Below are 70,163 nucleotides of genomic sequence, written 5' to 3'. Positions count from 1 at the left end.
ATCTCAAGGACATTTGCCTGTCTGGAGGAGAAGTTTACCTGGACCTATTGCTTTCCCTTACCTTCTTCAGAGTCACAAACTCATTCTCAGCGTTGGCCCGGAATTCCACCTCTTCTTCGTACCTGGTTGATTAGAATTAGGAGAGCGAGTTCTCATTCTGAACTGAGAGCCAATGACTTCCAACTTCCCAGTGAGCCTCTTAAGACTGCTCTGCTCCACCCAGGCGCACAGCTTCCTGTTGTCACCTACATGTTCTCAGCCACTCTCTCCTTTCTTTAAGACCTTACATGAACCAGTAGCCCTCAGTTTCTCCAAATCCCTTTAACTTTCTCAAATAGGATGTGGGTCCTGAAAACCTGGTCTATTTCTTTGCTCCTCTGCTAGAAAAGATTTAGAGTCATTGCACATGACCAGAGAGGAAGTAGGACCCAACTTGTTGCTGAACATGGGCACTGTTCTCACAACCAGAGGGCTCTTTTTTTCTGGGGCTAACTCACTCATTTCCACAGTGAAGATTAGGAAAAAAACATGCCCAATTCCAAGCCTCCTTTTTCCTTAGGACCTATGGAGGGCCTCCTCCTGCTCCCTTACATATCACTGCCCCCACATCTGTCTACAGACTGGGTATTGAAACCAGCATTCAACCCTGATCCTTCCAGCTGCTCTCATCTGAGCTTGGCCGCTGCTTTAGGGACCAACCCATGCCTGTCCTTGGATCTGTGGTCCAGATGCCACTCACTTCTTCTTAAAACCTTCAAGGACATCCTGCATGTTGTTCCTCTCAGCCTCCAGACGGGCCCGGTCGCTGCTGGCTGCATCCAGCTGCCTCCGCAGGTTGGTGATGTAGCTCTCAAAGAGGGGCTCCAGGTTGCTTCTGGCACACTTCTGCTCTTGGAGGAAGTTCCACTTGGTCTCTAGAAGTTTATTCTGCTGTTCCAAGAACCGCACCTAAACCCACAGGGGCACAGAAAGGGCAATTGAAGGGCAATTACATGCCCACCAATTCTTCAGATGATTAGAAATGACTCTTGACACTGTAGTGACATTGTTTTCTCCTCTGTTGACATTCATTCCTCCTCTAATTCAGTAGAACATGGAAGAGCAGGCATGTGACCCCCTCTTCGTGCTTAGCCAGGCTCAGCTACAAACAGAGGCTTTTGAACTAAAGCACCTTAGGACCGTTTCTCCTTCTGCTCTCTGAAAAAGGTATAAACCAGTTCCCTGGGAAGTTAGAAAGATTGATTCTACCTGAGCTGAGGTTTGTCTCTGCCTAAAAACTGATGCCAGCCATCCTGGCAGGAAGTGAGGAGCAGAGTAAGGTACATTTGGGGTAAGATATGTCATTAGGAGGTGGGAATTCTCAGGTCAGAGGTCATACCCATCATCCCAGATATTCCATCAGCTGACACTTATAGAACTGGAGGAGAACTTAGGGATCATTTGCTCCAACCCCTCATTTTAGATGAGGAAACTGAAAAAGCTCACAGAAGTGAGTTTCCAATCTCAGATGCAATCGGAGCATTCCCACTCATGGAGACATGGTTTGTGGGATGTCAGTTCCACATCACTGTTCCTCTCATCAGCCTGAAGATCAGTGACTACCTGTGGTGGTTCCCCACTATTTCCCTCAATCTAGGCAACGGGGCTGATTCTGGATACCCTATGTGTAGGTATGAATTCTTTGTTTTCTACAAAAATTACTCAACTCAATTATCCAATTTCCTAAGCCTGGTTAGATGTGGCCACCCAGCCTCAGGAACTGTGAAAACTTCAAAGACAGCATGAGGGACTCAAAGGATAAAACCTTTTAAACCTATATCAGGCAACATCCGGCTGAAGTCCTACTGTTTCCAACCTATCTGGGAGATAGTTCTAAGTGACTAGGTAGTAGGTCCTAGTTTGTCCAGATGCCCTCAGAATTGGCTGGAGATTCCACTTTCCTACAAAAGATGCAACCTCTGTGTTAGTCTAGCCCTCCATGAAGCGCTCTTCAGGCCCATCATTGCTCTACAGCAGAGTGAGCCGGAAATCATACTGCAATGCTTTTGGTTGACACCTAAAGGATCTTGGGGTCAAGGTCTATAACCTAGGCCTGAGCTATTTATTCTTAAGGGAAAGAACACCCAATGCATTTTAGCTTTTATCATCCCAGACCCAGGGATTGAACTGTACCTTGTCGATGAAGGAAGCAAATTTGTTGTTGAGGGTCTTGATTTGCTCCTTCTCATCTCGCTTCACCCTCTGAGCATTGGGGTCAATCTCCAGGTTGAGAGGGGTCAGCAGGCTCTTGTTAACAGTCACTGCTGTGATAGATGGGGATGCTGGGACTCCAATTCCTCCAACTCTGTAGCCAAAGCCAGGGCCACCAAAGCCATAGCCAAGGCCACTGCTGGCTCCAAACCCTAGACCAGCACCACAACCACCACCAGCACCAAAGCCAACTCCACAGTGGATGGGACGAGAGCATACAGCTGCTATCCGGGGTGAGCATGATCCATAGGTGATGACGCTCCGACTACCAAAACTGCCAAGGCCTCGGAAGCTGGACCCACTCCTGCAGGAGACGGAGCTGGCTCGAAACCTGTTCAGGTTCTGCGGGGCCATTGCTGAACAAGAGCTGAAGTTGCCCACACGGCGACCAGAGCTGACTCGGTAGGAGTGGCAAGACATGATGGCTTCCTGGATGAGAGCAAAGCAGCAATTGCAGAGTGTGGGGTGAGCTGGAGCTGGGAGTCCCTCTGAGGCTAGTGGATTCCTCTCACCCCTTTTATGTGTGTGGGGATCTGAGGATTGGCCCCATAAAGATGGAAAAAGCCATTTGGAGGCATTTATGAGCTTGGGTAGTTAGCAGAAATTCTTCATGCCTATAACCTCCTTTACAATGAGCTAATCTCAGGCACACCTATTCTCTTTAGGATTTGGGCTATAACATCAAACCTATAAATATTAAAAACGCATAAACACATAAACATTATGGTCCTATTTTTCCCACAAGTCCACCACAATTGCCATTATGGGGATATTAATTTGCTTTGGTCATAAATCCAATAGACTTTTGCATTGCAAATGTGGCTAACCACCAGAAAGTTAGGATGGTGATAGCTCTAAAGTTAAGAGGCTCACAGGGATGCATCTATATAGACATATCCCTTTTAAGAGGTGGGATGTGCAGAAGAGAGACAGTATCTGCAGAGCTCCAACTAAGAAATAATATGGCACCCTGGCCGGTGTGGCTCAGTTGTTTGGGTGTTGTCCTGTGCACCGAAGGGTTCCCAGTGCGATTCCTGGTCAGGGCACATGCTTGGGTTTCATGACAATCTTTCCCTCTCACATTGATGTTTCTCTCTCCCTCTCTCTCTAAAAAGCAATAAAATTATTTTTTTAAAAAGAGAAAAAAAAGAAATAATATGGCAAGAATACAGTTTATTGCATTTCTGTAGATGAATTAAATAGTCCAAAAACCTTTAGCGGTGTTTTAACTATCCTCTATGATCTGGTTTGGCTGTTTACATAGGAGTTCAATCTTCAGTAAAGCTGTTAGTGTGTAGACACATGCCTAATTTGAGACACTCAAAGGAGATTCATTCATTCATTCGTTCATTCATTCATTCATTCACTTACTCACTCAACAATTATCAGGTGCCTACTCTGTCCCAGTCAGTGTGCTTGGTACTGAAGGTACAGAGATAAGAAAGATGGCCTCTGCCCTCTTGGTGGTGGTGGAAGATTAATCTTGAGGACTTCTGTCACATAATTTGAGGCCAAAGCACACCAATAATTTGGCCATTTATCTATGTGGAAAGTCAGCCACATGATTTTGAGTCCCTCCATTCCCAATACACATGAGGGCTCATCAATAGCTCTGTTTATGCAGGTTCCTTTAATTATTGATGAATTTTTGGTTAGGATAGAGAGACACAAGCAATAAGTATCAATATAGAAAATGAAAAGTTCCAAACAACTGTATATTGTTATCAATATTGCAGATATTTCAGGACCCAGAGGCAGGTGTTTACCTTTTTCATTCTAGTGGGTGACATGGTTGGTCTCACCTGTCTTACCTGTGCCTGGAGGAACTTGTGCTTAATTGGACACTGGAATTTTGGGGAATGCTTGGGATTCTACTTGGAAGGGGATGTGTGCTTTTGACTGGAGCTCCTTTCTTCCTTCCTAATCTCTATACCTTTTATTTCATTTTCTTTCCTTATTGCATTAGCTATGGTTCCAGTATGATGTTGAAAAGTAGTCGTGAGAGGGGACATCTTTGCTTTATTCTTAATTTTAGTAGGAAAGCGTCAAGCTTCTCATCATTAAGCATGCTATTAGCTGTAGGTTTTGGGGTAGATATTCTTTATCAAGTTGAGGAAGTGCTCCTCTATTCCTAGTTTACCACTATTTTTTCATAGGCCCAGTTACCAGGTATATGTCTAATGGGAGAAGAAGCAGAAAAATAATAACAAGAGAATATTTCTTGTGAAGATTATTAATGACCTCCATGTTGCTAAATTCAGTGCTCTGTTCTCAGATCTCATTTAACCCGATTTATTAGCAAGTATTTGATATAGCTGATCATTCCTTTTCCTTGAAATACTTTCTTCTTTTTTTTTTCCAGATAGCACACTCTCCTGGTTTTCTTGCCATATTACTGGCTGCTTTTTTTCAGTCTTCTTAGCCAGTTCCTTTTCATATCTCCAACCTATAGACACCATGGCACTCTTGGACTCAGCCCTTGTACCTTTTCTCATCTTTATCCATACTCATTCCCTTGGTGAGATCATACAGCTTCATGACTTTAAATACTATCTATCCACTGATGACTGCCAAAGGCATATCTTTATCCTGGACTTCCTCTCTGCACTCCACATATATACTTTGATCAATGTCTCTGTTTGGATATCAAATAAGCATCTCAACCTTAATATCTCCAAAACTGTTCTCCCAAATGTTCATGCTACATATGTTCCAACTTGCTAGGCTCACTCCGCCTGCGGTAGCTCAGGCCACAAAAATCCGAGAGCCATCCTTTATTCCTCTGTTTTCTCCATATTCCACATTCAACCCAGTGGCAAATCCCACCTTCATAACGTATCTGGACTCCTATTACCTCTCACTATCCCCACTGCACCATGTGTGCCCAGGCTTATCGCTTCTCACAGGGTGATTGATGTAATCTCCAGTCGGCCTCCCTGTGTCCTCTTTTGCCCCATTCAGTCTTTTCTTAACACCACAGTCAATCATCCATTAAAAACATGTTAGATCATGTCATTTCTATGCTCAAACCCTTCTAATGGTTTCCCATCCAACTCAGAGTAAATGCGATACACAGTTTGCCCTCCCCTTTCATTGACCTTGTTGTCCTCAGCCACTCTGGCCTCCTGGTTGTCCATCAAACAGGAAGGAAAACTCCTGCCTCACACACTCCCCCACTTGCTCTTTTCTCTGCTGGGAACTCTTTTTCCTCAAATAGCTACATGGCTGGGTCCCTCAATTCTTCCAGGCCTAGGATCATAGGTCACTCCCTACTTTGCCCCTAAATCCCCCATGTACTGCCTGTCTCCCCTCCCCACCCCCTTCTCTCCTTAGCAGTCCTCACCACTGAGGTCTTCTCCTGGGTGGATCTGCTGGCTCATAGTCTGTCTCCCTTGCTGGACTAAAGCTCCAGGAGGCAGGCACATGATTAAATGAATGGGTTACCCAAAGATTAAAAACAGAGGAAAAGGGCAGACAGGAGCGGGGTGTAAAAGGAAGAGGGATTTAGGCATTTGGTGCAGACACTCAAGCGTTCACAGGGGAACCAACCCAATTTGCCCTCCAGCTCCTGCCTCTTGGGGCTTAAATCTGGCGCTTGGAGGAAAGGGCATCCCCCTCCTCTGGGGATCCAGGAGACTGGGGCGGGGACCCCTGTGGAGGTGAAAGGGAGAGGGGAGCTGGAGGGATGGCATAGAGAACACCAGGTAGTGTGCCAGGCCCAGGACAGAAGACTTGACCCAGCCCTTGGAGTTAGATGGACCTAGGCACAGTCCCAGTGTGGCCACCTACCAGCAGTGTGACCTTGGACAGGGTGCACCAAGGGCAGGGTTCTGCTCTGGGGAGTAGGTAATAAGGAGTACTGGACTGTAGAGAACTTAAAATCAATAATATAACCAACTAAAAGTTGATCCACTTTTTATTGCCACTGTGCACTGCTAGTCAGCAAACACACTCTCTCTATGGTGTACTAGTTACTTGGGAGAAATTATTTTACTTCTCTAAGCCTCAGTTTTCTTGTCCGTAAAATGGAATGATCCCTACTTCCCAGTATCTTGAGGATTAAATCTGAAAGCCTTTGGGTGTACATATACTGTGTGGTTATTGTCATCCATTCACCCCCCCTGCTGTCTTTCCTCTCTCTTTCCCTTTTTCTTCTGCCCCTTCTCTCTCTTGCACAACCCTCCCTTCCCTTTGAAGCAGTCATCCCTGTTCCAGCCCAGCACCCCACCCCCTTCCCGCTCCAGCAGGTGTTCATTACCCCATCAGCCATTCTGGGGCTGTCCCGAGTCTGGGCTCAGCTTCCTTCAACCCTGACCAGCCGGGTGGGGTGGTGGGTAATTGGGATCAGTCAAGCATAACCCCTGTTCTGGGATGAGCTGACAACATCAGCAGTTTATAGTTCTGAGACATTATTTCGCCAGATTGTGCATAACATAACCCTCAGTCATTTTTAGGGGGTGGCAGGTGGGGAGAGGCTGAGGAGTCACCCTTCAAACCCCAGGCTGAAGGTTTCGCTGCTCCCGCAGTTTCTTCTTACTGCTATCAGTCGGCCTGTAATATAATCCTGAGGTCTGCTGGCCAGGCCCAGCCACAGCACCTCACTTTGCTGCTCTATTGTGGTTGCTGGCTCATCACCAAGCTGTCTGTGCAGTGGGGAGGGGAAAAGCGAGTGTGGAGGGAGGGGCTAAGCAGGGTCTGGGAACCCTGGGCTCCCTGTGGCTGTGTGTGTGTGTGTGTGTGTGTGTGTGTGTGTGTGTGTGTGTGTGTGAGGGAAGGAGAGTGACAGGGAAATCCCAGATGTTAAGAAGGCTTTGCTAAAAGCTACCTTCTTCAGAGTGTTTCCATTTTGCCCAGAGACAAGTTTGTGCTGGAAAGAGGCCCTCACAGGGAGGTGTTCATGCTGAGACCTGCCCTGTGGGCAGGGAAGCTCTGGAGTCCCCTAGCAGAAGGAGGGGCCGGTAAGACAGGTTGAGCCCACCCCTGCCCTCTCTACCACTCTGCCCTCTCGGACTGCTGATTCTGAGATGGAATCTAAACACCTCCCAGGAGAGATAAGCACCCCTCTGGTTCGGGCCCATCCCTATCCTCCAGGCGGGATGATTTTTTTAGGTTTAATCCCAATTCCTCTCATTGTTCACAGAGCTTCACCTGTCCAGGGTAAAATATTGCATCTCATAGACATAAGGTCAGTTTGCTTCAACAGACCTTTATCGGGCACTGATGTGTGCCCGGCATTGTATTTAGGTGCTCGGAAGGCTGGTGCCCAGCCCTCTTCCTCTGTCAGGCTCAGTGGTCCTAAGTCTCCCTCCTCTGCTCACAGTCCCATTTCTGAAACCAACCCAAGCTCTGGGTGGAGAGTGGCAGTAAAGGGTGCACCTGAGGCCACTGATGGGGCTGGAATGAGGAAGGGATTCTGGAGAAAGTGCCTCTGGGCACCAAGACAGAGAGCACCTGAGGGAGGGGCAGTGGGGGAAGAAAGGGCCTTGTTGGAAGAAGTGAGGCCCCGGTGAGAAGGTAAGAAGAGGGACGAGGAAATGGGAGACATTCTGGGAGACAGACACAGACACAAGGAGCTCTACCTGGATCCTCCCGCCCTCCCCAGGCCTCGTTGGGTGGTTCCCCACCATTCCTCACAGGGGCGCTCTGGGAGGGCCTGGATTTGGAGTCCCAGGGGTGAAGAAAATACAGTGAGGCTTTAGCTTTACTCATCTGGGTCTCCCTTCCACTCCCAGTGAGGAGGAGGGCCCTGATCCTCTCTGTAACCCAGCACCTGTGAGGCTGGCCCAAGGAGAAAGACGCCCAGGATTTTTGCCCAGGTGAATGGAGTGTGAATCACTGGGCCACCACCAGGAGGCACTTTCCCCATCTGCCTTGATTCATGTCCTGGGGAAGCAGGGAGGAGGGGGGTCACTGCTGCACATCACTAAGGGGTTCCCCTAGTGGAAATGCTGTAGGGGGTCTGCCCAGGCTCAGAGCTCACATCCAGGACTGAGCTGGGGCGCCTTCACTATTGGGTGGAGTTGTGCCTCCCCTTCCCAGGGTCCTGGGCACTCCGAAATGGGAAGTTCCACATGGATGGGCCTCAGGCCCAAGCCCATCTCTCAGTGATGGTGGGGGAATTGCCCTCCCTCTCCTCCTTTATTCCAGTGGGTGTTTCCTGGTTCTATAGGTAGTCATCTATGGGATAGAGGTGGGTGGTCTATCGGGATCTCCTAGACTAGAGCTTTGAGTTATTAATCAGCAAGGAGCTTAGCTGGCAGTTGGGCCAGGTCCAGAGTGATGGGAATTCAAGTGGCAACTGAGGCTATGTGGCCTCATTGTCTGTCCCTTCCTTTTATGTATCCCTGAATCTCAGACCTTAGGGCAGAGCCCCTAAGCCCTAATGTCCTTCAGGATCCAGCTCACCTGCCCCTCCTCCTGGGGACCTTTCCAAGGCCCCTGACTAGGGTGGGACCCTCATATATGTTCCCCTTCACAATTCTCACATCTGTAATTTCCTGCTCCACGTCTGAATTTCCTGCTATTTATCATTGAGATATATTTCACATAACACATAACTCACTCATTTTAAATGTACAGTTCAGTGATTTTAGTATATTCCTAGATATGTGCAATTATCGTCACTATCAATTTTATTTATTATTTATTTATTTATTTATTTATTTATTTTTTATTAAGGTATTATATGTGTACATATCTTACCATTGCCCCCCCACCCCACTCCCATACATGCCTCACCCCCCAATGTTTTGAATCCGTTGGTTACTCTTATATACATGCATATAAGTCCTTCAGTTGACCTCTTATTTCCCCCACCTCTCCCTAACCTTACTTCTGTAATTTGACAGTCTGTTTGATGCTTTACTGCCTCTGTATCTATCTTTTTGTTCATCAGTTTATACTGTTTTTCATTATCCCCAAATGAGTGAGATCATGTGGTATTTTTCTTTCATTGACTGGCTTATTTCACTTAGCATAATGTTCTCTAATTCCATCCAGGTGCCTACAAATGGTAGTAATTCCTTCTTTTTTATGGCAGCATAGTATTCCATTGTGTAGATGTACCATAGTTTTCTGATCCAGTCATCTGCTGACGGGCACTTAGGCTGTTTCCAAATCTTAGCTATGGTAAATTGTGCTGCTATGAACATAGGGGTGCATATATCCTTTCTGATTGGTGTTTCTAGTTTCTTAGGATATATTCCCAGGAGTGGGATTACTGGGTCAAATGGGAGTTCCATTTTCAGTTTTTTGAGGAAACTCCATACTGTTCTCCACAGTGTCACTATCAATTTTAGAACCTCAAAAAAATCCTTTAGTTATCACCCCCATACTTCCCTCTCATCTCCCTGTCTTCTCCTTCCTCCAGCCCTAAGCAACCACTAATCTGCTTTCTGTCTCTTAGATTTCTATATTCTGGACTTTCATGTGAAAGGAATCATATACTATATGGTCTTTGTGACTTGCTTCTTCTACCTTTCGTAATATTTTCAAGGTTCATCCATGTTGTAGCACGTATCGCTCCATTCCTTTTATGACAGAACAATATTCCATTGTATGAATATACCACATTTTGGTTATCCATTTGACCGTTAATGGACATTTGGGTTGTTTCCACCTTTGGCCATTGTGAATAGTGCTGGTGTAAACATCCACGTGCAAGTTTTGGTGTGGAAATGTGTTTTCCTTTCTCCTGGGTATATACCTAGGAGTGGAATTGCTGGGACATATGGTAACTCTGTATTTAACATTTGAGGAACCACCAGACTGTTTTCCAAAGTGGCTGCACCAGTTTACAGCCCCTATAATGGGCTCTAGGTGCTGTGTTTACCGGGTGAGTTGGCCCTGACTGAGACTGTCTTGTTCACCACTGTGTCACCGGCCCCTGGGTGGCCTGACTCAGCAGGCGCTTCGTAAATGCATATTGAGTGAAAGAAGTGAGTGGATGGGTTCTTTTGATTCTGTTGCCCATGGATATGAACCTGAGACTTCCCTTCAGACTCTGCCCTTACAATCTTCTCTGTGAATCTCTCTCTGATCCCCTTGCTGGGCACAATCATGAGTTGCTCTTTCTCATAGCCACACACTCCCTGGCTCTCCTCCTCTGTGACGCAGAGTCCCTCCAGGGTTCGGAGGATCTTAGTCACTCCTGTACCACCAGCTCCTCAGGCAGGGCTTGGTGCAGAATAGATGCTCTGTGTGGGGCTCTGGGGGAAGGAGACCTGTGCCTCAATGCTCAGGAGAGGGGAGCCACAGGGGGAATTTGTGGTGGGGGGTTGTTTTAGGTAATCAGTGAAGCAACAGGGAGGGTATCTGGCCCCATAGAGGGTGAAACTGTTGCTACCAAGTCTCATTTCCAGACCTTGGGGCTCCCTAGAGAGGAAGAAGAGATGGAGGGCTCTCCTCCCTGGCTGGGCTGCCACTCATCTTCAGTGCTTTCCCCAGATCAGGAATGTCCTGCACGCAGACTGGTCCCGGATGGGGAGGCAGAACCCAGGCCTGGGAGCCTGATGAGAACAGACATTATAGGGGCCCCATGAACTTTCTCTAGGACACCTGCAGGGGGCCATGGGGTGAGGAGGCCCATGTATACCAGACACGTGTTTTTTAATGTGGCAAGCGACTTGTACACTATTGCGGTGTAATGTGCAGTTTTTAAGTGTAATTTGTATGGGTCCACGTTTATTCCACAGGCCACTAGCAAATTGTTCATATGTAGTTTTCCCATTTATATAACAACCTTCCTTTTCAGCCCAAGTTCCCCAGCTTCCAGCCCCAAAGGTGGCTTATTTGTTCTCCCTCAAAGGAGGTTCCTCCTCTCAGCCAGGGGTCCTCAAACTTTTTAAACCGGGGGCCAGTTCACTGTCCCTCAGACTGTTGGAAGGCCGGACTATAGTTTTTTTTTAAAAAAACTATGAACAAATTCCTATGCGCACTGTGGGCCCGGGACGAGTTGGCTGCTAAGCAGGACAGGCAGCAGCACCCAGCAGGCAGGATAAATGTCCTTGGCAGGCTGCATGTGGCCCGCGGGCCATAGTTTGAGGACCCCTGTCTCAGACCCACAGAGCAGGTTGAATCATCCTGATTGCTGTAACCTGTGGCCAGTTAGTTTATTGGGAACAGACAAGCCCAGAGGCTCTTGGTAGAGACTTGGATCCCTGGGAGGGTGAGGCTTCTGTGGCAGCAGACCTAGGGGTGGGGCCTCTGGAGGGATGGGGTCAGCCCAGCACCTCCTCCTCCCTCACAGCCCCTGAGCCAGAGCCTCCAGTTGGCTGGTCAGCCCCACAACACTGCAGGCAGGAAAACACATTCTTATCAGACCCAAAGCAAGAAGAAGTAAAGGGAGAGGGGGTAGGAACCAGGTAGCTATCTACAGAGGTGGGCTTGACTTCATTGAGCAAATAATGTCAGCTCTCGATTGTCCTTATGTCAAGTAAATATTCCATGTCCCCTTGTCTTTGTTCTAGGCATATCTCCACCATCAACGGCCAATGGGAGCTCAGGGAAAAGACGCATTTTCAAAGTGTGAGCTCAACACATTTGAGCAGGTAAATCTACTGCTAAAGGCCACCTGTGGATTCTGTGTTAACTGAGAGGGCCTGGATAGGTCCTGAGTGATGGCCAAATCCTGGCTTTGGAATTCAGAATGGGATTTTGGAATATCTCCTTTTGACATTTGCAATAGTGCATTTTTTAGGTGGGTGTTAAAACAAGTTCACTTTTCTTAAGTGCATGAGAATCAGAGGTAAGGGAGGTGGGGAACCTCCAGGGGTCGGGGAGGCTGGCTTTGTGGGGAAACTTCCATGATTTAATCCGCAAAGCAGAACTGTGATGTGCGCAGTTGGCCTTCTCATCTGGAAGAGAAGTGGTCAGTGGCTGTTGCCATTCTCTTGGCCATGCTAGGGCCAGACTGTGAGCAGTCTAGGGGCATGGTGATGCAGTCTCTTTCCTTGCATCCCACCGCCGCCCCCAGGGCCTAGCTTGAGGTTTGCACACAGATAAATAAAAATGACTCTAGAAGATGTGATGGACCTGAGGAATGGCTCCCAGTGAAAACCTGAGGTCAATACAGGAAGGGGAGGTTTTGGAATGTCCTGGTGTTCTGCCCTGGTAAGCATGGGCGACATCCAGGCTGAGGGCTAGTGCCCTGCATCCTGGACTCCCAGCCTCTGAGGCAGTGCTAACACTTGTGGCAGGAGGAGCCGCCCCCAGTCCCTAGCTTCATGCTGGAGCAGCCTGGGCGCCCCTGGGGTTCACAGGGGATGTAGAGTTCACCAGTGCTCATGGCACTGCAGCCCCCACTGCTCTTGAGGCCACTGGTGCAGTATTCGGTCCTCAGCACGGGCGTGCTGACCACACATGGCTCGTACAAGACCGCACCTTTTGAGCTGCTCACAGCTGCGGGAATAGAAAAGGATGCTCAGGGCCCCGCACTGCATAACTAAGGGCATTGCCCTGAACCCTTCAGTCAGGCCATACCCCCACTTGCTGCCACCACCTGTAAGGAACCCTTCCCTCCCCTCTCCCCCCGCAATTCTCACTGCAGCTACAAGTGCCTATAAGGTCCCCAGTGTTTCTCTGTTCCCAGAGCCCTGGTTTCTGCTTCACCCTCTCTGTTTCTACTTGCCTGAGCTGCTTCAAATCCTCTTTCTCCAGAAAAGCATCTCATTGGCAGACCTGCTCCTCATTCTGACTCCCAAAGACTTAGCTTCTCCCTCTGACCAGAGCTTCTCCCTCTGACCAGAGCTCCCGGCAGACAGAATCCCCTTTGGGATGGGGAGGCAAGCCGAGGTCTGGTCAGGAGGTTGATCAGCCCCCAAGACCCCAGAGCCCTTGGGAGACGCATCTACTCACAGATATTCACGGGTCCAGTGCCTTCACACAGCCTGGGGTGAGAGGAAAAAGACACAAAATTACTAAATCAAAGTAAACAAGGCCAATAACTCTAGGCTCCCCGCCCCCCCCTCCCCCACACACACACTTCTGCCCAAACCACAGGTCACATTCACGAGAAGGGCCCTCAGACTGTGAGCTGTTCTGGGTTTTCCATGACTGCAGGATGGGCTATAACCACAGCAACCTGAGGACGAAGAGTCTCCACACCTGGGGCCCATCCTTGACTAACCTGTGCTCCTCGCCCTCCAGCAGGCGCCTGTAGGTGGCGATCTCGATGTCCAGGCCCAGCTTGGAGTTCATCACCTCCTGGTACTCCTTGAGCAGGCAGGCCATGTCCTGTTTGGCCTTCTGCAGGGCGGCCTCCAGCCCCGTCAGCTTGCACTTGGCATCGTTGAGGGCTGCCTCGCCCTGCTGTTCTGCCTGGGCCACGGCAGCTTCCAGATTGCACCGCTGGGGGAGAGGGCATTATTGGGGGCTTAGGAGCCCTGGGCTGACTCCCAGAGAGAACATGGCCAGTGTGAGATAATAGAATATATATACAGAACTCCTAAAACTCTTGTGATTTCCTAAGTGATAAGAGCATTGGAAATAGCTTTTGTTCTAATATTTGGTCTTGGACCCAGAGCTCCTAAATTCCTTGGAATTTCCTGAATGACAGCAGTGTCTTTTGTTCTAATGAGTGACTCTGGGTGGGCCTCTGGGTGGTGCCTTGGTGAGTGTGGGTCAGAGAGACCAAGCCATGATTAGAAGCCTGGAATTTTCAGTCTCACCCTCCATCCCCCAGACTGGGGAGAGGGGCTGGAAATAATTATCATGCCTACGTGAGGAAGCCTCCACAAAAATTCCAAATGTGGGCTTCAGAGGCTTCCAGGTTGGGAAACATGGGGAGGTGTCGGGACAGTGGTGCCCTCAGGGCATGGAAGCTCCGTGCCCCTTCCCATGAGCTGCTCTAGCAAATTAATCAAACCCGAGGACGGAGTTCCACGTGACAGCACATTGGTCAGAAGCTCAGGTGGCAACCTGGACTTGGGATTGGCACCTGAAGTGGGGCAGTCTTGTGGGACTTGTGGGAGAGCCTTACCCTGTGGGATCTGACACTCTTTCCAGGTAGTGTCAGAACTGAGTGGAATTGTAGGACACCCCGCTGGCCTCACCTGGGCTTTGACATTCTCGATTTCTTGCTGCAGCCGCTGGATCAGCTTGTTCATTTCCTGGATCTCATTCTTGCGGTTGCGGAGGTTGTCACAGTGGGTCCCAGAGATCAGCCGCAGCTCCTCATACTGCGGGACTGAGAGGTCAGAACCCTGGGGCCTTGCTGTGGTATCTCCTAGCCCCCTTTCTCACTGCCTGAGTCTCTCCTCCGATGACGTCCTGGCTCAGGCGCTCTCTGGAGTCTCACACTTGCTCTGTTCCCCAGTCCCTCTCCATTTCTGGTCAGTTTCTGAGGTCCTTTTCTGGGCTGCTCCTCACAGCCCTGCACAGTCAGGCTTATTAAACTTTCCTCCAGTCTCCACGCTCCCCTCCTCTCTGTTTAGCTGTTCTGAGGCTTGTGCTTTTCTCTCTGCACCAGAGCCCAAAGGTCTCCCTCCCTCTTAGATGTCCCTCTGGACTTTAGAAAGGGTTTCTGTGCTCAGCCTGGGATGCCTAAGAGACAGAGGACTGAGGACAGACTATGTCACCCCCAGGGTGAGCACGATTGTATATTCTCCTCCAAAGCAATTGAAAACAAAACGAAATGTTCACATAGGGGTGACTCAGTTGCCATGTTTCTTTTGCCCTTTGCTCTTCTTTCTGCCTGGATTGAGCATGTGGTATGACAGTCATCTTGAGACAGGAGGCAACCATGAAGATCAAAGCGATGTGCAGGATGGCAGAATAGAAAGCTAGAAGGAGCCTGTGTCCCTGATGGTGACATAGACCTCCTGGGTCATCGTGGGTAGTCTATTTCTGTACTTCAAGTTATTTGAGAAAAAAGTGAAAACTGAATTGAACTATTTAAAAAAATTCTAATCCTCACAGCTAATTATGATTTAAAAATAATAGAATTGTCTTTCTGGTTTTGACTTAGGAAGATGGGAAACAGATTGTTTTCTCTGAGCCACTTGACTGATGGGCAGCCCAGGAGAGCAGTGGGAGGAGGGACCAGCCACCTGGTGTGGACAGGCCATGGAGTCACTGGGAACTGACTGCAGGCCAGTGTTTGATGCCTTTGTTCCAGGGAAGAACCTTGCTGGAGGTACTCTCTGAGCCCCATTGCCTTCAGAAAAAAGTCCAAAGCACTTAGCACAACTCTGAAGATTTGCTGTCATCTGGCCCCATGCTACCCCATCCAGCCCCATCTCCTTGTGGTGCTTCATAATGGAACCTCACTGTCATGCTTCTGCATCCTGCTCGGCTGCCCCTCAGCTGGACGCCCCTCCCCTCATGCTCTGCTTATTGCAATCCTGCTTGGCCTTCAAGATCCAGACCAACACCACTGCCTCTGCCTTTCCAGACACTTCCTGCGACCTTGTTTTTCTGTTTGGTTGGTTACACATTTCTCTCCTGTGGACGGTAATCTCCTGGAGCACAGGGATGGTCTGATTCCTAGTATCCTCGTGGTGCCACACACCTCGGTCAGGCCATCCTTCCCTGACCATATTATTAAAAATCATGTTCCCACAACACTCCCTATGCTTCGCCCTGATTGATTTTCTTCGTAGCATGCATCACCATCTAACATACATGGACTTATTTGTGTTGCTTGTTGGCTGTCCATCCCTGGCCCTGCCTCTAGAATGAAAGTGACACGAAGGCAGGGATTGCTGTCTATTTTGTCCCTGTTTAGAATCCAGCATCTAGAACAGTGCTTAGCACATGATGGATGCTCAGGAAGCAGTTGCTGAATGAGTAAGTGGACAAGTGAACGAATGAATGAATTCACGGTGCCTTTCACAGATAGGGCAGGTGAGACTGAGATGATAATATTTGTTCAATCAAATTGCTCTTGGGGACACCTACTGCCCTTACAGCAAGACCCTAATTACCTAAGTCTGGGGCCATCTTAATCATCTTCCTGCTCCACCATTAGTAACCACTCCATGCCATTAGCCTCCCCTGACTCCTTGAAGCCCAGCGCCCTCTTTGCCATTATTGCCAATTAGTACTCCTTGAATTCATGTTGAGGGAGTCTGTGAGTAAATAAAGCTGGGGCCCCCTGGCACCCTGATGACAGGCCTGGGTGGCCTGTGTGGTCCACTCCCACATGCTCTGCAGGCGCCTGGCCTGGGGCTTGGCAGAAACAATAGGGGCTAGGATTTATGGGATTCCCTGTCTCTGTGACATGGCATGACTCTCTCATTATCTTCTAACCCACTTTCGGGGGAAATGGGTCTAGCGCGCCCTCCTCCCCTGGGCCTCACCCGGCACTGGTACCAGGCCTCTGCTTCAGCTTTGCTGCGGCTGGCGATTTCGTCATACTGGGCCTTGATATCAGCAATGATGCCGTCCACGTCCAGCACCCGGCTGTTGTCCATCTTCACGATGACCGAGGTCTCTGAGATCTGAGACTGGAGCAGGCAGATCTCCTGGAGGGAGGGGGAAGGACCAGTGAGTTCTTTGAGGATAAAAGGGGGAGAACCTGCTCTGACCTTCCCATAGCAACTTTGCACAGACTTGTGGTGGCTGTGACGGGCCTTTAGTCACCAACCTGCTCCCTGTCCTACTCCAGTTACACAGACACCCGAGAGCCGAGGCCTGGGCATCGGACTTCTGGGGTCTCGCTGCTGAGAGCCAGCTGTTCCAGGCCGACTTCTCAGTCTGCTTGCCCTGAAATGTACCCGCTGGGCTGGAGCTTCCCCACCATCGTCCTCACGAACTGGCCCTGATCTACCACCTGTGGGCAGTGTGGCTGCAGGTACCTCCTCGTACAGGCCTTTCAGGAAGTCGATCTCCTGGACCAGAGCCTCCACGTTGGTCTCCAGGTCAGCCTTCATCAGGAAAGCCGTATCCACATCCTGTGATCGGAGCATTGACAACTGTAACCTGAGGCCGGGAGAACGTGGGAGGGCCACCCCTCCACCAGGGCAGCCACTCCCCGCAAGCTGGTGGCAGGTGGCAGGTGTGGGACCCACCTTTCCTCACGGAAGCTCATGTGAAAGTGAAGAGGTCACAAAGCCAAGAATGGAGGGAGGGGTCCACAGTCCCAGGACCACAAGCCTGGGCCTGAAAGGAGCCTTGAATGCAGTGTCTCAGAGCTCACTGTGTGGGGCTCAGGCCAGAGAATACCTAACTATCTGTCTGAGAACTCGTGGCAATGGTTTTCATCTTTTGGGGCTTGAGTTGAGAGTTTTTGTTTGGATTTGGCATCAGCTGCATCAGCTGCATTTCCAGCTCCTTGGGCAGGTGTGGACACAGCCCTGACCAGCTTTGGCCCCTGTGAATTAGGAGGCAGAAGCCCAGTCAACCACCACCCCTTAGCAAAGGGTGGGAGAGGAAATGCAGTCCCCCTCTTTCTCAAGGTTACTTAGGCTGGCAGCGGGGCAGGAGGGGGAGAGACCCTTCTGCAGTGGGTGGGCTGCAGACTTGTTTGGACACAGTCCAGGGGCTGAGTGTCCTGAGGCCCGCTGGGCCAGCTCCGGGGCTTTCTCCCTCTCTGAGCCAGTTCCTCACCTTCTTTAAGGCAACGAACTCATTTTCCGCACAGGGTCGCAGGGACAGCTCCTCTTCATATCTGGTGGAATGGGCAAGAAACAATGTTTGAGTCAACCCGTGGGATTTGGAAGGGGCCTTGGTATCAGACCTGAGGGAAGGGGCCTTTGGGGGCACATCTGCCTTGCACTGACTGCATACCCCAAGGAGTTGCCAGGTGCAGCTCTGTCTCTGGACACCTCTAGCTGCTCCAGCCCTTCCAGACAGGTGATTATTACCATAGCCTGTCATTAGCCACGTTGCCAGTTTACCCCACTCCCCAGTTGCCTGCTCCTGTGATGAATCATCCTCTGGGAAGTCCTTCCTCAGGCTAACTTCATTCTGTCTTGGTGCTAAGGAAGCCCACTTTATCTGATCACTTCCTCTGAGAGGTGGTGGAAGCTGGCGGCCTGTTGCTGGCATAGCTGTCTGGGCGGGGTTGTTCTGAGAGCTGGCTGTAGTCACTGAAATCCCAGCTGCCCCCGTGGCCTCCTCACCCGAGAGTCCTGAGCCTGGCCCCTAACTGCAGCTCCGTTGCAGAGGTAGCAATTACCCACGTTCCAGACCCATAGGCACAGCCCAGCTATTTGCTCTAGGTCCTCGCCCACTCCCTGTCCCCCAAGGCAACGGAATCAGGGTCAAGAGGTTCAGTCTGGCCAGAATTGACTCAGTTTGAAGAGCAACTTCGATCCATTAAAAGCTTCACTGCGCTTCCTGACGCCCAGGCTTCCTCTTCCCAGAGGAGCTCGGCTGCAGCTGGGCGCTGGCTGCTGGAGCTTATGCCCTGGTGTGAGTCCGGGCGCGTCAAGTGCTAGTCCCGTGACTTCCAGTAAGTGACCTGGCTTCTCTGTGTCTCAGTTTCATATTCTGTAGAATGAGGATAAGACTGGTCCTGCCTCACAGGGCTGTGGTGAGTTAACATATCACATGAGTTAATATCTGCCAAGCACTAAGCCTGACACGGGGTACGTACTATGTCAGTGTTGGTTATTATTGTTAAGATATCATCCCATTTCATGCTTCCGCTGTCCCACTTTTAAAATCCAGAGTCCTTGTCTTCAGCTGCAAGCCAAATCTCTGGCCACTGTGTGTCTTACCCTTTGGAAAGGCATTGCTCCTGCTGAGAGGGCTGGCCTTCACCCTCACCCGGCCTTGCCACACCTTGCCTGTAACAGTCTGCTGGAGTTGTCTCCTCTAACTTGTCACACTCTGGCCCTTCCTTGTCATCTGCTCCTGTCCTTCTCCTTTTCTAAGGTCTACTCTGGACTCCTCTTCTATAAGAAGTAACTGCAATGAAACATATTCTTCAAGGCCCTGAGCAAATGCCACCTTCCCCAGGATGCATTCCTAGGTCCCTTCTGCTCTCTCTCTCTCTTGGGATTCTTCCGCCCTTCTGGCCTGTACCACCTTGTAGCTGTTGGTGTGTTTACACAAAGGTCTGTGCTTACTGGGCTGGGGAATCTTGAGGGAAGGAGCCAGTCTTTTCCATCAACCATGAGTAGGCATGTGGTTGACACCTGCAGCAAGAGTGTCCCCTACTGCTCTACTCCATTGACCCACGTCCCTTCTGAACTGTTGCTCTCAGAATACTCACACCATTTCTTGTTAATGGAAATGTGTCTCTCTCAACCTTCCCCCATCAACATGTGCTCCATGGGATTCTGATCCTGGGAGAGACCCATTTAGAACTATTAAGCAATTTACTTGGGCCTCAGCTTCTTATAAGCACTGGATCTACAAGCCTTCAAGCTCTTCATTAACATATGCTTGTCAACCCCCTTCTCCTGCAGTGAGTCAGGCCAAAGCTGCAAGTCTGGCATGTTAAAGATCTTCACCAGGAAGAACTGGGCCAGGAGACAAGGGAGACAGAGGATCTGCTAGTGACAGGAGGGGTGAGGACTTCCAGCTGTGACAGAGGAGGGGGCGGGGGGCGGGGGAGAAAGGGAGGGGGAGAAACCAGAGTCAGGGAATGAGAGGAAAAGTGAGATAGATTAGTCTGAATGTGGTTCAAAGAGATGATGAGAGGAGGCTTATGAGAAGAAAGAATGGAGGGAGCAAAAGCTTGGAAGGAAGAGGGTTTGGGGATCTGTTTGGGGAATAAGAAGTAGTTCGGGAAATGCCAGGGGGTTGATGGAAGATAAAGGAGAACAGGTGGATTGCAGCAGAGCCCTGGAATGCCAGAAATGGCATGAGAAAAGATCATGTTATACTGAGAGGGAGGACAGGCCTTCCTTTGGCAGGGTGGTGGGAAGGGAGATGAAGACAAATGCACAATTTCAGAGTTTCTACCAGGTGCCATGTGGGCAATACCCTAGACGCTCTGCTTATATTATCCTGCCTTAGTGTTCGACCAGCTGATGAGCTAAGTTTTAGGTTCCAGATTGTTTATGTAGCTGGCCCTGGGATCCCACACGGGGTGAAGTCAGAGCAGACTCACTTTTTCTTGTAGCCCTCCAGCACGTCCTGGAGGCTGCAGAGCTCCGACTCCAGCCCAGCCCGGTCCCTGGCCACACAGTCCAGCTGCTTGCGGAGGGTGCAGATGTAGGCGTCGAAGATGGGCTCCATGCTCCTCTGGCAGCACCTCTGCTGCTGCATGAACTGCCACTTGGTCTCCAGCAGCTTATTCTTCTGCTCCAGGAACCGGACCTGCAGCCAAGAACAGGATGTCACTGGACAGCGGGTTCCCTGGGGGCCATGGCTTGGAGAGAGTAAATAAATGGTGGTGTGGCAGTGAATCAGTTTCTGCTCTCTTCTGACACACCGCTGCCAATACGCTAAACGGACAGATTGGGTCTCTGCATAGACTGCCACCTGAGGTTATGTCTCTGTGTCTCCCCTGCCTCGGGGAGCTTATAGGACCCACCTTCCACCCAGGGGTTGCACATTGTAGTGGAAAGAACACTGCCCCCACGAGGCCTGGGGCGGGTCCTCCTTCCAGCCCTGCCTGCCTCCACCAGCCTTGTGAACTTGTCCAGGCCCCCCATCCCTTTAAGCTTTGTTTTCTTTCCTAAAGCTCCTACTTGGGGCTATGCATGGGAAGCACTTTAAAGATCTTCATACTAATGTAAGCAGGTGACATTTTAGCTGGAGTAGTTGGGCTCTCTTCAGTTACAGCACAGGGACACTTCGGGGAGAAGGTCCTATCAAAGACTCTGTCCCAAGACTTCAAGTTTCAAGCTCTTTCACATGCTGCCCCATCCTGCATGGCTGCATCTCAAACAAGTCCCTGTTGCAGTAATGTGGTGAGCTGCCGGCACCCTCCTCCATTTCTGTGCTTGGAAACCTAGATGAGGAGAAGCTGAGCAAGTTGACCAGGTCACCCAGCTAGTCGTTGGCAGAGGAAAACAGTCTCCAGTCCTCGCCCTGGGACTTTGCATATGGTGCATTATTTCCCAGGAGAAGTATAAGGGAAGTACTTCTGGTCAACGCCATGTCACCAGGAGGCTTCCAGCCCCACAGAGGGTGGTGTGATGTTGCTGACAGCCAAGGCCCATGTTGTTAGAATGAGCTTAGAGCCTTGTAGAACTTATGGGTTTTCAAAATTAAATTGCGTGACAGTTCCCATTTACTAAAACAAGTTTCTTTTTGGAAGGCTTTTGCATGTACTACCTCCTTTAATTTTCCTACCATCATTCCCCTTCTTCCCCCCACCCTTCCCCTAGGCTGGTTTGCATGGGTCCTCAGGGTCATAGTAAGGAGTGAAGCCAACACCAGAGTCCAGGTCTCCTGATTTCTGGCTCAAGCCTCTTTGCACTAAACCCTGGGGTCACCAGAAATGCCTGGTCAGGCCTTGGCATGTGTCCTGACCCCCAAGAGCCTTTCTGGGGTGGGGGACAGGCCTAGAGGCAGCTGAGGGTGACAGGCCAGTTTAATGCCTCCCAAAGACAGCGCACGACCATCCCCAAAGGCTTTCAGAGGTGTGGCTCTGGGGTTGGCAGATATAAGACTTTGCTCACGACCACCTTTATCCCTAGTTCTCCCTGCTCCACCTTCTCCTCATCACAGGCCTAAGCTGATGGCAAATTCCGAAGTCACAGGCCACCTCCAGGCCCAAGGGTCTTTGCTCACCTCTAGGCCCAAGGGTCTTGCCCCAGCTCAGGCACTTAGAAAGCAGCTCTATTGTTCAAGCCTCATCAAGAAGGCCTCTTAGGTTGTTCCTTTCAGTATCTATCATCGCTTTGGAAGTCCCTCTTGTAGTCTGACCTCAGGCAACCTTGGTAATTTTATCAGATAATATCCAGAGAGAGATGTCAATAAAAATGAAGGATCAGCAAATAGAAATGCTGAGTGCCGAGCCTGACCTAACTAGCTTTCAATGATTAGTGCTCATGAGTACAGGAGAGGCCAATAGATGAACTGTGGCTTCTCTATGGTCAGTCTTTTCCCATCTCCTGGACCAGACATAAAGTGTTCTCTGTATCCCATGGTCCTGGACCTCTTACCTTGTTGATGAAGGATGCAAAGCGGTTATTGAGGCACTTGATCTGCTCCTTCTCGTCCCTCTTCACACTCTGCACAGTTGGGTCAATTTCCAGCTGAAGTGGGACTAGTAGGCTCTCATTGATGGTGACGGGAGTGATGCAGGCATTAGGCCCACAGGTTGCCCCCACTCGGTATCCGAAGCTAGGAAGGCCACACCTGGAAGCGACCCGGGGCCTCCCAAAGCCCACGTTGCACAGGCTCCGTGAGCGAAGGCAGCCCAGGACCCGGAGGCCCCCGCCACCCCCAGGCTGGCATGGCCCCGAGCTCACTGCATAGTGGGTGACCCTCTGGGGGAAGACAGCTGAGCATGAGCTGAAGCTCCGACTGCCACATCTGGAGCCCTTCTGGTAGGATAGGCACGACATGGCAAGAGAGAGAGAGGCAGAGAGGCAGGCCCTGGTGGGGAGAACGGGAAGCAAGAGCTATCAAGTCAGCTCAGCTCCCACCCTTTTATCTGGCAGGGGCTGGAGGTCTGAGCTGGGTCAGACCCCCAATCACCATTAAATCAGGTTTATGAGCTTGGGAGACTGGTAGCTCTAAGTACCCAGGTGAATAATTAGGGTAGCAAAGAGTAGAGAAAAGGAGCCAGTGGTCAGTGCTGGCGGCCCTATAAAAGTCCCATGTGTCCTCCTTCCTTGTTAACAGGGGTTATGAAAGGGGCATATTCAGAGGGTCAGTCTCAAGGAAAGGGAGAGTTGGGACTTTATGCAAGTTCAAGGAAAGGGGGCATGAATTACATTCCCTGGCTGCCCTGGCTCAGAAGCCAAGGTGGATATGCTTGAGGATGCTCTCTTTCCTCAAGGTTGTTTTTATGTTTCTGCAGATGCTCCAGACCCAAGTCCCCTAAGGACTTCTAGGGGATCCTGGGAGTTCCCAGGGAAGAAGAGTTTTGGGTGGGAGAAGCCCTCAGGCCAGCCGGGGTCCTGTCTCTGGCTCCCTTACCTCCTGTCTCCCTGGGCTCCTGAGATAGAAGACTCCAGACACAGAGTCTTGTCTCCAGGGCCTGTTTAGTCCAGAAAGGCCATAGGGGACTCAAGAGGAGCTGCCTCGTGCTTGAGGAGAGGAAGGAATGCTTTCCCCCAAACATGCATCGATGTCAGCCATTAGGTTGGGGTTCCATGTGGCTGTTTCTTTCCCTTCTTACCCACTCCATCCCGAGCCTCCCTGAGGTAGACAGAGCCTGCTCTGGCATGAGGACATCTCTGGGGACAGTCGCTGCCCGCAGGAATTGTTTAGGTGTATTTGGGATAGAGGCCTTCTCCCCAGCAGCCAGGTCACAGCTCTTTGAAGATAATTGAACTACTACCCCCACCCTGTTCCCTCCCTCTTTCCTTAGTCCCATCAGTGAAACTGCTGCTGTGGCCAATGGGTCTTTCCCTTCTACATTGTGACTTTTTCTAGGTCAGAATCAACTCAATAATAATAATAGTAAGAACATTTATTGGGTGCTTACTCTGTGCAGGACCACCCTGAATTCTACATTTATTATCTCATTTAATTAATATAATGTCACCATGATGGAGTTTCTATTTTACAAATAAGGAAAGTGAGGAGCAGGGTGGTTAAACTCCGCCAAGGCTGGATTCAATCCCATTCTTTCTGACTTCACTGTGCTCTGCTGTTCCGGTGGAGAGAAGCCTGGTTAGGAATCGGAGGTCTGCTGCCACTGTGCATTATATTTTCTCTGTTCCTTGGCTTCCACACCTATAGACTAGGAGACTGGAACTCAATTGGAAATTCTCAGTCTAACTGTGATATTTCACAATGTCCCTTTTTGCGTAGTCTTGACTTTGGTCCCAGCATACTGAGGAGGGAAGAGGGGGTCTGGGGCAGGTGAGGTTTGTCATGAGATGATGGGTGATGATGGTGTTGGTCCTGTGCGTGGTGCAGGAGAAGGGGATTCTCACTGTGCCCTAGAGGAAGTGTCACAGAACTGGGCCCCAGAGATGGTGTTAGTGGGGATGGTGATGCTGAGAAGCCAGATGAGGGAGTAACCCCTTCCAGACTCCCATCAGAGGGAACGAATGAGATAGTGGGTAGACCTGTGAGGCTGGCTTCACTGGAATAGTGTGGACACTGGAGAGCATCCCCAGACACATCCAGGCCAAAGCGTGGTCTCAATGACCATGTTGGACTCCCTGGAACCAGGACCAGAGCTCTGGGGCAGAGAGCAGGGTAGTTCATTGGAAGGCACCTGCTTCTGGAGAACACCAGGTCCAAGGTTGCCCTTTGAATGTGAGATAAGACAGACTCGGTCAACACCCAGAGAGCTCGGTGACATTTTATTGAAGCTATTTCAGGGAACAGGCAGGCTCAGGGAGCCAGCAGTAGAGAAGGGTTTGAAAGGATCAGAGCAGGAGTGACTGTTCTTGGAAGCAGTGGATGCTCCTGTCTTCATGCCAGCAGCACGCAGCCCGTCTCTCCTCACCTTGTGCGTGCATTTTGGTCTTGAACACATGGCAGGTGTTTTGAGGGTTTACAAGTCTTCTCACTAAATTGGAAACCACCCTGCGAAGGCCGCCTCAAAAATATTTCTGTGCCTCCCCTGCTCCCCTATTCCACTGACACCCTATTTCTGCTTCTCTTAAGGGGCTGAGCAACGCATCCCCGGGGAACACCTAAGGAAGAGCTGCCTCGCTTCTGAGTCTGCTCTCTCGGGCCTTCCCTGTGGGGCAGGACGTTTGGTGGACTGACTGCTTTCAAGAGTTTCAGTGGCTAAAGCTGGGGACTGGCAAAGCCACAGCTAGATATTTCAAAGACAGGAATATAGAAGAATGGCCAGGAGAGAGAAAGAACAGGAACTGTATTGCCAAACAAAAGTGGGAAAGTGAAAGGAAGAAAAGAGAGAAAAATAAGGAGAGATGAAGAGAGGAGCGGGGAGAGAGAGGAGACACACTGGGTGGCAGAGGATGAGTAGAAAAGGACTGAGTAGGAAAGAGCAGGGTAGCAAAGGGAAGAAAACTTTCCAGAAAAGAGGTGATGTGGCAGCACAGAGGAGGAGAAGTCCTGCGCCTGCAGGTTACTGCAGGAGGGCTCTCCCTGGGCAGTTCTAGGATAGGCTGATTTGGTTCTTTCCCCAGTGTGTCTGTTGTAGGCATCTGGTGCTGAGCTGCCTCCCACACCTTCACATGAGCCTGCCTCCTCCCCCTCAGCATCAGGACATTTCTGTTTGGGCCCATAATTCTAATATTGGCTTAAATGAAGCAGATTTGGGAACAAACGTGGCTATAAAATATTATCAAATGCAGCCCTGGCCATGGAGAACTTTTGGATTCTTGATACAAGTATCGCATTCTCCTATGAATAATCAACAGTTGGCAATATTTTAATGGGTGTTGATTTCTCTCTCAAATATTCTGCTGCTGCTGGTTGTCAGGGGAAGTAGCTGGTGTCCTGGGTGAGGACAAGAAGGAAGGAGGTGAGGAGGCCATATGTGGGCAGGGTTGGCATTACTTCCTGGTCTCAGTGGCCTGCAGGAGAAGTGTTCTGTCTGTGTGATAAAGCTCACGTGAGAACTCTGGCCTAGACTGTACTCAACTTTCTTGGAGCACCAAGGTCAATTCTAAGGACTGCGGTTACAGTGGATCTGGGTCAGACAGGAGGAGGGAGACCCAACTGCACCCCCGCTCTGGAAGCTACTGAAGGGCAAAGTCCCATCCAGCCCAGGTCTTGGCTCAGAGCAATTGAATCAGCATTAGCTAGAATGGATGCCCCTAGCCCTGGAGGGCCCCAGGATGGGGAGTGAATGGGGTCCTTCTGTGGGGACCTGTCTGGAAGCAGAGGGATGGACAAGGTGACCTTGGAATGCACAGGCCACTTTTCCACTCCCTGTGCGTCCTGCTGCCAGGATTGACTTTGTGCAGGGGGTGTCAGCAAAGCTGCAGGCCTTGGGGCTGGGAACTTGGGGTCTGATGGATGGGGTGGGGAGGGGTGGGAGAGACAGCAGAGGCAGGTGGGGCTCTTTAGCTCCTATAACTCTTCTTGGTGGACGATGTCTTGGAGATGATGCGCATGCTGGAATTGCTGCCACCCATGCTTCGGCCACTGGTGGAACTGAAGCCCCCGCTGCCACCACCATAGGAGAGGCTGCTGCTGTAGCCGCTCCCGCCCACACAGAGGCCGCTGCCCCCACTGTAGCCTGTGCCTCCAGAGGAGGAGACCACGGCTGTAGAGAGAAGGCACGGGGCACACTGGCAGTCTCCGCCAGTTTCCAAGACCCACCCTCCCCGGGTCTGGGGCCCATGGCACTTCCTCAGGAAACAGGAATCTCCTCAGTCCCCCAGGAGCAGGGTCAGAAGGTGGGCATGTGCTCCCCATCCCCATCACATGCTGCTCAACATGAGCATCTGCACAAGACATCGCACCTTTCAAAGGCCTTCACAGCTGTGACCACACTGTCTCAATAGGCCTGAGAGGACACTATTACTATGAGCACCCCCATTTTACAAAGGAGAAACTAGAGGTACAAAGAGATCAAGTGGCAAGCCCAAGGTCACCCCTGCCAGAAACCAAAGTCTTAGGCTCCCATGCTGTATTCACTCCTCATCTACACCAGGGGCTCTCACGGAGTGAAGGCCCCACACTGTGAGGGGGTCATAGACTCCCAAGCTGGAAGAGGCCAGAGGCCATCCAGATGACCCTCCCCAGGAGTTGAGTCCCTTCTACCGCATCCTGAGTCTAGCTTCTGCTTAGATACTTTCAGCAGCAGGGAGCTCACTATCTCTAGATGCAGCTCCCACAACCTGTCAAACATGTGACCTCCCCCTCAGTGTATGTTTCTCCAGGGGAATTTTTCTAGTTCCCTCTATTAAGCTCTTCCCCATCCTGGTTCTCCAGCCTTTCTAATTTGGTCTGACCCACATGGGGCCCAAGGGATTCCACTTCCCATGCCTGGGACGCAGGACTCCATGAATGCCAACTGCTGGGACACTATGCGAGATGTGTCCTCCCCATCTCCCTGCCATTGCCTGAGGCCAAGCCAGGCCAGTCACTGCTCTGCTTGTTCCATTAATTTGCTTCGATTTTTTACATGTAACCTATCTAGTACCCTCTTGTTGTGTGAGTTTAAATCCTTGCCAGAACTAGCTGAAAAGTCAGGAACCCATTGCTCTGCTAGTAGACCTGTCCTGTAACTGGGGTCCCCTGGGGTCTGGGTGGTGTTAGTGGGGATGGTGATGCTGAGAAGCCAGATGAGGGAGTAACCCCTTCCAGACTCCCATCAGAGGGAACGAATGACCCCACTGGGACAGGCCCTAGGGATGAGAAGTCATCACAAGTCTCTCTTGATCCCATTGGGAGGAAGGGCCGAAGAAAAGAGAGGTCTCCGCAGAGCCCCTAAGAGCATCTTAATGATGTCCCTAACCCAGCCTGTTCATTTTCTAGTCATCAAGTCCTTGTTAGTGATGCTCTTAGCTTCCACTTTGTCTCCCACTTTCCTATCACCCCAAGGCATTTACTCACAGATGTTCACGGGTCCGACACCTTCTCCAGTGAGTCTGTTGCAGGTGGGAGAGAAAGAGACATTTGCTGAGACTTTAAAGAGCCCTGGGTTCTTTGTGTTTAGTCATCAGCACAGAGCACTTACTGGGTGCCAGGCACTGTGCCTACAAGCTTTCCATTCATCTCATTAGCCTAAGGAAGTTAACACGAATCTGTCAGGGGACATCTAGGAGATAAACCCAGTCAAAATATGTAGAGGAATGGGGACAGGGACCCGTGCTCACTAGATAGAAAGGGGCAGTTAGATTGTAGGCATCTTTGGGCAACACAGAACCCCTGAGGCTTGTCCCAGGTGTGGCCTCATTTGCCTTAGGGTCTGGGCAGAAATGGCCCTGCTTATGGCCTTCCAGGTAGTCATGGGTCACTTTTCCCTGACATCTTGCCCTTTGGTCTCCTGCCCTGGGTCCAATAGGAGCTGTGGGAGGAGCTGTGACCTCAGGAGGCCTCCAGGGAGCACCTGTGTTTTAACCCTGTATCTACCCTTGGAATTTCTCCCTGGGGCTTGACACTGTGGGGCTCTTGGCCTCTGTGGCATTGCTCTAATGCTCTGGTGAAGTCTGTTTGAGCTATGGTGGGAGGAAAAGGTAGCCCACCTGCACTCCTCGCCCTCCAGCAGCTTCCTGTAGGTGGCGATCTCGATGTCCAGGGCCAGCTTGACATTCATCAGCTCCTGGTACTCGCGCAGCTGCCTGGCCATGTCCTGCTTGGCCTTCTGCAGGGCCTCCTCCAGCTCGGCCAGCTTGTGCTTGGCATCCTTGAGGGCCAGCTCCCCACGCTGCTCAGCATCAGCAATGGCGGCCTGGAGCGTGGCACACTACCAGGAAGACACAGGAGTTGGTGAAATCCACAGAGAATGTGGAAAGATGTGGGCTTCAGGTTAAAAAGATGGAGGACATTTTTTTTTGAAAAGGATTTCATGCAAAGGAGGCTAGAGCTTCATCATATTTAAAAATAAGATTAATCTCTGTCCCCCTTGGATGATTGGGGACTTAGCCAGGATAGAAACAATGATTTGGGGGGTCCTTTTCCATACTGAATGTCTCTGGATAGTGGGTAAGTAAAGCTGGTCAAAGTTTTGCCTTGGATGCCTCCAGAGGACAGAGCCATTCCTGGAAGAATTAATGTTGGACAGAATTCAGGAAGAAGGTTATAACACCCCTAGAGAGGCAGGAGACCACCTTCCTGGATGGTCACTCATCTGGCGTGGCTTCACTCTGCATGGGCTGAGTTAGGACCAGGCCCAGGTCTGCCCAGGTGCAGGGACTTAGATAGGATGACCTCTGGGAGGTCAGTCCCACCTGCTTCTTCAGGTTATCAATCTCAGAGCGCAGCCTGTGCATCAGCCGGTTCAGCTCAGAGATCTCCATCTTGGTGGTGCGGAGATCGTCCCCGTGCCGGCCAGCAGACCGCTGCAGCTCCTCGTACTGGGGAAAAGGAGAGGCAGAAGGCAGGCAGATTCAGGCTAGAGACAAGGAGGTGGTGCTTTCCCAGGGCCCAAAAGGCTTTCCGTACACCACTGGATGCCCCTCCCACTCCCCACTCCATTCTCCATCAAATCCATCCCCATCGTCCCTGGGCTCTGCTCTCACTGTGTCTACAGCTCCACACCACAGTTGGACCTTTCTTCTTGGATCCCGTCTTTTGTCTCTCTCCCTTGACAGTAGGCATCTCATTCTCAACCTGTAACTCTCTGCTTTTAAAGCTCATTTGTGTTTGTTTTCCTTGCACCACATCTCATATCCCTGTGATTCCCCAGCTCAGTGTTTGCTCTAACCTGGAAAATCTCATTGAGTGACCCAAATCCAGCCCTTGTCCCCGCCTCCCCCCCAACTCCCTCAGCTCCTGACAGTTCCACCTTTCTCCTCTGGATCCAGGAGGCTCAGCATGCCTTTTGTTCCCACCCTCCCTCTCTCTTGTTCCTCCTGGCACTGGTGGCTGGCACTGTCCACCTGTCCCTTGCCTCTCTTCTACAGGGTGTTGGAGGTGTGTCCATACTCCTTGGGGCAGAAGGACTAACTACCTCCTGCCTTCATATGGCTAGTCCCCCAGTGTAACCCAAGAAGTGCTCAGTACAGAGGGTAAGCCTGAACTCAGATCTCTGCAACCCCATCAGATTGGGACATGTGAGAGGACAAGGCTCTTATCTAAATTGCCTTTGGAATCCCAGTTCTCCACAATTGTTTCATGAACTTGATGTTGACACCGCACCTTGGTCTGATACCAGGACTCAGCCTCAGCCCTGCTGCGGTTGGCGATGTCCTCATATTGGGCCTTGACCTCGGCGATGATACTGTCCAGGTCCAGGTTGCGGTTGTTGTCCATGGACAGGATCACGGAGGTCTCAGAGATCTGGTCCTGAAGCTGCGCCAGCTCCTGTGATGGGGTCCAAGTGGGAGAGTTGAAGCAGGGTGCAGGTGTGTGTGTGCATGTACATGTGAAAGCAAGTGTGTGTGTGTGTGTGTGTGTGTGTGTGTGTGAGTGTGTGTGTTGTATGCATGTGTGTTGGGGCACTGTGACCAGGCCCCTGGAATAGATCTTGGCATCAAGGGCAACACATGCACTGTTAGGGTGTAGCACCCTGCTAAGGTCTAAAAGGGCTGGGAAGGACATTAGGGAGGACACTGTGTTTACTCCCATGCTTTATCATCAACTCAACACAGATAACTTTAGCTGCTCCGTCACTCCTGTTGCCAAGGGAATGCACCTTGTTGTAACGTGCCAGTGTCATGATGTCTCATGTTCTGAGGAAAACAGCCTTTCAAACTAAATAAAGAAATCATATTGTGAAATAAAACTGAGTCAGAAGGAGCTAGAAAACTTTGCTACATCTCAATTTTGTTTCCCATCTTTGCTCCTCCCAGGTCCTCAGAGACGGGAAATGGAAACAGCAGAAAGGGCACCAGACTGAAAAATTCAAGTCTTGGATCTTCAAAGCAGGTTAGATAGCATCTCTGTCCCAGGGAGGAGCATTAAATAGTTCATGTTGTAAGATTGTCTTTGAAACAATAGACACACAATTAATTTGTTAATGATCACTCCTCAGATTCCTCTAGAGCAGTGGTTCTCAACCTTTCTAATGCCGCGACCCTTTAATACAGTTCCTCATGTTGTGGTGACCCCCAACCATAAAATTATTTTCGTTGCTACTTCATAACTGTAATTTTGCTACTGTTATGAATCGTAATGTAAATATCTGTGTTTTCCGATCACTGTATTAAAGGGTTGCGGCATTAGAAAGGTTGAGAACCACTGCTCTAGAGCATTGGTTTAGAAAATATGATCCTCAGATCGGCAGCATCACCATCACCTGGGAAGTCTGGGCCCCACCCTAGATTCACTGAATTAGAATTGATGTTTTATTAAGACCTCTAGAAGGCATTGTAAAATTTGAGAATAACTGGTCCAAAACATAAATCTTAAAAAAAATTCCCTTCCTTTTTTTATTTTTTATCAACAATTGGTACAGACATTTCCTGCTTCAAGAAATTATTGCTTTGTTGCTGTGTCCTGCAATTTGTTTTTCCCAAATAGTTTTTTCCTGGTAGCTGATGTAGCTCGAGGGATCTCTACCCACGGGCTTGCTGGGCTGTAGGCTGGTTCAGAATTAGAAGCCAACAGCACACTGGTCATTAGCATTAAAGTGAATAAGCAGAGAAAATGGTGCCTTTTGCCCAATGTGGTTTGTTGGATGGACATTGAACCCATCCAAAGACACAGAGCTGATGTTCCTGCCCCTAAAACAACATGACCAACTTCTGTTGGGCACAAACATGGGTAACCCCCTGGGCATATCTCCTGTCCTTACCAGGCCTACCTGGAGGCACACAATATCTGCTACACTCTCTCCCTGACATCACTGATCCCATCTCTACACTCTCCCCATCACTACCTCTACTCCACCCACCTTGGCCTCTTCTTTGTATTTCTGGGTCCTCAGTTCTTCAGGTTTCTCTTCAGATATCACCCACCATCTGCCTTGCCACTGGTCCTTATTGTCATGTTTTTATCATCCCTACTGTGCCTGAAATGGTATTGTGTCTGTGCGGCCTGTCTCCCCCACTGCAATGAAGCTCCAAGAACTCAGTGGCTTGACGGTGTTTGCTCAGCGCTTTGCCTGCAGCCCCCAAGAACAACATCTGACTTTTAACAAAATGTGTCTTCAGGAGAAACAGGCAATGTGTTGTGTGCTTCCGGAAGCATCTAAAGGCTCACTAACTGTCACTTGATTTGCATAATTACATCATCCTGCAGCCAGAATAACAGGTAAATTAAAGCTGAAATAGGTGAGCCGGTTGCTCAGATAATTCTATGGAAACCATGCATAATTCAATGATGGGAAGTTCCTTTGTCTGACCGACAGAACATGCTTGGCACAGGTGGTCAAAGTTAAATTTCTCACCTCACCTGACTCACAACTACCAGATGGAAACTCATTTTCTCTCTAGGTAGGGGAAGTAGCATCTGCTCCATGAATTCCAACCCAGGGATGGGGTGGGGAGCAGAGAAGAGATCAGAGTAGCAGCTTGTAGCCTCTGTGCCCAGCTAAGGGCACCCCCGCTCCGCCCCAGCCTCCAGCCTCTCTGAGGGGAGCAGTGGGCCCTGCTTACCGCTTCGTAGAAAGCTTTCAGGAAGTTGATCTCGTCCATTAAGGCATCCACCTTGGCCTCCAGCTCTACCTTGTTCATGTAGGCGGCATCCACGTCCTGGGCACAGAACAGGCCATCACTCTGAGTCTTACCCAGTTGGGGTTAACCAGCTCCTTTGTCGGGCTGGAGAACTTCAGCTCCCAGGGATGAAAGCAGTGTTTTATTCCAGGCTATGGAGGGGGACTGGCATGGGAGATGGGGTCCATTCCCTGAGGACCAAGGTTCTTAGGGAATGTCCACCAGGTTGTCAGCTATGTCACCTCCATGTGGTGACATAGCTGACAACCCCATCCTGGGCCCATGAGCTCTCCCAGCCTCTCCCTGAGGCTCTTGGTGACTTCCCCTCCTCCTCATACTCTGCCCCTTCCTTCCCTCCATACACCACTGCTCCATTCTCCCTCCTTCAGCTCAGCTCTGGGCTGGTTCTCCCCTCCCTCTGTCGCCCTCCCTAGCCCTGCTAAGCAGGAAGGTCCACAACTCTATGAAACTGATCCCTGTCTTGTGCCCGTCCCCGGAGCCTGCCTTGACATCCTGGAGACTCAGCTCAGCATAAGGCCCATTTGCTTTACTTCTCTCTGCACTGGACTCCACATGGGGAGGGGCTGGTGTCGGGACTTATGACTTGGACTTTGAAGCCCTGGATCCTGAATATCTGGGTAACCTGGGGCAACGTGCTTAACCTCCCTGATGATGAGTTTTCTCACTTCTAAAACAAAACCTGTTCCCAAGATTGGTTGCACAATTTAAATAAAGCCTTGTATGCAAGGCCACTAGCTTAAGTTGCAGCTATCACTCCTGGAAGGGGCTGCCTGAGCATCAGAAGGGAGCATCCCTGTCCCTCACCTTCTTGAGCACCACAAACTCATTCTCCGCCACTGTGCGCTTGTTGATTTCATCTTCGTACCTGTGGGAAGGGTCAGACGTGGGCTGATGTTAGGCGCAGGGGCTCTGGGAGTGAGGTTAAACCAGGGGGCTGTAGGTGGGCAGGAGATGGCAGGTCTGCAGAGCAGAACTGGAAAATGTGCTGCTATAGCAGAGCTCTCCTGCCACACACGTGCCCCCAAATCCCACATCAACCAACACCCACCTACCCCTTCTACACAACGCCCAAACCCCAAATAACAACAACAAAAAAACCCAGCCCTCATTCTTCCTGAGCTTTTCACACAGCTTTGCTCCTTAGAGAGCTTAGGTCCCACGAAGGGGCATGCATGTTTCCTTTTATACCTTGTGGTCTTGTCCCAACCCAAACAGAGGCCATGAGGGGAGGAACAGAGAGAACAGTAGGAGGTGTGCAGTCCTAGGCCTCAGCGGCTTTTGCATCCAATGATGCCCTCATGCCTCTCTGTTCTGTTCTCAGCCACACTAACCCTGGCCTAGGAAGCTCAATCTTCAGGCTAAAAGAAGCGACCCACCCCCTTCTCCAGTTTCCTCTCTTTCCCTAGGCAGCACCCCCCTTGCTCACTGATCTCTGGGGTGACCCATTTTCTACCCAACCTGTCTAAGTAGTAGGGAGTCCCACCCGCTCAGCGGCTCTGAAGGCTGTGGTTGGGGCTTTGTCTCCTTCACGTTCCAGCCCAGTAACCCCAGGCAGGTCACTCAACCTCTATAGATGCCCTTCCCATCTATGAAATGGCATGTCGTTATTCTCTTAAAACCACAAAGCACGGTCCCACACGATGTATATAACCAGATCTCCCCTGCTTTTGTATTGCCTCTGCAGTCCAGTAGTACCTGAGACAAGCTTTTTCCTGCCAGTTGATTTATTTTTCCTTATTATTTCCTTGCATTGCCTTTTCACTAAATATGAACACCTGTTCTTCACATAATTCCATACAACTAACTGTCCTTGTCTCCTGTGCTTCCCAGCTCACAGGCCCTCTCCCAGAGGGCGAGCACCAGGGGGTCCTGCACAGGCCTCTTAGTCACTTGCCACAGGAACATCACTGACTATTAATGAAGAGCACATGCTCCAACACTCCCCCAGTTCCTCCTCTGTGCCTCTTTCCTTCTCAACATTAAACTTTCATCTCCTCCTCCAGGAAGCCCTCTTGGATTGAAATACTGTTACTACACATTTGCACACATATTATAAATTATCCATTTGTATTAGTTTTCTTGTCACTATACACATATACCTAAACATCAATACAATAAAATAAATAACACTTATTAACAATTTACTATGTGCCAGGCAGTGGGTACCCTACCAAGTAGTTTACATGCAAGTTTTGTTTTAATATGCTTATACTATTAATATGTCCTTTAACAGGCAAAGGGGCTGGGGCTTACAGAAGTTAGTTTTCTTTAGGCCTTTTAGCTAGTAAGTGGTTGAGCCAGGATTCTAATGCCACTGACTAGATTCTATACTGCTGTCCCATAGAACTTTCTGTGATCATGGAAATGCTCAGTATCCACACCCATTAGCCACGTGTGAATTGAGCACCAGAAATGTGGCTAGTGAGATTGAGGAGCTGAATTTTAAATTTATTCCATTTCAATGAATTTAAATTTAAATAGGCACATGTGGCTAGTGGCTACCATGTTAGTGCAACTCTAAAGCCTCAACTCTTACTATATTACACACACTGTAACTAAAAAAACTCCCTATCAAATGACTTATTTTGTTTGGACCAATACAATTAGAAATAAATTAGAATAATAAAAATAAGAAATTACTTATGTCTATAGGCACAAGACACTATATGTTTAATGGTGTGTGTGTGTGTGTGTGTGTGTGTGTGTGTGTGTGTGTGGTTCCAGGGAGAAGGCAGCATGTATGGGTCTTTCTCCTCTGTTCCCTGCCCCTTGGCCAGGGTTGGGGTAAATGCATGGACATTATGTAAATTAGCAATGGGACTGGGTGAAACAAATGTAAGGGTGAGATTATATAGGCTTAATTCTTAACTCACAAGTTGCCACTTATATAAACTTAAATGAGTCAGTCACTCTCTCAGAGCCTTATTTTCCTCAACTGCAGAATCTTTCAGGTTGTTGTGTATATCATGCTCTCTGTGCCCATGTTAGTCATCATCCTGTATAACCCCAGCCCTTCCCCAAAGCCCTAGGGTCCCAGTTCTTTTTCTGAGTAACCTCGGCACCCAAAGTGTGTCCCATTTCCCCACTGAACTGGGCTCTTCTGGAGGAGCTGGCTGAGTGTCCACTCACTTGTTCTTGAAGTCCTCCACCACGTCCTGCATGTTCTTCAGCTCCGTCTCCAGCCTTGCCCGCTCCCCGCCCAGGCTATCCAGCTGCCGCCTCAGGTTGTTGATGTAGGCTTCAAACATGGGCTCAATGTTGGCCCTGGTGGTTTTATGCTCCTGCAGGAGGCTCCATTTGGTCTCTAGGACCTTGTTCTGCTGCTCCAGGAACCGCACCTGCCCCAGTCAGAGGTGAGAGATTGTGAGGGCTTCCTTGCAGCAACCTCCCGGAGAGCTCTGGGATCCAGGACCCTCCTGGGGTGGGGCTGTAAGACCTCAGAGTCCAGGTAGCAGGCTCCTTCTCATCATTCTCAGCCCAGAAGGGAGAGAGCCAAGCAAAGGTAGGTGCGATGGGAGAGAGGCGGTGGTTTGATTTGGAGGTGGGAGAAGCAAGGAGGGCCAGAGGGACTGGAAACTGTCTGAACACACCAAACCATGCTGATGTGTTGTAGGTAAAGAAAAGAACATTCTACCCTCACATTACTGTGTGAAATTTTGATTCCCATTAAATGGACAGGAAGTTCTTAGCAGAACATTCAACCTGTCTATTTTCTTTCCAACATGATTTCTCAAGATCTAGACTCTGGACTCAGTTGCTCACACCCTCCAGGAATGCTGGAGTGGGTCACTCTGGAGTCGTTTTGAAGGAATTTGGACATAATCCCAGCCGTGTCTCTCCAGCTGTGTGGCCTTGGTAAGCCCTTTCCTCCCTCTGCTCTCTCAGGTCCTCTGTGCTCTTGTGCTACAAATTTGGTTTCCTTGAATTGCACTCATCTGCTCCTCAGCCTGGAAAAATATGCAAAACCTTTCCCCCTAAGCAAAGTCCTTTCACTGGGAGCAGCTGGAATGATACACAACCTCAGAGAATGAAGGAACAGAGCCTCCAAGACTTTGGAGATGGCAATTTGCCTGCTGAGGGTCTTTGACAAATGCACCCACCCCACCAGCTTTCTCTACCATTGCAGAAGAATGAGGGCAGTCGTGGCTCTAAGTCCCTCCCTAGTTACCACCCTTTGGTTCCTAGGTGCCTTCCTGATGAACCTAAAATAGCATTCTTTTCCTCAGAGCCAGGCTCCTGGAAATCTCACAGCTGTTGATGCACACACCAGGCCAAGTAGGGTGACATGGGTGATAAAATTGAAGAACCACCGCCTCAGTGGTTAGGTTTTACACATTTAAAGATCTGGGTCCATATGATGAGGCATTTATAGACTGTTAGACCTGCAAAGGCATCTCAGAGTCCATTTATCCAACCCGACTGAGGCCCAAGAACTTAGGGATTCTCCTAGCAGTAGAGCCAAAAATGAGACCTGGGCTGGTTGCCTCTTTAACACTTTCTTCTAGATCCCAGGTGTGGAGTCTGAATAATCCAGATTCTTGAATTGGTTCTTCCCAGGCAAAAACAACCAGCTCAGGTGTGAAGCAGGGGTGGTGACACAAAATAGAATCCAAAATAGAATGATATCTTTCCCCAAACTGGAGAAATCCCTAGGATTCCAGGCCACATAGCAAGGGGGGACCCAGAGCTGAAGTCACAGCTTTCCTCTCTCTAAAAGAAAAGTGTGAAACACTTTGAGCAGCCCCTGGCCAACCACCCAGTTTCTCAGACATACCCAAATCACCAGGGCGGTTGCCACAGGAGGGCTTGCCCCTATTAAACTCGGCAGAAAAAAGTGACCTCAGCCCACTTCTGTGGACTGACATTGTAATCTTTCTTTCCTTTATCTCCTTCCTCCAAACTGATCTCCTTCCACTCTCTAATTGTAAGCCCAGTACATGATCACAGTCCATCAAAAGAGCGATGTCCTTGCAGTAGGTCAGAAAGCTCAGGAGCCTGGAGGTGGACATTTTTCTGCTCCCACCTCAACAAAGTGGGAAACCACCCCCTCCTCCACCCTGTCAGCAGTCTTCCCACCCCCAGGATCACAGGTCTTGGGCAAGTCACAGTTGACCTCAGAAAAGCACAGAGAGCAGAGATCCCCCAGCGTTTCTAGTGGGGATCCCACTTGCCTCTCACCTTGTCGATGAAAGAGGCGAACTTGTTGTTGAGGGTCTTGATCTGCTCCCGCTCCTCCTTTCGCACCCGCTGAAGGGAGGGGTCGATCTCCAGGTGCAGTGGGGTCAAGAGGCTCTGGTTGACAGTGACCTCCTGGATGCCCCCAGATCCAGGCATCATCCCACCTCCATACCCGCTGCAGGCTCCTACTCTGTACCCTATGCCGCCAAGACCCATCCCATAGCCAGTGCCACCGAAGCTGCCCCGGCTGGAGCGGTAGCCCCCACTGACGGAGATTCTCTTGCTGCCCCCAAGGCCATGGAAACTCCTGCTCCCAAAGCCACCCCCGAAGCCACCTCCGAATCTCTTCCCACCCTGGGTCATGGAGACAGAGCTGAAGCTGGTCCGGGAGCCCGGGAGGAAGTTCGCTGAGGAAGTACTGAAGTTCCGAGTGCCCCCTGACTTGATGGTGATAGAGGATCGTTGGGTCATGGTGGGAGTTGGTGGCAGAGAGTCAGAGGAGCAAAAATGTCACAGGGATGAGGAGGCTTCAGAGTCTAACTGTCCCAAAGTCTCCTTGGCTTTTATCCCTTTAAGAACTGGGCTTGGCCGGAGAAGATCAAAGACCACTGTGTTGAGTTCATCTCAATGGCATGTCTGGCCATGGCCCATCTTTCTGCCCCACTAATCATCATGGGGAACTCCCTACCTAGGGCAGGACTGGGCCTGGGCATTCGAGCCCCGGGCAGGCCTGGGTCCCGAGGCCCCCACTTGCCCAGGTTCTCTGCCACATGCTGTCAACACTCCCACTGTGTCTCATTGGCTCCTCTCTTATTGATCTACAGGTCTTGGACTTTGAACCTAAGCACTTCCTATCACTTATAAAGAAACCCCATTTATTGAGGACTCAATCTGTGTAAGATCATGTGGCAGGTAGTTTCAAGCACTGTGTCATTTGATTCTCATGATAACTTTGTGAGGGTAGAGGGCAATAAAAATTGCTAACATTTCCCAAGCGGCTGCCATGGATGGCTGTTTTACACCTGCCTTCTCACTTAATCTTTACACAGCACCACGTGGTGGCTATTACTGTTCTTTTTTTGCACATGAAGCAGTTGAGGCATGGAGTAGTTAAGAGACTTGGCAGACCTCAGATAGCCAGTGACTGCTGCGCCCGATGTTGGGGCCCAGTGGCCTGACTGCACCTTATAGCGACGGAGAGAGGTGGCTTGTTACAGAGAAGCAGACTCAGGACTTCAAACTCCTGCCCCCTCTACTCCTCTTGTTCCAGCTTTTAACTTGACCCTACCCCTCCACCAGGGATGTTTAACAATTGTTCTCAGTGCCATTTCTCTCCTTCTTGCCATCCTTTCCTTTTTAATCCTTCCCAATTTTCCCAATTTTGATGAGAGGGGTCCAGGAGACTGTAAACTCAGGAATGTGGGCGCTTCCGGATGTCTCATTGCTGCAATTATGGGCCTAAATGTCTCCTGTGCTAAGTGAAGTTGCTGCCCCGGGGCTGGCTTTTAACTCCGCTCCTGCCCTGTGATTTCTCTGCTCAGGTCTGCAAGTTTGAAGCTGTCAGGGAACAATGGTCTCTTTGCTGGCAGAGGGCTGGGCCCCCCAACCTACGTCAGTGTCCTGGAGGAACAGTCTGGCTTTGGGAGGGGTGGCATTGCCCTGCATGACATATGTAGTGGGGAAGCTGGGCAGAGCCTCTGCCCAGGGGCTGGGGCTTCTCAAAGAAGACATCCCAACGAGGGGTAGGAGGAAATGGGCAGTAGCTTGGGTGCGGAGTCTGCCCTCCTGTCCTTCCCATCTCCCCCGAGTCCAGCCTTCTGAGCTCTGGGGAGAAGTGCGGAAGGAAAGTCTGATGTGCTTTGGGTACTCCTTGTGTGAGGCCTTGTGCTGGGAGGAGGAGGAGAATTGTTCTGTGCTCCATCACCATTCTAAACAGAGGGCTGGACACCAAACACATTACACATACATTTAATTGACACATTCCAGAGAAGGGAGAAAGGGAGCCCTCACTCCCAGCAGGCAGCTTATAAGCACCGTGAGACAGGGAGCCTGACAACCTGGCATTAAGATGGTCTGGGAGACACAGACTCCTCATTTCTGCATCTGGAGGGAGGGAGGGAGGAAGGCGGAGCTGAAGGGAAGCCTCTATAAGACAAGCCTAATGTGAATCTTGAAAGTCTGTGCTCTGGCATGGAGAGGGCTCCATGGGCAGTCTGGGGGACTGTCAGGAGGGCAGAGACTGGCTCAGGTTGGAGATGGGTTTACCAGGATGCCAGGCTTCCTAGCAGCACAGGTGGGCCTTGTGACAGGGAGAAGAAGGAGAAGGACCCAGGTGTCTAGGGGCACGTGCACACAGGCCAGGTCAGTGGGTAAACCTGGTTTCAGGACCGGGGTAAGGGAGTGGGTGGCTGCACTTAGTGTTTATAGCTCTTTCGGCTAGAGGACGTGGTGGAGACAAACTTGACACTGGAGCCATTGCCCCCGAGGACCCGGCTGCTATTGGCACTGAAGCCGGAGCCTCCCAGCCCCGTGCCCAAGCTGTGCCCACCACTGGTGGTGAAGGAGTAGCCGCTGCCTCCACTGAGACCCAGGCTTCCACCTCCAATGCTGCTGCCACCGCCGTAGCCACTGGAAACAGTGGAGGTGACCACAGCTGTGGGAAGAGAGGAGATGTGGTCAGATTCAAAGGCAGGAGAGAAGACACTGGGGTTGTCAGGGCCTGTGCCCTGAAGTTCCTGGGGAGGGAGGGCAGGGTGGTCTCCTCAGACAGCTGTTAGCCTCTTAATTTTCCCGCCCGTGTAGTGGGATCACTGTGCTATGCCTCAGCCGGGTCCTCTGTGCAGCAGCTCCACGACCTCCCAGTCTGGAATGGCTTTCTGCCTCCCCTCCACTACTCCGTGCCTCTCTCTTCCATTCAGAACTTAATGGAGACTTCTCTCCTCTGGGAAGCTGTTCCAGTCCAGCTGCCTTCCCCTTTGATCCCACTCACTCTCCCCCTCCACCCCCCAGCTGCATTGTCCCATCTCTTTCTGCGGACCCGGTTCTGGTGTTTCCCTTCCTTCTGGAAGCTCATAGGAAGGCACACACATGCTTCCCTTGGTGTCCCCCAGCTCTGTGCTCAGAATCCCAGACGGGGGGCTGGAATATTCTTGATAGACCAAGTGACAGATGACCCATTGGCCAGCCAACTATTCTCGTCCCAACCTGTTCTTTTCCTAACTTTTATAACCACCACCACCTTAAACATCTAGTCTCCTACTTTGGGTTCTTGAGAAGAAAAGTTGAAATAAAAAATAGATTCTGTTATGGGATGAATTGTGTGCTTCAAAAAATATGTTGAAGTCATCACCCCCAGTACCTGAGAATGGGACCTTATTTGGAATATTTGCAGATATAATCAAGAGGAAAATCATTAGGGTGGGCTCTAACCCAGTATGACCAGTGTCCTTATAAGAAGAGGGAAGGTGTCCTAATGTGAAGACAGACACACAAGGACATGGCTATTTGATCACAAAGACAGAGATTGGTATGGTAAACCAAGGGTTGACAGCAACCACCAGAAGCTAGAAGAGGCAAGGGGGGCATTCTCCCCTACAGGTTTCAGAGGGAGCACAGTCCACTGGCACCTCGGTTTGGGATTTCTAGCCTGCAGACTGTGAGACAATAAACTTCTGTTGTTTTAAGCTACCCAGTGTGTGTACTTTGTTGTGGCAGCCCTCAGAAACCAACACAAACTTTCAGGTGCTTTCAAGAGAATGGAAACTTTAGAGGCTGTGCCATCCATTCCCCAAATTAGCTTTGAGGATCTCTGGAGACACTAGACAAAGACATCAAGGATGGACACCTGGGTGGTTGAAAGGCTCTGCCTTCTAGAACCATCGACTAATATAAGCAATGGCTTTTGTGAACCTCACATAGAGAAAACAAAACTCACTTGCAGAATGTATGTTGTAGAAGTCATTTCTGTTGGCCTCAAGGTGCCAGCACTGAGCTCTGAGTGACGCCTTCTGCTGGGGGTTGGGCCAGTTTGCTAAAGCTTCTCATTCCTCAGCCACTGCACCTCCCTGCTATGTGTATGGTGCTCTCACTGCCCTGAAAACCCTTGGTTACTCTCTGTGGTTATAATCTACGGAGTTAAGACAAGCAGTGGGGCTTCTTCCCAAATTGTTCCGGGAAGAGGCTGTCTAAATAACAATGCCCTTGTGCTCAGCATGAAGCTCCCTCCAAAGGCTGAGGGCAGACCAAGAGTTTTCATAAGGTCTGTCTGCATCGAACACTCATCTCTGAGCAGTAGAAGCCCCAGGGAGAACAATGTGAAGTCCTGGGAGATGGGATGTGTGGCCTGTGGGTCTTCTATGCAGAAGGAGTTCAGCAAATCTCCCAGTGCCCCTTTGTGGCACTCACTCACTCACAAAGAGGTCAGTATTGTGACGTGGAAGACTCTCTCCTAAGATGGCTCTCTTTTTAACAAATTCAGAACGTCAAACCTTCTCAAAATGGGCCCTTTTGGTGGGATCCCCTCCAATGCCTCATGTGCGCCCACCACCTCTCCATCCCCCAATCACACATACTCCAAATGACGCAAAGGATGTCATACTCACAGATGTTAACTGGAGAAACACCCTCTCCACTCAGCCTGATTGGAAGAAGGGGGGAGAAAGAGGTTACTATTGTGTCCAGAAGTTTGTGGGCATTTGAAATGACATTTTTGTAATTGTTTTAAATGCATTAAAAACCCTTTATTTTTATTACAGAAATAGTTGAGGTTGCAATTATTTGAATACTAGTAATATTAAAAATAATAACTTAATGAATGAAATAATAAGATTCATAGGAGTAAAACCTGTAATCCCTGGTTTAGACTAGGTAGACACCTTATGAAAATTAAAGCCAGCATACACTGGTGTCCATTGAAAAGGCAGGACTTGTCATAGAACAAGAAGAATTATCTCTGAACAATGGGCCATTGTCGTGCACTGGGCAGTGCTGAGGTTATTATAGGTGTGGAGAGGAGTCTGAGTCATAAACATAACACTTGCAATAATCAGTCTATTATCGTGGTAGCAAATAGAGTAATTTTGTCTTAGCATCTTGAGGACAGAACTGACATTCATTTATAAATACACACTTAGAACATTAAAAGAGCTAACAATTACTGGGTACCTGGTACCTACATTCTGCCACTTAATTCTCTCAACAACTCCATTAAGTAGGTGTTATTATCTCAGTTTTACAGATGGAGAAATTCAAGCTCAGAGAGGTTAATTAATTTGTTCAGCATCACAATTTGAAGCCAGATTCATTGGACAACCAAGCCCATATCTTTGGCCACTAAATTGAATGATAACTATCATTAAAATGCACACTTTTTGTATACCTTGCATTATTTTAAGAGCATCATGTATAGCCCCTATATTAACACTCTTAAAGACATATGAGCTAGAAACGATGGTTATCCCCATTTTACAGGTGAGGACACTGAGGAATGGAGAAGTTAAGTAATTTGCTCTGGGTCACACAGCTGGTAATTGGCAGAGCACAAAGTTGCCACTGAGCCAGATCCTGTGACCTGCTTTCTATTATATCTTTGAAGAAACTGAGGGCCGGAGAGGGGATACTGACTTTGCTAAGGTTGCACAGCCTGTTAGTGGCAGGCATGTAAGCCTAACTCCTGGGACAATTTATTATCAGTCCAGAGCCTTTCATACCACACATCCAGCCCTGTCACATAACCAGATTTCTCCTTTGATAGAATTTGATTTCTTAGACCTGATCAGGTACTAGATTTCTATGGGGTGCTGTAAATAGTTATACCTCAAACATGGGAATTTGATAACGATTCACTAACATGAAAAAAATTGCACCGGTATTCTTTGTCATAATTCAATTCCACCTGCATTTTGCTCTCCTTTTTAGGTGAGGAGCCGGCTGCAGCAACCCGAGCCCCTACGAATAGCCAGGCAGCTGGGTTACTGCCTCTGCCCTCACCTGCACTCCTCGCCCTCCAGCAGCTTCCTGTAGGTGGCAATCTCCACGTCCAGGGCCAGCTTGACATTCATCAACTCCTGGTACTCGCGCAGCAGCCGGGCCATGTCCTGCTTGGCCTTCTGCAGGGCTTCCTCCAGGTCCACCAGCTTGGCTCGTGCATCCTTGAGGGCCAGTTCTCCGCGCTGTTCTGCGTCAGCGATGGCTGTTTGCAGGCTGGCACACTGTGAGGAAAGGAAGAAGCTGAGAGCCTTCCTGGTAGCCCCTGGACATGTGGTGCTTCTTGGGCGGAGTCCTATGCACATGGCAGAATGACCCGGGAGGAATGAGGGTGCAGGGAATTCTTGGCCCTGCCTAAACTTTACCTGCTTCTTCATATTGTCAATCTCGGTTCTCAGCCTCTGGATCATCCGGTTCATCTCAGAGATCTCTTGTTTGGTGTTTCGAAGATCATCACCATGTCTGCCTGCCGTGACCTGCAGCTCCTCATACTGAAGGAACCAGAGCAGAGTCAGTCATCTGGTCAAACGCCAGGGCTGGGACTCCCTGTGTGCACAGCCTGGCCATCAGCACCACAGCAGGCCCATCCATTCACTGATCATTCACACATTCCCTCACTCATTTATTCAGGTGGTATTTCTTGATGGGCATGTACTAGGCTTTGGGAATATTGTAAAGAACATAGACCCCTGCTTACAGCTTATTGGGGGAGATAGACATTAATCAAAGCAGCATATTGTTGAATATATAGTTCCAAACTGAGAAAAGTACCTTAGGAACTTAACAAAGTTCTACCAGAGTGTAATAAAGGAATTTGACCCAGATATGGAAGTGGGGGAAGCGATCAGGGCAGTCTTTCCAGGGATGGAGATGCTTGAGCAGTGCTCAGAAGGATGGGAGGGAGGGAGCTAAGCGACTGCCTGGGGAGAGACCACTCCAGATGGGAAACAGCCTATGTGAGGACCCTGGGGCCCGAAGAAATGTGGTGAGCTCTGGGAAAGAGAGGGACTTGGTCACTGTCCTTGGGAAGCTCCTGGTCACAGAACATACATACAGACTGATTGTGATCATGAATTTTGGTAGCCCTCCAGACACCACTGCTGGGGAAACAGGATGACATGGAAGGAAATTGTGTTGGGTGGAGCCGAGGCTGTAGAGGGCCCAGTTCTGAAGACTTTGTAACAGACTCTCTATCTCAGGTAGCTCCCCATCTCATCTAGGTGCACATCCAGGACATACTCATTTAGGAGAAATAAATGCACCCTGTGTTGAGTGGACTGGAGTGAAACCCACACCTTTTCCAACGAAAGAAGGGCCCCTGCCTAAGCGATTATCTGTTGGATTTTGAAAATGCTGAATAGCTCAGCTCCTGTTTCTGGATACACACAGTTAAAGGGAACAACAGCATCAACAACAAAAGAAATAATCTGCTGTAAATTTCAACCACTCCACTTGGGGGTTAAGTGTATTTCACCTCCACTCACCATCAAAGGGCTGCCTTTGCACTGTGCACCCCTGTCAGCTGACTCCCTCTTCCTTCCCATCACCTTGCAGGGGTAGGGACTAAGGCATGAGTGCACAGAGCAGGGCAAGGGATAGGAGGCAGCCTGTAGGTGAGCAGCTGCCCCCTGAAAAGCATCTGAATTTGTGAGGGAGCTCATCTCATCCACTGGACTATCCTGCTTACTATAACCTCCAAAGCCAGGCCTTCTTGCCATTTGCACTTCTGGACAGTTGCTCTCTCTGGTTGTCCCAACCTCCCTCTTCCAGACACAAATTCTCTTGCTTAGCAAAGTGCTAATTTCTGCCTTCCAGGCCCACAGAACTGCTTGCTCAGCCCTGAACACCTTGCTCAGCACGCTTTTGTACCTTGCTGCTTCCAAAGTGGATTGAAAATGCACCTCTTCTTGGAAGCTTTTTGTTGATGTTGTCTTTTCCCTTCCAAGATTGTCTATTCACTTCATGGTCTCCCAGACCTTGGGTTCTGTTTGTAGTTTATTCATTTACAACTCTGTAATCTGCTTGGCATATTGTAGGAGCTCTATAAACATGTACTGAATAAATAAGCCATTTAGAAACAGCTTTATGACTGTTTCTTGGATGTTTTAGAGTCTCACCCAGCCCCAAACCAGATCCTAAGTGATGTGGGGGGTGGTGGCTGTCCTAAGCGCCTAGCATCGCCTGACCAATAATAGTGTGCATGGGTGGGTTTCCATACACATTTCAAGCCAAGTTTTCATAGGATTAGCAATGCTTCTGCCAAGTTGAAAGAGATGGAAATGCTCACATGTTTCTGGAAGCTTGTGGCTAATAGTTACATGATGATTTGGGGCTTCAGAAAACACTAGCCCTGGACCCTATCACAGAGGTGCCCACACTCACCTTGGTCTGGTACCAAGACTCAGCCTCAGCCCGGCTGCGGTTGGCAATATCTTCGTACTGGGCCTTGACCTCAGCGATGATGCTGTCCAGGTCCAGGCTGCGGTTGTTGTCCATGGACAGCACCACGGAGGTGTCGCTGACCTGGGTCTGCATCTGGGACAGCTCCTGCAGTGTTAGTAAACTCAGTGTCATCAAGGCATGAAAAGAAGGGATCTTGAAATCATGCGGTTGACCACCCATCAAGGTCAGGAAGCCCTCCTTTGGCATTCCTGGCAGGGAGTCTTTGGTTCTTCCCTGGGCACTCCCAGAATTTATGGGGTTCCTTGACAATGGAGGGTTTCTTTAGGATCAGATGATTTTTAGGGCCCTCTGCCCCCTGCACAGTATATTTTTATCCCTCCCTGCTTCTCTCTCCCTCCCACAGGCCCAGATCTCTGGTTTTCAAGTACAGTGCCCAGAATGAAGCATCCTCAGAGGATAAGAAGTTGACCAGTGAGCTGAGGCACAGCTTGTCTTTCTGAACTTTTCTGGGAGGGGGAATGGAAACGTGAGTCTTGATCCCTTGGGAATGCTACCCAGTAATCTGGGATTCAAGAATCAGCACTCTTTCCTCAATATGCTATGAGGTGGGGGGCATAAGCCTCACAGCTGGAGTAGGCTTTAGTGTGGCAAGATTTTAAGCAGTTCTCCTGGGTCCCCCGACCTTCCAAACCCTAGTTTGGAGCAGCTGGGGCACAGTGGCGGGTGGGGCCACTATGGGTATGATGCTCTCCGAGGCACCCCTTTCTTTCCAGGGGCCAGACCTAGGGGGGATAAACACATTTGCAGGCTCTTACTTCCTCATAGAGCATCCGTAAGAAGTTGATCTCGTCGGTCAGACAGCTGACCTTGGCCTCCAGCTCCACCTTGTTCATGTAGGCGGCATCCACGTCCTGGAACAACAGCACAGGGTGCTCCTCTGAGACCCCAGCCACAGCAGCAAGTCCAAGAGAAGCTGAGCAGACTCCTCTCTGGCCCTTCTAGGTTGGATTTTAGCAAACTCTGCATCTGGGGTTTGGTGGGGGGTAGGGGGTGAGAACTAGAGGTTTGAGTTCCCTGGGCTAACAAAACCCTAAGCAGGGGCAGTGGGTCATAAATACAGAGGGAACATTTTGGCAGGTTTGAGCTCTCCAAATATTCTCCAGGTCATGTGACATTTCTTGAGCAGTCCAAGAGTTGGGTCGCCCCACACTCCCAGATTCAGTTTTGAATCTTCTCCTTTGAGAGACATTTCCACCCACCTTCTTCAGGGCCACAAACTCATTCTCAGCAGCAGTGCGCTTGTTAATTTCGTCCTCATACCTGTGAGCAGAGCAGGGGGTGGGGAGGGGGTGCTATTGAGCAAGGTTTTGATGGAGCTCTTCCCAGGCTGAGGAGGAGGGTGCTGGTGCAACAAGAGTTAAGAGACCTCAGATCCCCTCCAGCTCTTCTGCTCGCCTGTGCGTGACTTTGGGTGATTCACTTAACCTCTACTTCTCCTTCTATAAAAGGAGAATAATTTCTTCTGCTAGACGGTTACCCTCCCCCCTTCTGCTTTCTTTTGTAAGACTAGAAGGTGAGCATGGAACTTACGGAAATAGAAATATGTATTTATGCAACTCTATCTTCTTAGAGATGTACAATTCGAATTTTAAAAAATTTTGTTGCCTCTGCCGGGCTGGCGTGGCTCAGTGGTTGAGCATCGACCTATGAACCAAGAGGTCACAGTTCCATTCCCGGTCAGGGCACATGCCTGGGTTGTGGGCTCGATCCCCAGTGTGGGGCGTGCAGGAGGCAGCTGATCAGTGATTCTCACTCATCATTGATGTTTCTATCTCTCTCTCCCACTCCTGTCCTCTCTGAAATCAATAAACATATATTTAAAAAAAATTTTTGCCGCCCCAAGCGCCTGCTGTAAACTTTGTTCAGGACAGTGTTCCTGGTAGATTTTGGTATATTTTCACTGAGCCTCAGGGCAGCTGTTTGAGCAGTGTGCTTTTAGCAAGTAAGTGTAGCTCTAACTCAGAAACCAGGGGTAAGGCAGCTAAGGGGTCAGTGGAGGACCACCCCTTCCCCCTGGATACATCACCGACTGTGGCTTGGGTGATCGCCAGTCAAATTTAGCCTCCCAAGGAGGACCAGATTGCCTCATTTTACTCTAGTGTGCATCCTGGGAAGTGCAAGCCATCTCAATAATAGAGCCGGTGCCCAGTGGAGTTAAATAACATGTTCACCTTGAAATAATATTATACTTTCCAGAGTAACAATATTCTGTTAGGTGATATAGATACCCCTTTGTGGTTGTGTAGACAGGGAAGAATAGGCTTCCTATTAATAGTGATGCAGGGGATGGGGGTACCTCTGCCACCTCCCACCATGCTGTCTTCATTGTATGGGATAATGACTGCAAGTTTCAAACCTCCCAGCTGATACTAGCATTTGCTCCTTTGCACCCAGAGATGACTGCGTGTGACCAGAAGTCCATCTCCCACCTACCTGACTTTGAAATCTTCTACGACGTCCTGCATGTTCCTTAGCTCAGCATCCAGCCTGCCCCTCTCACTGGTGATGCTGTCCAGCTGCCGGCGGAGGTCATTGAGGTAGGCATCAAAGAAGGGCTCCAGGTTCTGCCTCACTGTCTTGGTGCCCTGCTCTTGCAGGAGGGTCCACTTGGTCTCCAGGACCTTGTTCTGCTGCTCCAGGAAGCGCACCTGGAGTGGGAAAGAAGAGAATGAAATCCTGAGAAACAGGGGAGACTTGAGAAATTAGTTGGAGCCAGGTACTCCAATTAATGAGGGAAAGAAGAAAAGTATACTTCTCACATGACACCCATATGTAAACTATTTAATTGACAATTCCAGGTCAAGATGAGAAAGCCCTTGAAGTTACCCTACAGTTCTCAGAGGCTTCCATAGAACTACTATAGTGCGGCTTGGAGGCCTCTATGGGGACCCTCTATTTTTGGGTTGACAGTCTCGACAAAGCCGGCTCTGGGTTAGGTTAGTTGGCTTAGTGGGAACTCCTCCTGCAAAGAACAAGTTAACTTTCCTGGTGTTGACTGAACCAGCCCACATGGCTCCCAAGCAGGGTACAGAGAAATTTCCACAAGGTCCCTTGGAGCAAGCTGGTCCTACTTGCAAATACCTCACCCCACTGGGAGGCGCCTGCTAATCAGACGTGCTTAGCAGGGAGGTTGTTGCGTTGCTGCTTCCCCTCTGGGCCGGGGGCCGCTCCCAGAGGTCCTGCCAGCCCAACCCAATGGAGCAGAAGCAGCTCCTGGCTCACCTTGTCGATGAAGGAGGCAAACTTGTTGTTGAGGGTCTTGATCTGCTCTCGCTCCTCTTTCCGCACTCGCTGGATGGTGGGGTCGATTTGCAGGTTGAGGGGAGTCAGGAGACTGTGGTTGACGGTGACTTCTTGGATGCCTCCAGGGGGGCAGACAGGGAAGCCAGAAGTCCCATAGCCCCCGCCCACTCCACCCCCATAGCCAAAGCCACTGCTGACCCCAAACCCACTGCTTGCCCTACCACCAAAGCCACTTCTGAAGTTGTTGCCACTCCCACTGATGGAGACCCGCTTGGTCCCCCCTAGGTTGTAGAGGCTGCGGCTTCCAAAGCTGGCTCCTGGGCCACTGATTCTTCCCAGCCCTCCACTGCCCCCTGTGGTGCGGGCCAGAGAGGCTGAGCTGAAGCGAGGGCGCCCGGAGGCTGAGGTGGTGCTGAAGCCCCTGCGGCTGCCAGTCTGAAAAGAGATGGTGGACTGCCTGGACATGGCTGCTGAGAAAGGGGGGCAAGAAGAGCTCCTGGCGCAGGTGTGTATGAAGGGGGATAGAGAAGACAGGGTATCTGGGGAGCCCCAGGCCCCATGGCTTTTATGGGTCTCTGAGAGGGGCGGGACAGTGCCAATCAAGGCCTCTGATGGCATCTTCTAGGCATTTGCCAGCCCTGAGCTCACACTCAGCTCCTCTCTGGAAATGGTGTAGGAGCCACTGGTTGGTTCCCTGGCACGCCTCCCCCATGTGCAAAGTCCTTTCCAGTCACAACTTGATCAGCAAGTGAATGAGAAGCACATTAATTGCTTTCAGTCATGTCCTAATCATGCATCTGATAATGGACTCAAAAAACACTGCCTCATTTCTAAACCGCTTTCTTAGGCCTGGGACCGACTCCCTCCTGTCCAAACATCTTGTGTCATTACAAGTGACTGCGATTTACTGTTTCCTGTTCCTTCTTATCCCTTAGCTATGCTTCCCACCCCTGAGCATTTTCTCAGCTATTATTGCCCAGTCTCCCGCCTCCCACCAAGACCCAAGCTGTCTCTCCAGATCTTGAAAATCCTGCTCTAACCTCATCTTTCTCAGGAATCCACTGAGTTTTGATTACCCCTTTATTTTATTCTTAAGCTTCCATCTCTATTGTTCAGGTCACAGGATATTCTGGAGCACCTGGAGTGGGAAAGAAGAACGTGCACGTGCATGTATGTCCTGTCTATTCCAATGCAGTGTGACTAAAGACCAGGCCCTCTGTGCCGTGGAGAGAAGCCATGAGAGTAGACAGACAGGGTTGAATCCCAGGCCTGCCCTGTACTCGTTGTGAGACCTTTGGCCAATCACAAATGTCTCTGAGCCTCAGTCTGGATGTCTATAAAGACGGTTTTCTGTTGAGTATTCATGTGAGAAAACAACTTTTGCAATGCCTTGACCATGTGAGTAAATGTTCAGTCTTCTCTCCTTCTGACACTATCAAGCCAGTATGAATGAAGTGCCAGTCCATTCTGTGGAAAGTTTGAAAGAAACACAATACACTTTCTTTTTCTTTTATAGGAAACTCGTGGTCCTGTTGGGAAGATGACTGTGAAGCCCACTAGGTAATTTACGAAAAGGTGCTAGACAGCAAAGCACTCCCTTCCTGCTGTTTGAGGCTGCTTAATTCCAGAAGTCTCCCAGACTGGCCACTCCTCCTACTGAAGGCCAGGCTTCCCACCCTTTAATCCTTCATCAAAGAGCTCCAGTGGTTGCACCAAGTAGAGGATTTTTCCTTTTTCTCTGGTAGTCTTATTGACTGTGCCCGCTTTCCTCTATCTGGCTAAAACTGAAGAATCTACAAGGTTCCTTGTTCCCCTTTCATCTGCCTCTCATGCCCCCATCTCTACCCTGGGGGAGTCAGACAGAGACATTGTTAGATCCCTTTCATCTTGCTGACTTCTTGCTCCTGTAGTGGTTTTGGAGAGTGGCAGAGTGAGAGAGGACCTGAAATGCATTTAGTCTCCTTTTTGTGGATGAGGAAGCTGCATCCCTGAATGGAAAATTAAACAGATGGACATTGCCTAGCTAGAAGTAGAGCAAGATCCCATGGTCTTGCCACACAGGTGCCCTTCCAGAAGCACACGGTAACTGATGGGCTGGCAGATGCTTGGCACCTGGAGTGGCAGCTTGGCACTTAGAGGTGCGGATCTCTGTTGTCTGAGCTATTTCCTCCTTGGAGCCGAGGCCAGGGGGTGGGCCTCTCCTCCATCAAGAGATTGTTTGAGAGTCTCAGTTTCCACAGGGAACCTATGAATCATAGCTTTTGTTGATATAGGCCAAGAGGAGCACAGGAGTTCTCACCTGGTGGCCAGTGCTCCCAGGTCCTAGCTGGGGTGGTGCATGCGTCTGGGGTGGAAAGAATAATTGTCTTTGTTTTCTGTACTCCTTGCATGATACTCTTTCTCCCAGAAGAAGGATGCTTGTTTTCTGAGCCGTGCTGACTAAACCCTTCAGAGCTTCCTGTGAGACAAAGGGTCAAGGCCTGGGGAGTGCCTTAGCGTGCATGCCTATGGGAGTGGGAACTGCCACAGCTTTCTCCCATCAAGCCTCCCGAGCGGAAGCTGGCTCCCTCTGCCTTTCTTCCTGGGTCATTCATTTATTTCCCGAACCCTCCCCCCACTCTTTACCCCGGCCCCTGCCCAGGTGCACCCAGCCTGCCTCTCATCCCTTCCCATTCTTGTTTCTCTCAGTCATCACTTTTTGTCTGGAGTGGCCCACTTCCTTCCTTCTTTGCCTCCTCTCTCTAATTTTTTCACCTGGATTGGTGTTTCCAAAGCTGGATTGTCTTACTCACTGACTTCTGTAAGATAGATGGAAATAGATAAGTCTTTTACTTCCTTTTCTTCCTCACTCCCTCTTCTGTGACCTTTGACCTTCATTGTCATCTTTACCCTGGTGGACAATGTCTACCTAAACACCTAGACCTTATAGCCAGTGTCACTACGCCCTTTAAAACCTTGAAACGTAGAGACTAAAAACACTTTCTTTTCTTCATGCCAAGGAAGGTTTCTTTGTTTTTATTTTAACCTCCAGTTTTATTCTACTTAGAACTCACCCCCAAGAAGCCTTCTCAGATAAACTGTGCACAGGCACTAACCCCTTTACATTGCTCCCTGAGAACACCCGTGTGTGGCTTGCACATCAGTGTATTTTTCCACCTGCACTGTTTTCTGGTGGTCTGGATGTGAGTTTACCTCTGAGGTTTAGGGTGTTTCACAGATAGAATTGTGGCAGAAGTTTAGTTGACACAGGTTGTCTAATTAAAGAACAGCTATGCATTCCTGTCTGTTCTCCAGATCTCCTGAGTCTCCAACTTTGTATTGGGCCTTTCTTGGAGGAGTTTCCATGAGGTTTTGGGGAGTGGTGGATTCAAGAGTAATGGTATGTGCTCTGGTGCCCAAGGCTGGGAGTGCCAAACTCTTTGATGTCCTTGTTCCCTGCCTGTCCTTCTCAGGGTGGTCTCTCCCATCCTCAGAGGGACCCTGAGGCCATTGATTGTGGTGGATTTCAAGGAGACTGGGCCAGGTGGCAACTAAGGCTGTGGAGGTCAGTGGAGGTATGCCTGTCCAGGCGAGGGAGTGGAGGGTGCACCAAGGAACTTTGGCTTCCAACCAGGTCAGGGCCAGAGGAGGGCAGGCTGGATGGGGACAGCAGGTATTAGGTAAACTCCTAGAGCAAGCTGACCTGCTGAACAGAGCCAGGGTCCCTAGGCACAATGTTTAAGGACTCAGGCCCCTGCCACCCAATCCCTCAAAAGCTAGATCCCTCCCAGACGGCGCTCTCCTACTATCTTGGAGAGTCCTGCCTGCAGTTAATAAATGTTTATTAGCAACTACTTAGTGCCAGGTGTTCTGTGTTCTAAGCACAGGCAACAGAGCCGTGAAAAGACAGACAAAGCCCTCCCTCCTGGAGCTCACACTGAAAGGGAAAGGGCAGCGGAGGCCATTTGGAGGTGCAGTCATAACCTGGGTCTCCCAGTTTACAGCTCCTGGAGTGTAGAGAAGATAGTTCCATGTGGTGACACCTGAGACTCCCAATCAGAAACACTTTTCACCTTGACTATTCATGTCAGGGCAGCAGACTTCCTCAATATTTGGTATCTCTAAGGTGCACCCAGCCTCTCTATGGGGGTCAGACCCTCCACCTCATGGACCCCTTTATTCCCACATTCAGTGGCAATATTGATCCCCAAAGGGACTAAATGTGCCAGTTGACCTCAAGAAACCATCAAGATTCAGGACTTGGGACATGTACTTGCACATGGCCAGACCTCACCTGATCTGCTTCCTTTACCACCCACATAACCAGGCATTTCATTTGGGCCCACATTTGATGGGCAGGTGGGTGCAGAGCTTTGTGTAGGTGAGCAGAGAACCCTCAAGTTCCCTTCAGTCAATTTTAGCAGCAAAATTGGGTGCTTTTTCCATTCAAACATGTGTTTAGGAGAAACAAGATGGAGCAGCCCCTTTCCTCCATGGTCAATCCTTCAGACACATCCAACAAGTGTGCACATGCAAAGCATGGACACATGTGTCTTAGGAACATCCACAAAACAATAATCCACACACGAACATGTTGCCGACTGGGTGCATAGGACAAAAAAGTAAAGCAAAGGTACAGAGTCAGTCTTTTAAAATCTGAAGGAGACCTTAGAGATGAGGACACCAAGGACAAGAACATATAGCCATTTGGTGGCCGAGGCAGAGCTCCTGATTCCTCCTGATGCCCACATTCACCCCAAGCTTCCCTCACATCATAGAGCTCAGGGAGAAAAGCTCCCCATTGCATGGGAAGCACAGTTGGAGCCCCTCCTATAGTGAGAAGGTCATTGCAATGCTATCATCGTAAGGGCCTCACACTATACCCTCACAGAAAGCACCTGAAGGGATTTAGACAAGATTATTCCAGATGCATCTTGGCCATTCCCCTTTGACCACTCTAATGGCCTCATTTGTTCCCAGGACAGGAGCATTTCACCAAGTCTCTCTGGTTGTTGCTCAGGGGCTGCCATATAGGGACATTCCTGGAGAGGAAATGGGGTGCCCCTGCAGCTCTTCCTGGAAGGGAGTGGCATGACTAATCATAGGATGGAAGTTGAGGGCTTCAGATGAGCCTTGCTCTCCCTGTTGGCTCCGAGGGTCACATTTCAGGCCCACACTAGAGGACATAGCCTCCTGAGCATGGGAGGAGAGGCTGGGGAGCTGGCTTGGTTTAACATTTCTCATGGATAAATCACAGAGTGAAGCCATCCAAGAATACTTAAGATGGGATTGTGTTTATCTGCTGAACGTACACCTACCTTGTCTGTAAAGCTGTGTTTCTGTTTGAGGCATCTTGGTGATGCATCATTTACCTGGGTGTTTCCATAGGCAGAAGCTTCTGGGTGTGGGGTCGTGTTTTCCACCATCTCCCAGAGGGTTGGGCCCATGGGACAACCAGCCTTGGCCTAGGAACCCTTGCTCATTCTGGGCAGTCTGATGCCCAGCTGACCTGTGGGCACCAAGTGAGCACACACTGATAATAAGGATGGTGACAGGGACAATGGTGCTGAGACCACAAATCATTAAGCTGGGAGAGATTGACTCAAGGTCGCTGGAGAAGGGTACCTCTCAATTGCCTGATTTAAGAGGGGTAAACAATCAAAAGTCCAGACACAGAGGGATGAAAAATTACAGCCCATCACTCATTATTACAAAAGAATTTGTTTCTTTGAAGGACTCAACAGAGGACTCAATGAGCCGGCTCTGTTTGTTTGCACTCAACGTGCAATTGATGTGCAGTTTTGCAGAAGGCTCCTCGGGTGGGAGAAAAGACATATTTCTGGAATCTGATGGGATGAAATAGTTTCCACTGAACAGAACAGCACCATGTCTATGATGCAGGTTACATCTGAACAACCAGGATACTGCTCTCATTCCCTCTCTGGAAAGAGGATAAAATGCTATATGACCCCACTGGTAGAGATGGCCCAGCCCTCTCTGCGTGACTCCCTCCCAGGGGAAATTCTGCATGTGCTCCCATCAGGCCAATGAGAGATACCAATCCTTTTAAAGGAATACTTCAAAGTGCTTTTCATTTGCCCCAAGCACTGGCTTATTAAGCAAGAGTTGGTTAACCTGGAGTGAGCCCAGAGACTAATGAAAATGACGAGTGAATTGGGAAATAGGAAGTGTGAGGAAAGGGGAAAGGCATTATGGTAGGAGACCAACCTGTTTGTTGTTGTAGTGACCAGGGAAAACACTTGAACCTTGGCACGAAAAATTCAATTTAGAATCAAAGGGTATCTGTGGTCTAATTGTAAACAGGGATACCCTCTCTCCAGAGAAGTTGTGACATTTTTTTTTTCTGTAATGATGTAGAGGGTGTGATTCTGCAATGAATGGAATTCTTTTTTATTTGTTTGTTTTATTTTCTTGGAGCATTTAATGTCTCTCTGAGATAAGCAACCTGTACTCTCTATTTTGATAAGGTTGTTTAGGCATCATGGTATTTTGGATTTAGTTTTAAAATATGATTTTCCTATTTCTTTAAAAATTTCCCCTTGAAAGAACTGACATCCACTTAACCTCTCTGAAGTTGCCATTGATCACATGCTTTTATACTTTGCACACGTTGCCCTTGCTTTATGTGGTGTGTGTGTGTGTGTGTGTGTGTGTGTGTGTGTGTGTGTGTGTGTGTAGTTCTGGCTCTGCCAGGAGAGAGAGATTTTTTTTCTAGGGTAGGCACATAATTCAGTTGAATCTAACATGTACCTAATATGTACCTACCTTCCTGTAAATTATCTGTAGGGTCCAGAACTCAGCTATGCCACAGGTAATCTTACACTGTATTGCTGAATGACTTTGCTGGATTGCTGAGTGACATTGAGTATACATGAGCAAATAATGAGGTTTTGAAGACAGTTTTTGAGACAAGGATAACACAGGCTAAAGACAATCACATTCTACTCACCACTCCCTCATTACCAAAGAAAAAATAACAAGTCAGAGTAGGGAAAATAAGGCTTCAGAGACCAGTAAGGCCTCTCAGAAAGAGAAAAGACAAAATAAAGCTTGGATTGAGTCCAGAGCTGGAGGAGGAGAGAGCAGTAAGCTGTGCCAGCTAGGCAAAAGCATCATCCCTCTTCTGCCCAGTGTGGGCTGGGATTCTCAAGCTCAAGGGCAACATGGCTTGGTGTTTGCCCTCAGTGTGTGAATATGGCACCAACTGATGTCATCATCCAGCAGATGCCCCATTTAGTGAGCACCCCACTCCTATGCCTGCTCTTTTCTTTCCAGGGGAATGGCATCTCCACCAGAGGGCATGCAAAGCAAGAAAAGGCTAGAGTGCTAGGGGAAGGCCAGGTCAGTCCCTCCTTGTTCTTACCTGCACCTCTCCCCAGGGCCAGAAGGTGAACTGATGGAGCCAGAGTCTGGATGAGACCACACCTTCCTCCCACAGGGGAAGAGCACAGATTCTGAAAGGAGGCAGGTTGATTCTTGGATCCTGGCTCTTACTCGTCATTTATCATTATAACTGGGATAAAGTTCATCAAGGTGAGTGGATACAGAAATCAATAATTCTCATGCACTACCTTTTAGTGACTATAAAATATGATAGGAAAGAAAGGGCCCTAATTCACAATGCAAAACCTCTTAAGATACCTAGGGATACCTAGTAGTAGCAATAACAACAAAACAAAATGCACAAAAATAGCCATAAAATACTGAAAAACAAACAAACAATTAGTAGGAATTGCTGTATAAGAAATCAACGTGGAATAGAAAGCTCTAGTAATTACAATGGTGTGATCACACAGAAATCAATGGGAGAGAAGAGAAAACCAGCATGTAACAAGAGTGATATTTCACTGGGAAAAATGAGGATGTTTACCTTTATGTAGAGAAAAGTACAAAAAAGAAAAAAACAATTACCCAAGTTCCCACTCCTTAGAATTAGTCACTATTAATATTTTGACTTATTTGCTTCCACCCTTATTTTTATGTTAACAACTTTTAATAGGTCACATACATAATAAATAAACACAATGTCCTTTAAAAAAAGTCCATGGTTCAAGTTCCAGCTAAGATGGCCAACCAGCTGGTCATGCTGTCTCCCTCCCCCAGGGTCAATCCTGAGGAACTGTAGAACACATGGAAGACATGAATAGGCCTGGGGTAGAAGAGAGGGGATGGTTAGAGGAAAGGGTCTTAAGTTTGGTCCTTGCCTATTGTCTGCCCCTTTAAAGTAGAGATCCCGGGCAGAAGTGCCCTGTCTGTAGTCCAGTCCAAGAGCAATCTACTTCATAGGTAGAATTGCCAGCGTTAGCAAATAAAAATACAAGATGCACAGTTCAATTCGAATTTTAGGTAAACAACAAATAATTGCTTAGTGTAAATATGTTCCATACAATATTTGGGACATACTTATGTGAATTTATTTTAATTGTTTATGTGAAATTCAAATTTAAGCAGGCATTCTCTATTTTGTCTGGGTGGCCCTATTTATAGGTGATTGAGATAGGTATCTGCTCTGAGTATCAAGCTTGCTGGCAGGTAGTTGGGCTCTGCAGAACTGGGTACTCAGCTGGTCTTCACTCTAGGGTGGTGAGGGAGGCCTGTAACCTACTCTCATGGAGCTTCTCATGTGGAGAGAGACAACCAGAGTCTGAGACTGTATCATCGGGAAGTTTCCCTATTAGCTTCTAGGATTTATATAGCACGGCAGTTCCTAAGCTCTGCTTCCACCATGCCCTTGATCTCGATCTCAAACCCTGTGTCTATATAATAGAAGGGTAGGGAGGTCACTAATTATCAAAAGTCTCTTTGAGCCCCAAATTTTTGCTTAGTGACCAACTCAGCAGCAAGACTCTTGCCAACCTGCAGGCAACCATGGAACAAGGCTAGACCGTAACTTGACTCATGACCTGGGGCACAGGGATTTTGCCATGGTTTCAGATTATCAAAATATTATTTTAACTGAGTTGATTATTGTTGTTAGTAGAAGTTTTCCTTGCCTTTTTATTTATTTATTTATTTTGCCTATAGATAAGATTGGGTATAAAATACCTGATTAGCCAAATTCTAGAATAAGTTTGTACAAACATGGCCTGGCCTGAAAGATAGAGAGTCCATTTCTGTCTAAAAGTCAAAATATAACCCTGACACTGATATCTGGGAAGATTTTAATGAACCCCCAAAATCTATTTTTGCTTATCAAAATTTGCATGCTTCTTTATGCTGAAAATGGTTTTTGGATATCTGATCACAAAAGGAGATTGTTCTCAGCCAGAACCACCTCCTGCCTGTCCACATGGACCATCGTTCAATCTTATCTTTTTGCCAATAGCTTTTCAGAACAAAGCTCCTATCCAACACTTTTTTGAGGTTTTATTAATATATTTTATTGACTTATTTTATTTCAAAGTTATGGAGATGTAATTAACAGACTATCAAATTTACAGGTCTATAAATTTTAACCAGCATTTGTCAAGAGAACTTCTTCAGTGAATCCAACTATCTTTGGATGCAAAGGAAATCTTTCCCAACTCATTTAGCACTATGTGGCCTTATTAATCCATCTACCATGATCTGGGGATATTTCTCTTCTGTACCAACTGGTTTGATACATCTCAAGATGGTATATACTAGTAAGGGCAACAGCTTTGTGGCAAAAGTCTTCATTATCATAGAGAGGAACCAAGCATTTTGCCATCCTACCAACTGGCCTCTGTTTTGCTGGGTCAATACAGTGTTTCCTTGTTTCTGGGTGGGAGTAGTGAGGGGTATCTCTGAGAGTTTCAGAGATCTAAGTGGAGACCAAGCCACCAAATGATGGAGCTTGAAAGACAAAACCCCTTAATTATGAGGTTACGCTGATTTAGGTTCCAGGACCCTGGCTTCCTTTTCTCTAAAACACTTCATTCTGAGAAAGAGACTTGATTAGCAGAGGACTGTAGTTGTTGGTTGTCATCAACTCACATGATAGCTGAGTATCACACAATGCTGACTGATGAAGTTGGGCATGAAGCAAGGTAAATTGTCAGTGGGGCTGAGAAATGGTTCTCTGAAAATGAGGATCATTGTGTGGTCTGAGAAAGTTTCAGAACCAATACACGATCAGAGATACAGTCTAACACAGAATCTTTGTATTAGAAATATGCTTTATTGAACACAACAAAATAAAGCAAAAAGCAGAGAAAAATATTGCAGGGATATAACTCTGTACATGAGAGTATTGTGTCAATACCATCTAGGGACATTGATGGGAAGATAACTTATTTGTCCTAAGGGCAACTCCTGTGTGGAGTTATAATGAGCAAGGCAGTCAGACATCAAAGGGAAGATTCCCCATTCTGTAGATGATGTAGATCAAGTTTCAATTTTCATGGGGCATAGGTCATTTTCTTACCAGAATTACGGCAGACTGATATAACTGATAATAATATGGGAACATCAAAAAGATGTGTACATGTCTGCATGACACTGATTGTTGACCTTAGGGTGAGTAATGAAAACTCAGATCTAACAGGAATAGATTAAGGAAATGAGGACTAGGCAACTTCAGCTTAACCCAGGGGCCAAGAGAAATCTGAGACAGGAAAAAAGAAGCAACCTGAAGAGAGGGCCATGCAGCTGCAAAGGAGGCCTTGAGACAATGTGGGACCAAGAGCCAATGGGAAGACTTCAGTGCTTGTAGCCCTTCCTGCTGGAGGATGAGGTGGTGCTGTATCTGATGGTGGAACTGCTGCCCCCAGCAGAGCTGAGGCCACCCCCAAAGCCTCTGCCACTGCCAGAACTGAAGCCACCTCCAAGGCCGTGACCACTGCCATAGGAGTAGCCGCTGCCTCCGCCCAGGCCGAAGCCACTGCCGATACCACCGGCATTGCCATAACCACTGGAGACGGTGGACTGCACCACAGCTGTGGAGGGGAGGGGGACAAGGATACACAGACACAGTGAGCTCATTCTGCCAGCCTGAGTCAAGTCAGAAAAACTCAAGGGTAAGGGAGGGAGGCAAGCAAAGATACTTACAGATGTTGACTGGTCCAACACCTTCCCCACTCAGCCTAGGAAGGAGGAAACACAGAGAATATGAGACCTCAGAGAATCACCACTAGATGACTGTGGGAAGCCTCCATGTGAGGACCATCCACGGGGAAACTGCCTTTTCCATGGTTCTCTGAGAGTAGTAATTATGGCCATCACTAGGGTGCTTTAAGTTTGTGCTCACTGGCTGCACATCATGGAGAAGCACCCAGATGATAGAGGAGGTTGTGAGTTGCCCACCTGCACTCCTCGCCTTCCAGCAGCTTCCTGTAGGTGGCAATCTCCACGTCCAGGGCCAGCTTGACATTCATCAGCTCCTGGTACTCCTTCAGGAGCTGGGCCATGTCCTGCTTGGCTTTCTGTAGGGCGTCTTCCAGCTCAACCAGCTTATTCTTGGCATCCTTGAGGGCCAGCTCCCCACGCTGCTCAGCATCAGCAATGGCAGCCTGCAGGTTGGCACACTAGAGGGGGAGATAAGCAGAATGAACGTGCAATCTAGTCCTCCAGAGGAGAATAGCTGTGGTTCCTATTTCCCAGTGAGGAAGAGAGCCAGAGCCCAGATGGCATGGAAATGCAGCTCAAACCCTTTCTATCCAGTCTTTGTCCATTCTGCAAACCTTATCTAACTTATGAGTCATCTGAAAAAACCTGTGCTCTTTTGTATTAACCACCCTGCATGAGGATGTAGGGGCTGACTGGTGGAAGGTACTACAGCAGATATAGATCAGGGGACAAAGGAAGAAATGTACCCACTAGCTTGTTTTGAATCTTGACAGCTTTTGATAATCTCATGTAGCAGCCACACTAACTTGTACAAAATCACAAACATTCTCAATAGAGGTGATGAGTTTCTTATGCCTCACAATTTCAGATAACACTGGTCTTTGTCTGGTGTCTTTGCTTGACTATCATTTTTTGTTGTTGTTTTTTTTTTTGACTATCATTTTTTTGACCTTGAATCTTGAGCAGATTTGCACCAATCTTTCTCACTTCCTGGCCTGCCTTTTCTTTCCCAGTTTCCTCCAGTCCCAAATCAACTGTTCTCATGTCATCTCTGTTCAGTGCTTCCAGACTATATTTTACAGCTCTGACAGGGGAAACTGGTTTTGTTCACCTGTTTATATCATGCTCTTGGGTTGGTATCCATCTCAACTATCTGTGGGAACTCACTCAGGGTAGACACCGCATGGTGTCCTCTCCCTATTGTCTCCCAAATTCCCAGGAATCACAAATGATGGTTGATGACCACGTGGTGGTCTAGCGAGGAAAGGATGCTTTTATTTTCCTTAGTCCCCACCATACCTGTTTCTTGACATGGTCAATCTCAGATCTCAGCCTCTGGATCATGCGGTTGATCTCAGCAATCTCCTGCTTGGTGTTGCGCAGGTCATCCCCGTGTCTGCCAGCTGTGACCTGAAGCTCCTCATACTGTAGCAAAGAGGGAGAGAAGCTGATGTATATGGGCTTTCACATGTTAACAGCGACTGTCACACTGTGTCAGAATTTTATTAAATTAAGCCTAATGGCTTCTCCAGAAGAGATTTTGGGAAATGTTGATGTTACTAGGTCATTGGATACTCTATACTAATCTCAGTCCAACCTTGTCATGAAACCACTGCCTTCTAGTTCTCTTCAGAACCAACAATGTCCTGCACTGGTTTTCTGAGAGGCAGTATCAGTGTGAAGCTAATGCAAAAATCATTAGATTCTTATCTACATTAGCTTTCCTCTTGTTTGGGTTTCTTTGACTTACCAGAATTGCACATAAATTCTATCAATATCTACTCTATCGTTGCAGGGTACACATTCTGTGAGAGGACACCAGCTTCCTAGAAGTACATTTTCCCTGTGAAAGCTGGTAGCCTTGATGGTGTTTAGGGAGTGAGCACAGGAATTCCTCAGCAGCTTCCCACTCACTGCTCACCTTGGTCTGGTACCAGGACTCAGCCTCAGTCCGACTCCTCTGAGCAATCTCCTCATACTGGGCCTTGACTTCAGCAATGATGCTGTCCAGGTCCAGGTCACGGTTGTTGTCCATGGAAAGGACCACTGAAGTGTCTGAGATGTGGGTCTGCATCTGAGCCAGTTCCTGCAGAACATAAGATGGTGAGATCATTTTCTCCTGTAAAGTTTACAGGCTTCCCATTTCCAAGACCTTCCACCTTTTTGCAGAGCCCCATTAGAGTAACTCAAATGAAGGTGAAGATGCTTACGGCGTCATAGAAGGCTCTGGTGAAGTTTATCTCATCCATGAGAGCATCTACCTTGGCTTGTAGTTCAACCTTATTCATGTAGGCAGCATCCACATCCTGGGGAATAAGCCAACACCATGGAGTCAGCTGAGCCCCCCTTCCCCATCTGCCCATCTTTTAGCCTCCCCACCTCTTGTCTTCTCAGATGTGGGAGGGCTCCAGAGTTTTCTTCTTCTGCAAAGAAACAGGAACCCCTGGTTGTAATCAGCTCACCTTCTTCAGAGTCACAAATTCATTCTCTGCGGCGGTGCGCTTGTTGATTTCATCTTCATATCTAGAATGAGAAAGGCCTACGTCAGTGGTGACAATGATACAGAAAAGGCAGCCTGTGGTCAGAACTTTCTATAATGGATATGTCAAAGTTCAGCTTTCTTGACAGTAATCCTCAAAGATGATTTTTGTGGTCCCTAAATTGTTTCCTTTTTTATGCACCTATAGGGCCTTTTGCTTCATTTCTTTCAAGTTTGTTTTTTAGCAACATGTATGATTTTCATTTTTATGGACATGTTTTGCTACAAAATCATGACCACAATCAACCTGGGCTTGAAGTGTGCAGTTCTGGAAATTAATCCATATCTCTCCTTAACTCACTTGCTCTTGAAGTCCTCCACCATGTCCTGCATGCCCCTGAGCTCTGAGTCCAGGCGGCCTCTCTCCCCAACGATACTGTCCAGCTGTCTCCTGAGGTTGTTGATGTACTGCTCAAACAAAGGCTCCAGGTTCTGCCTCACGGTCTTGGTGCCCTGCTCCTGCAGCAGGGTCCACTTGGTGTCCAGGACCTTGTTCTGCTGCTCCAGGAAGCGCACCTGGAGGAACAAGTGGTTATTTGCCAGACAAAGGAAGGAAGAAAGTCATGTGAGTTGTCAGGTCCCCAAGCAGGCCTGTGTGGTCACAGCATTAGGCTGCTAGACAGTGTATAGAGGCTCCAGCTGACAGTTCTGCTCCCTCAAACTGTTTCCATTCACACCCCACTGATCTCTATGAAGTTCCCCCATGGACACAGGGGAGCTCTCACCCGCTAAGTAACGGAGCCTACCAGAGACTTTCAACGTTTCCCCTGTCAAGTGCAATCACACATCTAGTTTAAAGTAGTGTTTCCCTGATATAAAGCACATTTTTATTTAGTTATGTAGCTAAATGTTCAGAATCTAATAATTAAAATTTAAATCTAATTAATAAATGGATTCCATTCTAACTGCCCATTCAGTGCATGAGTGTCCTATAAAACATCCTCGTTGAATGCTCATTCTCTGTTTCTAAAATCAGTTAGTGTTTCTATGAGACATGTAAATGTTTCTGTCTTTTTTTCTAATCCAACTAGAATATCCTTTTCTTTTCTTTTTTCTCCACTATCCAAGCTCTAAAGCAGTTTTCACTGGAATTTTATTTTTAATTTCTTGAATTTTCCTCCGAAGGTAAAGTTAATTCATTCCATTGTCTCATTGCTTTTTCTTTGCTTTAGGGTTATCAAAAGTTGAGAATTCTTTCTAGCCTGGAATGAGGGACATTTAAGATATTCAACAGCTCTAAATGATTTCCACCAGCTTCTGCCTATTGGATCCCAGTGGGGAGCCAGTCGGAGTCTCTTTTCCCCTTTACCCTATTCTCCCCCTGGGAGGACATGTGTTGGTCCTCTACTTTGGGGACTCTGAGTCCCCACTGGAGGACAGGTCCTCTGGCTTACCTTGTCAATGAAGGAGGCGAACTTGTTGTTGAGGGTCTTGATCTGCTCCCGCTCCTCAGTCCTCACCCGCTGGATGGTGGGGTCGATTTGCAGGTTCAGAGGAGTGAGGAGATTCTGGTTGATTGTGACCTCTTGGATGCCTCCAGGGGGGCACACAGGGAAGCCAGCGCCCCCATAGCCACCAGCAAAGCCAGCTCCACCACCGAGCCCAAAGCCACCACCAGATCCACTGCCATAACCAAATCCACTCCCGGCTCCACCTCCAAAGCCAAAGCCACCTCCAACTCTGCCACCATATCCTCCACTGATGCCACAGCTGCCACCTCCGATGGAAATCCTCTTGGAGCCCCCCAGGCCATAGAGGCTCCTGCTGCCAAAGCCAGCTCCTCCACACACTCCACCGAGGCCTCCACTGCCCCTGGAGCGGGACACAGAGACACAGCTGAAGCCAGAGCGGCTGACCCCAGGGACTCTGGCTGAGCTGGCACTGAAGCCACGGTGGCTGCTGCTTTGGGTCCTGATGATGGATTTGCTCGACATGGTTCCTGAAGGTGAGAAGGCTGAAGGAGGAGCGAGAGGCTGGAGGGTAGAGCTGAGAGCAGCAGGTGTGTGATGCGTTTGCAGGCAGCAGTTTATATATAGTGGAAATGGGCTGGGCTCAGTCCTGGAAGGTGAGCTTGCAGATTGGGGAGGGCTGGGCTTTACAAGCAGTGAGATCACAGCTGGATTATTAGAAAAGTTATGAAATATGAAGATTGCACATTGGCTTCCTATAGTCAGGGGAAATTTTCTTGCCTTCTAGCTTTGACTTGATCTGAGTACAATAAGACTATTCTCAATTCACTGAGCTAGGAGTTAGTCACTGAATCAAACAAGGCTCTGCATTTTATGCTTGTGTATCAGAATGTACTGAGTGCTCTGCTCTGCAAACTGCTATTTCACTCAGCAGAGATACTGCAGCTCAATACAGGCTGTTGGATATGCCTAATAGAAAGATTCCTGTTCTTTTTTGTTGATTACAAAGTTAAAAATGACTTTCCTTCAAGGTAAAATTTCACACAGGTAGATAAGTAGAATAACACCACGATGGGCCCTTGTGTACTTATCACCCAGCTTTATAAGATGTATCATGTCATGGCCAGACTTATTTCTTCTACACTCCCACATGCATTCTCTTTTCCAATTCTGTTGTACTTACCTTATCTCCCACCTCTTGATTCTCTTTTAATACTTAGTATTGTTTTTTCATATCTGCTGGCTTTTCTCCACCTTCACCTGTTTGTCTCTTATTGTGCATTCAGCAATGCCTTTTTTTCTTTGTGCTGCTTTCAGTTTGGTCTTCATTTCTATTGTGGCTTTTTGAAAAAATACACCTTTTTTTATTCATTTCATAGAGGAAGGGAAGGGGGGGGGAGAGAGAGAGAGAGAGAGAGAGAGAGAGAGAGAGAGAGAGAGAGAGAGAGAGAAACATCAATGTTGAGAATCATTGATTGGCTGCCTCCTGCACACCCACACTGGGGATCAAGCCCACAACCCAGGCATGTGCCCTGACTAGAAATTGAACCATGACCTTCTGGTTCATAGGTCGATGGTCAACCACTGAGCCATGCCAGCCAGGTGACTATAGTTTTGTTTTGTTTGTTTTTTCCTCTGCTTCTTTTCTGAGCTCTATAGGCTAATGTTTTAATCTTTTCTTGTCTCACTAGGGGCCCAGTGCATGAATTTGTGTACCTTGAAAGGAACTGTGGGCCGCAAGGCTGCGGTGGGCACAGGGGTGGGGTCTCGGCCCATCCTCCATGCCCCTGCCTGGCCCCTTCCACCAAGGCCCCTGGTCCCCTGTCTGCCAGCAGCCCAGCTCTCACTCCCGCTGCAGCCGCCCCGCTCTCACACACTGATGGTGCTGCCCCGCTCTGATGGTGCAGAGTGATTGGGGCCAGTGCCAGCAGCCAGTGCTGTCAATGGGTGTGAGTGGCAGCTGCTGCCCAGATTGCCCCTCAGGAGCCGGGGGAGGTGGAGAAGCCCTCAGGGGCAATTGGGGCCAGCAGCTGCTGCTCACACTGCTGACAGTGCAGAGCAATCGGGACCGGTGCTGGGCAGTAGGTGTGAGTGGTGGCTCTAGTGCCAGCAGCGGGTGCAAGAGGGGCCGTCACCAGCAGCAGGTGCAAGCAGCAGCTGCTGGCCCTGATCACCCCTCAGGAGCAGGGGGAGGTGGAGAAGCCCTGAGGGGCGATTGGGCTGGCAGCAGCCACTCCCACCCATTGATGGTACCAAGCGAATGGGGCTAGCAGCGGGTGCAAGTGGCAGCTCTGGCACCAGCAGTGGGTGCGAGTGGGGCCAGTGTCAGCAGCAGGTGCAAGCGCTGGGCATGACCACAGTGCACAGGAGCAAAGAATTTTCAGTAACCACCAGAGGCTCGCCCTGATGACAGCGATGGGTGCCCTGCCTTGGTCTGGCACCCCTGCTCACCTGCTCCACCATCCCACCACAGCCGATGCCCGCCATGTTCCACACTCTGCCACCTGCTGCCAACTCCCGCCTTGTTCTGCGCATGTCCCCTGGTGGTCAGCGCATGTCCTAGCGACCAGTTGTTCATTTGTTCTGCCATTTGGTCTATTTGCATATTAGGGTTTTTTATATATAGATTATGTTGCCCCTTTGTTTTTTGATTTTATCATGGGGTTTATTTCTTTGAATTTCAAAGTCAATATAATGTTATTTTATTGTGACTTTTTCTGTTGAGTGTTTTTTTGTTTTTTCTAGTCCCTGAATTTTTTAAAAAGTAAAGTATCTTCTGGTGGTCCAGGAATGGTTCCTTTCTGACTAGTGCTCATCTCTGAATGAGGTGAGCTACTTCTGGACCTGAATTTGCAGAAAGGATTCTGGGAGGAGGGGCAAAGGCCATATCCAGGCTAACAGGAATTCCCATTATGACACAAGGCTGGGGTAAATAATTATTTTAATATTTAATTCAGCAAACCAACAAAGATCGCTACAGAGTGGCTCACAATTCACGGTCTTTCTTTGCTTCACCAACACAATGCTGCCAGCAGGCCTTGACTGATTACTTGTTCAACGCTGCCTTCAGAGTTTCTTGAAACTTCATGATATATGGGGACCTGTCTCCAGCCCACACACCCAGTTCTGATTGCTGCAACATGAGCTTCTTGGACTTGCACCTGAGGAAGTGTCCTTTTCATCGGCTTAGTAGGAGTTTCATGAGTCAATAGTGCCTGGCAAGTAGGAAAACCTCACCATTTGCTTTGTCTGGTGTTCCTTTGTGGTTTTCCTGTTGCTTGTTTTGGATTTGTTTGTTTGTGAGAGTGTTTCCACTGGCTTTTTCTCAGATCTTCAGCTCTGGGCAGCTACTCTCTCTGTTTTCCTAACAATTGTGTGTCAGTTCTTTATCTTTGTGATATATATATTTTTTTAATTTAGGGATTTTAAGATTTTTTGTGTGATTGATGGTGGAGTTAACCTTTATGTTTCTTGTTCCTCTTATTGTTTTTAGGTAATTCCTGAGAAGCGGGAAATGCCTCCCTTTCCTCTGCTAGGTTATATTCAGAAGTCTCCCATTCACATATTTACATTTAACATGTCATATGTTAACTTAAAATTTTAAGTTAGAAATATTAATTTTCATCTTTCATAATTCATGGAAATAATTTTATTCAATATAGATATCATTGACCTCAGAGCTTCTCTCTTTTCTAGAACCATGTTGTGGGTCATCTGAAATGTTCCTACAGGACATCATATTTCTCATCACTAGAAATTTAATTCCAAACATATCTGTGCTCTTCTCAGTATAACAGACTACTTTATGACTTAAATAAAATTTGTATTATTGAAAATTTCAAACAGATACAATTAAAGAGAATAGCATTCAACCAACATATACCAATTACCCAGATTAAATGATTATCAATATTTTATCATTATTGTTTAATCTAATTCCCCTACTTTTTATATCTGTATTTTCTATTTATTTTGTTGAAGCATCTTATAGAAAATCCAGATATCAAGTCATTTCACTTATAAACATGTCCATGCATGTCTAAGTAATGATTACTTTTTCATCTAAATCTGAATGTAAATAGGTATTAGATTTCATTAAGAAAGAACTAGATTATGATATAATAACTGTTATGCAGTTAGATTAAAAAATGTAGTCAGTGACAAGAATGCTCTGAGTTCAATCAGTCTGTAGTCTAACAGTGAGGTGCATTGACTCTTTATGATTAGGGGGACCACAAATAGAGGAAGACAGAGTAAGTGCCATTCCCACCTCATCAGATCAAGGGCACACACTGTCAGCGTGACATCACTGTTGATATTAACCTTGATCACTTGGTTGAGGAAATGTTCATTAGATTTCTTAACTGTAAAGTTACTCTTTTACCCCTTATTCCTTTGGAAGGAAGTCAGTGTGCACAGCCCACACTTAGAGGGGAAGAGTTATTCTCTTCCTTTCTGAGGTGGGAACACCTGTATAAATGATTTGGAGTTCCTCTGCATGAGAGTATCTATCATCCCTTATTAATTATTATCCAATCATTTATTCATATCAGTATGAGCCATGAATATTTATTTTATACTTTGGATTATAACCAAATACTGTATTCTCTGTTTTTAATTAATTAACTTCTGGCTCAGATAGTTCCAATTTGGCTTTTAGGAGCTCTTTCAGTGGGCTTTTTGATTACTTCCTTACTTTATGGCACTGAAAGATGTTCCTGTGTAATCACATATTTCCCACCCCATTCCTAGAAACAATAGTTTCTCCTTCATTCCTAATAAAGGAGCCTTTATTTCCAATGGTCTTAGCCAGGGTTCTCCAGAGAAACACACCAATAGAAGATATATATCTTATAATATATACTAGAGGCCCTGTGTGCAAAATTCATGCAACAGTAGGGTCCCTAGGCCTGGCCTGCAATCAGGGCCGATCTTCCCCAGCTGCCAGCAGCTGACACCCCCTCCCCTCCCCGCTGCTGCTCATTCCCTGTGTGTGGGGCAACAGGCGGGGTGATCGTGGCCCCGCTCACTCATACCTGCCTTGGCTTGGCGCCACATGCATCCGCCACCACCACCCTTGGTTCCCTGTTCCCCATCAGGCAATTAGGGCCTGTGGGCTGAGGGCATCTCCTGCACTGAGTGTCTGCCCCCTGGTGGTCAGTGCAGGTCATAGCAACTGGTCGTTCTGCCATCCAGTCGATTTGCATATTATACTTTTATATATATAGACATGTATACCCACGTGTCTTTCTTACTTAATATTATAAAAAATTGGCTCATGTGGTTTTGGGAGGTTGACAAGTCTAATATATGCAGAACTGATGTCCCAGTCCAAGTCCTGAAGCAGACAGGTTGTTGCCAAACTAGAAAGCACCAGTGCCCTAGTAGGAAAATAATTTGGCAAGAAAATTATCCCTTATTTAGTGGAGGGTCAGCCTTTTGTTTTATTTCAACCTTCAACTGATTGGGTGAGGCCCACTTATATTATGGTGGGGCAATCTACTTTACTTAGTCTATTAATTTAGATGTTAATTTTATCTAAATACACCCTCACATGATAGAAGAAATCATTGACACCAAAATCTCGGACATCTCTTGTAGCAATATGTTTACTGATACATCTCTTAGGATAATGGAAACTAAGGAGAAAATAAACAAATGGGACTACATTAAAATAAAAAACTTCTGCACTGCAAAGAAAACCATCAACAAAACCACAAGAAAGCCCACTGCATGGGAGAATATATTTGCCAGTGATACATCTGATAAGGGGTTAATCTCCAAAATCTGTAGGGAACTCATACAATTTAACAAAAGGCAGACAAACAATCCAATTAA

At 48.6% G+C, this 70,163-nt stretch overlaps 5 protein-coding genes across 5 annotated transcripts in view; all 5 read right to left on the bottom strand.

Moving 5' to 3' along the window:
• The window catches only part of KRT84 (keratin 84), a gene marked incomplete at both ends in the record, with an annotated part of 7,647 nt that extends 4,977 nt beyond the window's left edge, over positions 1-2,670 (bottom strand). The window contains 3 exons of the mRNA XM_080659043.1: positions 62-122; positions 740-948; positions 2,173-2,670. Of these exons, the coding sequence (XP_080515169.1) occupies positions 62-122; positions 740-948; positions 2,173-2,670 (768 nt within the window). The remainder of the gene's footprint in view (positions 1-61; positions 123-739; positions 949-2,172) is intronic.
• A 9,760-nt stretch (positions 2,671-12,430) lies between these two features.
• Positions 12,431-22,661, bottom strand: KRT82 (keratin 82; the record flags this gene model as incomplete). The annotated part of the gene is made up of 9 exons (XM_080659055.1): positions 12,431-12,648; positions 13,105-13,136; positions 13,376-13,596; positions 14,301-14,426; positions 16,548-16,712; positions 17,046-17,141; positions 17,797-17,857; positions 20,252-20,460; positions 22,257-22,661. The coding sequence occupies 9 exons, from the start codon at positions 22,659-22,661 to the stop codon at positions 12,431-12,433; spliced, it is 1,533 nt and encodes a 510-aa protein (XP_080515181.1).
• A 3,597-nt stretch (positions 22,662-26,258) lies between these two features.
• On the bottom strand, positions 26,259-38,129 carry LOC308243506 (keratin, type II cytoskeletal 75-like; the record flags this gene model as incomplete). Its single annotated transcript, XM_080659048.1, has 9 exons — positions 26,259-26,461; positions 27,757-27,791; positions 28,389-28,609; positions 29,094-29,219; positions 30,004-30,168; positions 32,403-32,498; positions 33,285-33,345; positions 35,610-35,818; positions 37,659-38,129. The coding sequence occupies 9 exons, from the start codon at positions 38,127-38,129 to the stop codon at positions 26,259-26,261; spliced, it is 1,587 nt and encodes a 528-aa protein (XP_080515174.1).
• Positions 38,130-40,072: 1,943 nt separating this feature from the next.
• LOC308243503 (keratin, type II cytoskeletal 75) lies at positions 40,073-49,814 on the bottom strand (the record flags this gene model as incomplete). Its single annotated transcript, XM_080659045.1, has 9 exons — positions 40,073-40,311; positions 42,260-42,294; positions 43,647-43,867; positions 44,009-44,134; positions 46,026-46,190; positions 46,862-46,957; positions 47,306-47,366; positions 48,540-48,754; positions 49,329-49,814. 9 exons carry the CDS (start codon positions 49,812-49,814, stop codon positions 40,073-40,075), a joined length of 1,644 nt encoding a protein of 547 aa, XP_080515171.1.
• A 10,197-nt stretch (positions 49,815-60,011) lies between these two features.
• LOC308243500 (keratin, type II cytoskeletal 6A-like) lies at positions 60,012-64,850 on the bottom strand (the record flags this gene model as incomplete). Its single annotated transcript, XM_080659042.1, has 9 exons — positions 60,012-60,247; positions 60,360-60,394; positions 60,615-60,835; positions 61,677-61,802; positions 62,299-62,463; positions 62,588-62,683; positions 62,840-62,900; positions 63,218-63,432; positions 64,311-64,850. The coding sequence occupies 9 exons, from the start codon at positions 64,848-64,850 to the stop codon at positions 60,012-60,014; spliced, it is 1,695 nt and encodes a 564-aa protein (XP_080515168.1).
• Positions 64,851-70,163: the final 5,313 nt, after the last annotated feature.

The sequence above is a fragment of the Plecotus auritus genome, assembly GCF_963455305.1.
Source record: "Plecotus auritus genome assembly, chromosome: 3".
NCBI lineage: Eukaryota > Metazoa > Chordata > Mammalia > Chiroptera > Vespertilionidae > Plecotus > Plecotus auritus.
The sequence above is the reverse complement of the archived record's forward strand: the minus strand, read 5'-3'. Positions and strand labels throughout refer to the sequence as shown.